The sequence below is a fragment of the Acanthisitta chloris genome, unplaced genomic scaffold (assembly GCF_000695815.1).
Source record: "Acanthisitta chloris isolate BGI_N310 unplaced genomic scaffold, ASM69581v1 scaffold20755, whole genome shotgun sequence".
NCBI classification, from domain to species: Eukaryota; Metazoa; Chordata; class Aves; order Passeriformes; family Acanthisittidae; genus Acanthisitta; species Acanthisitta chloris.
Genome location: NW_008673405.1, coordinates 1 through 61,384, shown reverse-complemented (window position 1 = coordinate 61,384; position 61,384 = coordinate 1). Strand labels below are relative to the sequence as shown.

General features: G+C 39.9%; 1 protein-coding gene across 1 annotated transcript; it reads right to left on the bottom strand.

The window, feature by feature from the left end:
* Positions 1 to 10,938: 10,938 nt before the first annotated feature.
* DAP (death-associated protein) lies at positions 10,939 to 55,519 on the bottom strand (the record flags this gene model as incomplete). The annotated part of the gene is made up of 3 exons (XM_009074962.1): positions 10,939 to 11,058; positions 13,135 to 13,177; positions 55,423 to 55,519. Coding segments are annotated over 3 exons (260 nt in total), but the record flags the coding sequence as incomplete, so codon positions are not given.
* Between the last annotated feature and the right edge of the window lie 5,865 nt (positions 55,520 to 61,384).

Sequence of the window (61,384 nt, the reverse complement as noted above, 5' to 3'; positions counted from 1 at the left end):
AAGAGCGGAAGAAACCCTTGTGGCCAGAAGGTTTCTCCCCCATGCCAGAGCAAGCATGTCAGTCATGTCACAGTTATCAAACCCAAACCATGTGATAATAAAGCATATGAAATGAGTGTGAGGTGCTTTAAGTATGAACTGATAAGTGCTTTAGGACAATTGCAGGTATTTCACTACTTCTAGTCTGGACAAGACTGCTTATTAAACAGGCTGTGCAGTATTCAAATACCAGCTTGTCCCAGTTCCTTTGAATTTGCCCAGAAATGTAGTTGAGACTGCTGATGTTTGGATGGGATTGCAAAACGTTCCTAGGCACAGAGAGTCATGAGTGAGAATGAAGTAGGTGGTGGTAAACTAGGCATTAGAGATGCCCCAGACAGCTAAGTCCAAGCGCTGTCACAAACTGGAGGAAACACAGCACATTCTCATCTGATTTATACAAAGTTATTGAAATAAAATAAAAATTAATACTATGGTCAGTACAGGAGTCAGACATCTTATTTTGATATGAACTCGAATGTTTCACCCTGCTTTCAGCTTCAGTTTTAAGGATTTTGCCATTTGCCAAATCTGAGTTTCAGAGTCAACAATGCTGTTAAGGTACATGAAGAGTATTTTTTTTCTTAGACCTAGTTTCAGGCAGTCTGAAAACCAGTATGCCACTACACTGGTTACATGGCTCACATTTTCAAGGTAGCATCAAGAAAACCATAGTGATGGGAAGGAGCTGAAGTGGGAATTCCTGAGTTCCAAGCTACACCCAGACCTCTGCAGCAAGTTCTACACCTGCAGCAAGATCTACACCTGTGAAATACTTTGGGAGTCATTCCTTTCCTAGGATTCCTTGAAAAGTGTTTCTGCTAATTTCCACTATAGCCACATCTTTTCTTTGAGAAAATATCTACTGAGTCAGGCAGTGAATGCTGGGTTGCTGGCAGGGTATGTAGCTATTTAAGGGCTTTTTCACATCTGTTTTCACAGACAAACCCTATTAAACTGTAACAATAAACCACATGGATTTTACTGGTAAGCAATCAATTTCCATGAAAGATAACAAAAGCTTTCACTGAAATGGGCTAGAAATCCAAATCCCTTAAAATCTGTGTCCGTATTCTAAATACTGTGCTGTAGGCTTTGCTGTAAACACTGCTTATTTGAGGGACTCAGTGTGTGCTTTTCTTAGGTTACTCATAAGCATCACCAGCAGAAGCAGCCACATGTGGTGTGTAACCCCACATATTTTATGTCTGGCGCAAACTCAAAGCATATCCTGTAGTCCAGAATGAAACACTCTCTTTTGCCCCCCTCTCCCATCAGCTGCTCACCAGTAACCAGGCTTCACAGACTCTCCTAAAGGGCACCACCTGATGGCTGGATGCTGCTGGTCATCATAAACACCTCGTGTGCTAGGCTTCTCTGAGCTGCCTGACCCCCAAAGACCATGCAAGGCAGGGTTTGGAGATGTGGCCCTGGCAGTGCCCCTCTGAACTCCTACATCAATAATACTTGGGTGCAAACCTCAGAGACCCTCACCAAAGAAGGTACAGAGATCATATTCTGGTCTTCGATTCTGGCCTCTGGCTACAACCAAAGGTGTTGCATAATCCACAGAATTGACTGGGACAGAACAACAGTGGGAGACTCATCTCTAAAACAAACAGCTCTTGAGAACACTCAAACCCACTTTCTGATACTTTATAACCTCTTTCAGGCTTTGTTGGTGCTCCAAGGCAGCCTTGAAAAGCCTTGTCTTTGAGTAACTAATTTTTTTTTCCCTGATGTACAGATGTCTGTCATGCCTAGACTCTCCCAACTCAGTCAGCTCCAGGGGAAATTTCTGAGCGAAGCCATTTTGGTGGTACTGTTTCTCTCCTTGCTCTCATCTGGGATGTCAGCAGCAGCAAATGCACAGCCAGGAACATGCTGAGCTCTGTCTAAGAGTGCAGCTCCAGTGGTGAGAAGTTTTGGGGAAGTGGGAGAGGGAAGTCTGAGACAGCAGTCACCTGAAGACTGCAAGTCAGTGTGATGGCTCTTCTGCAAGAGCTGAAGGGAAGGGCAAAGCAGATGCTTACAGAAATGATGGGGGCAGCTGCTAGGCACTCCTGCATTTATTTCTTCATATCACAGTTGTTGCATCCACAACATACACACTCATGATTTGCTTACTCTGAATGCCTTAGACAAAGTAATCCTGCATAATTATGTGAGCTGCATCCGCTTCTAAGAATCGCACCTTCCTTAAGAGGTCTCATTTCTGCTCCTTTCAGCTTGAAGTTTCTCCTGAGTGCTCACCCAGCCAATGCTTTTAGTCAGTTCCTCACACCTGGATGAGTTCTCACCTCTAAGCAGTCTAGCCCACCACAAACCAGCACCAGTTGCTACACCAAATTTAATCTGTGTCTTTGCAAGGCACATGCAGGAGCCAGGCCACGGGGTGGCATGACAGTCTGGCCTTGAGTGGCAGCACTAGGAAGTCAGTTGCCAACAGATGAGACAGACCTAGAGTCACTGCTGCCTCTCTGTGACTCCTAGTCCAACAGGTTTTGCTTACAAGTGAAGCCTCTCCTCCCCCTTAGTTGGTGTTTTCGCAGAATCTTTGTCTCTCTTTTCTCCTTTGTTGTGGCTGATGGGAAGGGTTGTGAAGCCAGAAAAAGTCTCACCCAAACATGCATTGATCACATTGAAGTGATGCTCCAGCCAAATCCAGCAGATGTAGTCAGCAAGCTGCACAGGGACTGAAGATTTGTTCTTAAGAAGCATTTCTGTTAAGTTTGCAGAATAAAAACAAGTTCACCTCTCTTTTTACACTTGAAGAGCTTCTGCTGCACAGCTGATGAAAGGCAAAAACTCTTCAGTTCTATTGTTATTAATGCCAGCAAATATGGCTGAAAATACACAGGGCTCATATTCATTCCTTGTAGCTTATATTACCTATTAGAACTGTAATGCTATCACAGTAATGTTCTCCGTTTACATCAGCTCTAGCATTTTACCTTGAGTACAAATGAGAAGCTATCAAAATGCAGTGGCTCATAATGAACACAAAGGTGCCATCTTTATTTAGACACCTTTCAGAGTACTAGTGCTAGGTCACTAATGCTGTTTAGAATTGCTTCTCAGGGTAATTTGTACATCTTTTCTTCCTGACGTGCTGTGCTTTAATCTTTTCACTCTATAATCTCAGCCACAGAAATATTTGTATTTTCTGAATATAAAGGACAATAAATCAAGAGTGAAGTTCATGCTTGATTCTGACTATTGAAAGCATTTCAACAGCACCTGCAGGCTGAACAGGCATCTTGCCAATTGCTTTGCAGCCCTGCTTGATTATAGGCAAGCAACACATAAGTAAAGGAGAAACTGCAGAGCAGTAACCCTGGGACTGCTTTTGTAAATAAACAAAATACATAATTTTTTTAATACATGTTTGTATCATTCCTCTATTTGAGGAATTCCTCTGTTTGGGGGCTGTGGTATGGTGTATATTTGTTTCTGCTGAAACAGACTGCACACTCATTTATTAAGAACTGCAAAATCAGGATATTTTTCCCTGTTATTAAAATCAGGTAATTCAAAATTATACAACATGTATATGTTAAGATGTACATGTACACCTGTGTTACAATAGGGATTTCCCCCCCCCGTCTAGTGAGCTAATTTACTCTGAAGCATTTTGTGCAATTGCTTTCCAAATAACCCACATTTTCACTCATACCATCTTTTCTTCTAAACTTGCTGTTCCAGCAAGGAGTACTGCACAGACAGTACTCCTTCTTCCAAGGAGCAATGTTGAATTCCAGTCCCCCATTTTTGAAACCATGGGGCTTATACAACGACAGGCTGGGGTCATGTTTTGCATGATGAATTTCACTTTGCTCCCTGAAGCCAGGGCTTTATAACACATTTGTGGTCAGCAAAAAGCCCAGAAATCAATGTTAAAAAAAGTGGCTTAGCAGTGATCAAGCTGCAGAACTGAAGATGGGACACAGTCATCTAACACTGGCAAATTCCTCTGCAGAGCTCCACAAACAACTCACATAAAGGAAAGGATCTGCAACCAAGTCTTCTCCACCATTTTTCAGGTTGACAGACTTTACCAAGTTTGAGAATAGAGATATTTAGAGGTCCCTGCCTTATGTGAAATATGTAGTTTGACACTCCAGTCCTGCAAAATAAATCTCAAGTTAACTTAACTCCTTGGAGAATATCAGTGAAGTTAGCAGGACTCTAAACACAAAGTAGAAATCCTCTGAAAGACTGGTGGCCTGCATGGGATGGGAAAATGACTTGCCTTGAAGGAACCTGTATTTGTAGGAATCCTCAGTCTCCCAGGGAGCTCTGCAAAGATGACATTGGTAACATTTTCCTTACTTTTCAATGTATAGATTCTGCCTTTCAAGACCTGCAACCCACTGAGCAAAGTCATTCCTGTTGTGAAAGCTCAACCATCAGAGGGTGACATGTGTTGCACACCATGACAGCCATGAACAAAACTGGGTGCATAAATAAACTAAGCATATGAACCTAGGGGAGAGAAATATTATGAGTCATGATAAATAGTCTGATCACACCCTACACTTTCTATAAATATTTACCTTAGCAACAATTGGCTGATGCTGAAACAGCTATCAGCATGCAAGGCAGAGCCTCTCACATTATTAAGTTTCCAGTGGGTATGTTGTAGGCTCTATTAGGTGTGGTGAAAAGCAAGGCTGAGTGTTTAACCAACATCCCCATAATAAGCTCAGTTGAAAGGCTTATTTAAGGCTTCAGCCCTTCATTCCAGACCCCTCCAGCTGTCACAACTGCCACATCAGCAGGCAAATGTTTATTATGTTCTGGGTAACAAATCAGGCCCTAAAACAGAATTCTTGCATTTGCTAGTCATTATCTTTTATCCAGAGAGAAGGATTTAGGGAAGGAATTAGCTTCTAATGTGGGGGTTTTTTATTAGGAACTCAGATGTAACACAGTGAAAAGCCACCTGTAAAAAGGATGTTAAATGTGTTCACCCAAACTGTGTGTTCCAAAGGATCTGATCTCCTGTTGCTTAGCATCTCTGGGATGAATAAAATCTTACACCTTTTTTAAAATTGACTGGTTTCTCTCTTTGTAGGTACACGTATGCACACAAATATTAATTAAGTCTCAATTCAGACAGACTATGTCTCAGTTCCACATCCTACATACACGAATACCTAGTGCTGCCTTTTCCAGCAAAGAGATAATACATATATCTTTATGCTAAACCTTGTAGGTTAGAAGAACCAGAAGTTTATTAAAATATGTTTGCATTTTCAGATTTTCCTTATCCAAAGGCCATACAAAAAGATTCAAGGACATGTAGATTTACAAATCAAAGAATTGTCCTTTCAGTACGCAATTAGGCAGTGGAAACTGAGGCCACTGAGCAGTATAAGAAACAGTCAATTAAAAGTTCTGAAATTATATGATTGCTCTGTTTCTTTTCTCTCACCATCTTCTAAAAACAGCTTTACAGAGCACAACCGAATCCACTTCTGTGCTGATTCATTTACTATTCTACTTTTAATACTCAACGGTTTATTTCCCTAGTCACAGCTCCTGTTTGCTGCAGATTTAAATACATCAAAAAGTAAAATGAAGTGCACAACATTCCACTGGCATGTGCTCCAGTCTGTTGGTCTTCAAGAGACAAAGCTACAAGACCTCTAGCTTCCTCAGAGATACCCATTACCTTGTTACAAGCCCAGTGAAGCCACCTGCCACTGTTGACAGATCTGCATGGAGCAGCAGTGTGGAGCTGAGAGCCAGAGCTCCACTCAGCCCCTGCTCCTATGATACTTCAATAATGGATGCCAGGACAACAGGGAGCTGAAAAAGACCAGATCCATATGTATGCTCTGCCCTAATGGCTCAGGACTACTGTCCCTACTGCTGTCTCCCACCTCCTGGGTCTTCCCTGGCAGCTGAAGGCTCACCTCCCTCCCTCGTGAACCACTTCTGTGAGCTCTCTATATACTTCTTGACCAACATTTGGAGCCACTTTCCATGGCTTTCATTTGTGAAAATCTGCTCAACAGTCACAGAAACAATCATGGATTAGAACAGCTTTTTAAAGGAATGAACCATGAGGTCCACAGAACTCAAACAAGTGGAAGGTTAACCCTCACTGCAGAGCAATACATCACTTCAAAAATTAAATAAAGCTTACAATGAGGTGTACATGACTTTAGAAATAAGGCTTTTTCTTTTTCTTTGTTAACAGCAAGCAAAGTTTTCAGTTAAATACAGTAGGTTCACAAGTAAGCATAAAGCAAGGAGAAAGGTGATGCCTCTCTTCCTTCAGCCCCAAACACTGGCACGCTGGTGCAATTTTCCTCAGAAAGGCATTGAAGGTACCTGTGGTTTCAGTCACATCTCAAACAAAACAAGGTATTTGTTATTTCAGCTGCTGTCAGCATGCAGAGATTAGTGGCTAGCTTTCGCTTTTCATTTTAACTAAATTCTATTTCAAGAACCATTGCTGGTTTAAGAGGGAAGCCAAGTTAGTTGCTGCACTCCCCAGTGCCCTCACTCCTCTGTGTAAGAAAGCAAAGTCACAATCCATCTTAACATGGTATCAGACATCCACTGACACCTGAGACAGCCTACCAATAATGCCTTGTAAAAAGTCATTTTACACACCTTTAGAACATGCTGCTTGTTTCTCAGCCAGAAAGAAGGATAAAAAACATTTTGCTGAACCTGCTTTAGGCATGACAATGTGAGAATATACGACATGTCCTTGCTGATAATTGATATCGAGTTTGCGTCTCATTAACAGCTAACTAATTTATATAATCCTTAAAATAACTGTGGATTACTAATGCTTTTCTTTTTCTAAAGCTATGAGTGGCCTACAGAATGCCAGCCACTCAAGTTTTCTAAAAATACCCCCAATGTAAGCTGGACAGCAGAGATTATATTACAGGGCATCTTTCAAGGTCACTTGCAAGATCTATGCTCGTCATGGCTTTAGTATCTGCATTTCAGTTTTGTCACCTGCAGCATTGGGAGTGTGTTTTGCAAAAAATCATCAGCATCCATGAATGCCTGTCAGATCCAAATGGCAATAAATTACATTCTCAGGAAAAGGTATCATATTTTTTTCTCACCTCTGATCAGCATTCTGAAGGGAAGGGAAACAGTCTTTGCAGCAGAAATTACTTCTTTGTTCATGGAGCGCTTTGTCAAATACAATGCATTCCACCTCTCCTCTCAGGCTTTCTATCTAAATACTAGTGCTTCCATTTTATGAAAAGATTCAAAAAACAGTATACGCTAGATGCAGTCTCTTCTCTGATGGGGGGGGTGAGGAAAATCAAGAAATGCACATTCTTGAAGGAGATCCAAAACCGCAGTGACAAGCAAAATACAAACTTCCACCTTCCTCAGAAATTACCTTTACTTATGTCATAGAATCTAATCATGTCCAGCACTTACCAAAGGTTACAGCTACAATGCAGATTTACTTTACCCATCTGTTGAAGAAATCCAGTGAAGATTTACCACTGTAGACTTGACTTAGTTTCTTCTCATCAAGGCTCCTCCAGTCACTATGATCTGCATCCTTCTTTTACTGACAGAGCAAATAATGTTAGCTGTAGCCAGTTATACTTATGTGCCTTTGTCTTGTGAGGGAAGAGGTTTGTGTGCAAAGAATTTAAACTAAAACAGAGATTTGTCTTCCTAATTCTTTACGTCGTTTCAGCATCTAACAGCAACATCATCTGTTCTAAAAGTAACTGTATCCATACTGACATCCCCATGTTTTCTAAAATGCAATTATGTGTATTAATCCAATATCTTAAGGCACTAGCCTAGACTCAAATTGATGCCCAAAGTATCAGAAAGCTTCCAGAAACACTGCAGCCATTTCTCCAAATTCTTCTGTGAACCACTTGTGTTATGGCATGCATTAAGTAATGTTAACTGGAGCTTGTCACCTCTTCTGATTACAATACTTTCTTTCTCTGAAAGAAGAATTGAAACGCAATGGAAAACGTTAAATTTCATTTCCTTTACCATTTCCTATTACCAGGCTTAGATTCTGTAGCTTTGCAAAGACTAAGCAAGCATCTCCAATTTCATAGTGGAAAACATCAACTCCCATTCTAGCTGGTAGCATCTACTTTTTTATTTTACATGAGTCTGGACTATCCAGAACAGTTCATCCACAGTGTCATAAAACTTCATAATAAATTTCACTGTCTATAAAATGTTGATTAGTTGTGCAGCAGTCTGTAATAAAATCCCATAAATCCCACAAAGCTGCACCCTGTTGATTTACATTGTACTTACAGAAGAAAAGAGAGCCCAATATACAACTTCATGTTTTATTGTTGAATTATTGCCACATTGGCAATTACAGAAAATTTCTTTTGCAGTCATCTCAAGGTAATATCTGAACATCTCCTGTGTTCATATGTTATTGTAACATAATTTTAAAGAATCAATAATCAGCAGTAGGAAATCCAGCTCACCAGTTATGATTCTTTATTTCGAGCAAGGTAATGCTTTGGTAAGGACACCTATGTATAAACATAGATAGCCCCCAATAATATGCTTTTATACAGAGGCATTTTCTAACCATATAGGAATTCCTGCACTCTAAAAGCCACTAAAGCTATCTTAAGAGCCATACTCCATTGAACAAACTTACATATCCATCTAAATAATCAACGTCCAGGTTATTGTCTATATATGCTGTATATTAACAACCAGGAGCAGTCGTTTGTAATTCAAAAACATCTACGTTCCTAACTTTTAGTATTAGAATGGAAATGTGATGTTGCTTTCAGAAGCATTTCTACCAGCTATTACTAGGCATGGAGCACAGTACCCAGCCCCACCTAACCCTGTGCTTCTACACTGAGGTATGTTTAGTTTTCCACTGCAGTCAGTGGAGCCAAGAGTGATCCAGCTCATCCTGAAACACACTTCCCTTTGGTCAAAGACACCATACCTAAACTCTACTGACTGTCTTGACTACACCACCATTGGCTACAGCTGTGGTCTAGACACTACTTCAGATGTGGGCACAACATGAGGGAGAGCTGAATCCCACCCAGCTCCCTCTCAAGCCAGCAGGTACCAGCATTAAGTAGCTGTGATGATCTGCTTCATTGCTGATGCAGCACACTGACAGCGACTGCTTCCTGTCCTGAATCTGCAAACACTCCTGCCAGCAAATTACCTCATGCAGATATTCCATGAGGCTCAACAATGCTACCCTTATGAATGAGTTACTCATGTGTGAATCACTTGTACACTCATAAGCAGCTACAAACAAGGCCTCTGCTGCACTGACATCAGAAACAGAAAGCATATTTTTAAAATTATGCATATTCTAATACAGAATAATTCTTATAAACAGCACTCATTCCTTAAGGCAAGTATGGTTATCTAATTAAATTGGAAATAAGGACTGCAAATACAGATTGTACATCCTTCCTTGGGTGTAGAATAAATATATCCATGCACATAATTTGCAAAACATCATTTCCATTTCAAGCCCTGAAGAGATAGAAATGTCAGGTCCCTCTCACCCACATGAAGTGAGTTATTCCACTTGTGAAATGGGCCGTACTTTCCATTATTTTGTTGCTGTTGTTTTAAATCAGCTACTCAGGAAATTGTTATTTAATCTGAAGAAATTTTTTAAAATAGCATTTTTTAAACTCTCCTGTTTTTCTATACTATATGATTTTAAAACTAGTAAAGCCCCATGTGACCCTAAACTTTAACTGATTTGCCAGGGGAATGTTTGCAGCACTAACTTACTCTTTTGACATTACTAGAAATTTTATAAAGCTACAAGGGTACTAAAGGCTGTATTGTATTTATAGTCAGCTAAAAACATAAGGACACTTAAAAATGTAGGTGGAATGTTTAAAAGATTATGTTCCTGGTTTTTCCAGAGATGAGTTACAGAATCAAAACAGAGCTAATTGATTTTGAACTGAGCGATTGAAAGTTTAATTCTCTGGCCAAAACTAAAACAGTTGCTCTATTTCAAAAGTGACTTTTTCTATTCCCTCATATCACTACTGTCCTTCACAATAAGAAAACTAGAAAAAAAATGTGATGTGCAACAGAGATTGGGTCATAAACATACTTGCTAATGGTATCTCTTAATTTCTAATGGTGATCTTAAACTAAGTTAAAAAAGGTAACAGATTTTTCACCAGTTTAAGCTTCATTCTGGAGGGTCCTGAGCCCCTTCAACTTCCTAGTGGAACTGAGAAATCATCACCTCAAAAATATAGCCTCCAATGAGACCCATGAGATCACAAATTGGTAGCCTACAGTAGCAGTGTTCTTGTAAGTCTGATTTCTCTCCCCTCTCCATACCCAGAGACCTACAGAGGGGAAAACTTCAGCAAGTCAGTGCAAGAGCAAAGGGGTGTAAAGAAGACTCAGCTGTGTTTCAGCCCACTAGAGAAGGTTTTGGGGCCCTTTTATAATCTCCCTAGTTGAAATCAGAGGGCACAGTCATTGGGGTGTAACACTGAAGGCTACAAGGGTTCTACATAATCACTGATTTCTGTCTCAACACACACAACAACCTCCCTCCAGACAGTAAAGGTGCCAGTACAAAAGGGCTATTCTTCCTTACTGACTTAGCATATGAACTACACTAACTATTTGCTATTGCAATGCCACAACTAAAAGTACAAGCTTTATTAGTCATATTATTCATACTGAAGTTTTTACCTTGGTGATAAGAAAATCATATAAAAAAAGCACCCCTGACCAGCAAATACTTAATAGGGAATTTTTCATCTGGGAAAAGAAACAGCATATTATTTTAGAGGTCAATTTTACTGATTTGACAGCGTGAATCCTAAAGGCTTTTCATCTTCTCTTAAAAACTTATTCACTGACAGCAGTTTGGCTGAAATCTTGATGGAGAGCTCATTTGCGAGGCTGGTGGATGTGCTGTTTGACATGTTGTGGATGAGGAAACTTTTCCATAGAAGGATGTGGTTTCTGGTGAGCCACCTGAGCCGCAGCTGGAGGGAAGTCCTTATCACCCTGTTCAAAGAACACACCAGGAACAGTTTAAGTAATCTTAAAGAGTGTACTTTCCAGTTCAAATAAATACAAGTTTTTAAAAATGTGAAAAGCAGATGGAAAGTGTTGCATGCCACTCCACAGCCTCCCTGTACACATCCTTATTTCCATGCTTTTAGCCAACTTCAAAATTTCTCTTATGCAAGTTTCACTTCTTCCAATTACAGACACTATCCTAGAACATAGTAAACTCCAAAGATTCCTATCTTCAGTGCTTACTAGCTCTTTGTGCTAAGTCACCTTCACTGGCTCTGTATGGACAGATCTCCTTTATCTGCTTGGTTTTCAGAAAACCACCCGAAAGAAGTGACTATTTTAAATGTAAGTTAAGGCAGCATGAAAAACTACCTGCACAAGGAAACCTACTGTAGGAATCACAGAATCATAGAATGGCCTGGGTTAGAAGGGACCTTAAAGATTATCTAATTCCAACCTGAACCTTCCACTAAACCAGGTTGCTGGGAGTCCCATCCAACTTGGCCTTAAACACCTCCAGGGTTGGGGCATCCACAACTTCTCTGGGCAACCTGTTTCAGTGCCTCACCACCTCCACAGTGAAGAATTTCCTCCTAATATCTAATCTAAACCTACTCTCTTTCAGTTTGAATGCATTCCTCCTTGTTCCATCACTACATGCTCTTGTAAACAATCCCTCTCCATCTTTCTTGTAGGTACTGGAAGAGAAAGGCCACAATTAGGTGATCCCAAAGCCTTCTCTTTTCCAGCCTGAACAATGTCAGTTCTGTAGGAAGAAAGGCAGGATCTAAAACTACTTTTGAGTCAAATCTTAGGGGTGTCTGGCTTTTAAGCTTAACATGCTCTTTCAACCAGGTCCACTAGTGTTAGCTCTCAAGTGCTGCTGTTGGGCATTCTCAGTTCAGGTGCAATCCTTATGTCACCTATTTACCATTGTCATTTCTAGGGTCAGTCCCATCAGGCTTTCAAAAAGCCACAGGAAACAACTACTATCAGTGCTCGGTGACAATGGAAGGAGAATAGCACTACAACTTCCCTCTTTAGAAACTGGGACAAACATATCACAAGCCAGAAACTCCCTGCATTCCATCAGCTCCCAAGGCAACAACCTTACACAGGGATATTTTGTACAAAGCTGATGTCTCAGATGGCCTGTTTCACACCTGATCCTATTTCAATCTACTCCACATTTTTTTTCTATTCTATTTTTTTTAAATCACTATGTTACCTTGTTACATTTTGCATTTTTTTCTCTATTCCAAGTTGCTTTCAATTTTCAATTGTCTCCTCTTCTCAGACTTGACATTTTCTACCTTTTCTCTCCTGATGCTGCCGATTGCCCATTCCTTATGGGCTAAGGAAAATGGCAACAGCTAACTCTTTCCATCCCCAGGATGTAACACAACCACAGCACCTTACAGTAAACCACACTGCATACCCCAGTGATGTAAGGCCATCATGATACAGGTAACCATTACATAAAGCCATGATAAAAACCCTGTCACAATGCACAAGGCATGAATTACTGATCATATGATTAATGGCTCTAATAATACTAAAGGCTCGAATAATACTAATGATTTAGCTTATGGATTTCCAGGTCCTGCTTGCTGTTAAAATCCAGGGAATAACACCTTGAATCCCCAGTACCTCAAGGCACATATGGCAGATGAAACACATTATCTTCAAACACATATCTTTACAGGCAGGAGTGTTGCTCCTTACCACAGATCAAGCTATAGCAGCAGATTTAACATGCGACTGCTTGCAAAGGAAATGCATGCAGTAGTATCTAGCTTAGATATAAAAAGATGATCCAATAAACTTAAAGTGCTAAAATTCAAAGTAAAACGGTGGAAGTAATTTCAATAAATAATTTCAATTTCAGACAAACCCAAAGAGAATGCTCAAAGGGCCTTAAATGAATATACAGAACATAAAGCCTCTTCTCATAAAAGAGGAAGGGGTATGAAAAAGATTAATTTTGCTCTGATCAGTGATAATTCTGAAAAGCCTACAGTAATTTTTCTATGACTGAAAGAAATGTAATGATAATCTTACCCTAGCAATGACACCAGAGATGAACACCGCTGGTTTAGGTGGACTGAAAAAAAAAAAGAGGGATTATTTGTACCAGTTATTTAGAAGGTAAAAGTGAAAAGTATGTCACACATGCAACACAAAAAAATAAGTGGCATTTTTTGCAATTAACGAATGTTTCAAACAGACAAGACCATTTTCCTCTTCACATGACTCTTGCCTTACTAGTACTTACTGCAGACAAAAACAGACCTCTAGGTTTTGGCTGCTATTACTTCACATTGATTGTGACAGCAGTAAAAGGCTAGTCCAACAACACTTTCTTACTTAAAGCTCAGAGTCTTTGTTTGCATTGGTTTCTTAATCCTCAAATTTTACATATAACCTGCCAGCAGTACTTTTAGTGTATTTGCATTGCACAATGAAAACCATAGCTGGACTAAACTTACTGCTGTGTTAGAGAATAAAATAAATTTCAAGTCTGCGTCTGTCAATCAAATGAATTAGGATTCTGAGTCTGAGAAGAAACAACACTCAGTACTTTGAAACAGATTTTCAAGCAGATTTTTACTACCCTATTATAAGAAGAATTGTATCTTCAATAAATATCAAAAAAATAAGGCAAAGTCTGCCCAGCTTTTCCATTTGCAGACCTCTATCCATGCCAATAGGAACAGACTCTCCACAGGCAGCATTTGACTCTGAAGCTTTGTCAACAGGAACAATTGGTTTCCCTGGATAACCAGTCTACTGAACTGATAACCTCTATGTGGAGGCCACAGTTAGAGCCACATCCAACCATTGACCCTGGTGGGCATTGCCAGTGTGTGAACTATAGAAACTCAGCAGCTTCAGCGATCTCTGGAGCAGGTAAAACCATACATCTGCATGGAGTCTGCAGAAGGGTCAAGACCTGGAGCTCCAGAAAATCTCCACAACAGAGGTAATTCTTCTGCAAGAAAACCATGTCACTGGAGGCACTGCAAAGGGAAGGAGAGTGCAGAGGTAAAGGTGCACATCCCTCTGAGCATGCCTGGGACTGAGGCTTCAGAGCAGGTGGTTCATTAACCTGCAGCACAAAAAGGGTCCTACCCTGTGATGTTACGGCTCACAAGGTTGGAACAACACAAAGAAAACACAAATCAAATGATTTATTAGAGGAATGATAGTGATCATTATGATGCACTTTACAACTACACAGCTTGTAAAAATTTATTAACTCAATGTTATGTGAAGTTAAGATAACAAGCAACAGTATTAGACCTTGATATAATGAACTCATAAACATTGCCTGAGCCCTGTTTAAGTCACAGTATTGCTATGCAGTCTCTGAACACCTGGTTATTTAACAAGGCTCATTGTTCCTTCTAGAAATTTTTTAAAAGTCAGAAAGAAAAAGACAGGATTAGAAGAAGGGGGAAAGAAAGGGAGTTCTGCTCTAAAATACCTCCATTAAAGAGTAACAGTGATATTTCCTGTAGTCAGAACTAATATTTTGATGGCTGTATTAGACTTCTTCAGTCTAATTTTCTGTCAGTACAAACTAATAACAAGCAAAGACCCATAGCAAAACACTCCCATTTTATCCTAATTGCACTGAGCCAATTAGTATGCATGAGGCTTCCTGGACGCTGAGTAACAAACTCAAAGAAATAATTCTGAGAAAACACAGACGTACTGCAGTGGCTCAAGGTACCATTCACAAACTAACACCATGACATTATAAAGGAAATGAACAGTAAATGGAAAAAAAATAAATGTGTGGCAAGTTATCATTTGACTCTACATGGAATCTGCCTTTAGTCACAGTCAGAGAAACAGTTATTTGCTTGACATTTCGTTATTAATGATACTGGATGGTGAGAAAGTCAAATCAGATGGATTTTCTTCTTATATTCTTACCATGACCTTTCAGTGTTCATTATGCTTGGATGACGCATGAAATTCAAATCAACATTTCCCCAAAAGAGCCTGTATTTGCTGAATGTGCCATGACTTGTTTGCTGACCACCAGACTGTATTATCTTCTGTTTCGTACTTCTTGCTTTAAAAATAACTGCACTGTTCCATGGCTTTGGCCAAAAATGACAACCAGAAGGAATCTCTTGCGTAATGGTCTCAGGAACTAGGCTGAAGATCCTTTAAAGATCATTTTCAGTTAAACTAAAATCCAGTCTGAGATTTATGTTTCAGGTAGTACCACAGATGCAGCTAGCACATTTTTATAAAGACAAAAATCAGCAATACCATTTTCCTGACATAAACAATAATCTTCAGAAATAAAGCATTTATCTTGAACTCTATCACAAAATAACACATTTGGCCTTGTCTGTATGCAATCAGTTCTGGAATCATCTTCAGCTGTGCTGTCTTAGGAACAGGACACTGAGTAGGACTATCCCATGGGTGTGTGGTAGGCACCAGAACACCTCACACCAACTCACCTAGGGTTCATGCGAAACATTTTAGAACAATGCTGACACACAAGGAACAGCCTAATAGGAAATAAGAGTTGCAAAAATGTATCTACTCCCACAGGAGTCTGGAACAGACTTCTCCTTGACTTTCACCCTTGTTTGTCCTCTCCATGATTTTTTGACCGGACTGTTCTTGCTTTATGCTGGATTTCCAGCTTTTAAATGGAAGAAATAATCGGAATTCTGACTTGTCTTCCAGCTTAAGTGCCCCTACTCTCCATCCATGAAGATCTTTTACAGAAATCCTGGCATTCATTTCTGGCTGACCTGAGTTTCCACACTCAGATGTGGTGCGCACTGTAATGAGGCTTCACCTCTCTACTTAACTCATTACACAGGCAAAATGCTTCGCTCCTACGTAAGACACACCAGCCTAATAGGAAGCTCATTTCCATACATTAATTATTCTTTAGCAGAGAAAAAGACAGAAAGCTGGCCAGAAATAAGAATGACTGAGCGTGTCGGTATTTATGTTCTATGTCAAAGCCACTGGTTTTCCTCCCATTTTTACCAGATTACATTGTTCCAGAAAAGAACTTTGAAAATTTAATATTATTCATTATCTTTGATGATCTATAGAACCAGAATCAGGCCAGAGCATATATAATCACACATCTATACTAATGAAGAATTCAACGGATTGGAGAAAGGCCTGGATAATCAGTCACTGATTCATGCTTTAATTTCATTCTTAATGAGAGAAATCTTTCCACAGATGAACTTTGTCACAATAAATTCAATCTCTGCTGCCAGACTCCCAAACCATTGGCTTTTGTGGACCCAAATTAGCTGCCAGGACTGTAAGTCCATAATTGCACTCTGGGACATCTACTGGGATTGCAGTGTTGCAGCATCACTCATTATCTTTTCCAAGAACCTCCCGAAAATAGAAACAAAAATGGAGAATAGGCACAGGCTATCATCACCACATTTGTGAAACACTTTCGAGTGCTTTAAATTCTATTGGTGTTTTATGCAAAGCACAACCTACATTTCCAGTATTTTGTAAGCTGTGATGGTTGCTCTGAGGATATACTTAATCTGATGAAAATCGGTTTGACAGATGTTGTTTTGAAGACACAGCATTCCTTTGTCTAGGCATTAGTAAACAAGAAAGCAAAAAAAGTTATTACTTTCTGACAAAAACTGATTTTGTTTATACATATATTGCTTTACAGCAATTTAATGCACACATTTATTTAAAGTTAATTAATAGCCACAGCTGATACTGTGTAAAGAACACAGTGGTGTTTGCCAAGACTGCTTAGTGTTTGTGTCAATGCTTTCAGAGTAAATCCTTATTTTATTATAACATATGGAGAAAAAGAACACATCTGTCAAGATCTGAGCATTCAGAGAACTTACCCTGATTTTACATGTGCAGTGCTGCACCTGTTTAACATCAGATTCTCTACTGATTTCATTTATCCTGTCTGTATTCAAATAAAATAAAGATTTCGATTATTTCATAATACTTAGCTTAAATAAGATCTTCATCTGACATGGCAAGTAAATCACAAAGAAGATGAAATACTTGAAAAGATCATTAACTAGATGAAATGAGGCATTAATAATACTAAAATCTTATGCCTTCACCTTAGAGTGATTGGTTGAACAGAAGTATGACAGACATACTGTAAAGACAAACACAGCGACATTGGAATTACTGTGAATTCTCCTGCAGGCCACAGAACACACGTAGGGCAGATGAGTATTTATCCAGCTCCATTAAAATACAGAAGATGAATAAATTAGTATTCTAATTTAGCAGGGAGTTTTGTAGTTAACTGTACCTATCTCTCTCTAAATGTGGTGAATGTGCACACATGTGCAGAGGCTATGCAGGTATTCATACCCAGATTACAGATTCCCAGGTGTTTCAGAGTGGGCCCAAATGCAGAACAAAGCAGAGCACATTCCCACAGCTGTGCAGGGGATGAACACCTGCAGCCACTCTACCATTTGCAGCACCTAAATTGCCTACTGCACCATTACCTGATGGGACAGATCAACCATTTGCAGCACCTAAATTGCCTACTACACTATTACCTGATGGGACAGATCGGATTCATGCTGGTTTCCAGCAGCAGTTTGAATAGCAGATTCAATCTGCTGGAGGAAGAACTGTGAGCATTGCTCACAGTGCAATCCAAAACAAAGGGCTATGTTTAGAATTGCCAAACCAGGAAACAGACCCATGCATAGGCACTGTTCCTTTCCACGTGAACTACAAAAGCTGTTGAAATGGGAAATGGGTCTTACTGCACCCAGACAGTGTAGAAGACAAGTTCTCCATATACACTGGTGATCAGAAGAATCAAAGCCACAAGCCAAGGCAAATAAAGAATGAGAAAAAGCAGTGGTCAAAACAATACCTCACAGTATACCTCAATTAAAATACTGTATTCAGGCCAGGAACACCGTAAGTGAAGAACTAGAGCAGAAATAAAGATGGAAAAAAATAGCTGAGAGAACGTGGAGAGCCTTCTGCAAAAGGATAAAGTTAAGAACTATTTGCATACAGTATACAAAGGAGTGGAAAATATTACTCTCATGTACCTTCTTTACAGTGTAAGTAGAAAGCAACACTTACAGAAGACACACATTTAAAACTCATTATAGGAGATACCTTTAAAATACCATAGAATTAAATGCAGAACCTTCTGCAAATAAGGCATCAATCTCAAAATTCCCATTATGCCAACGTTTAAAACAGGCCAGCCTACTTAAAAAATATTTTTTTTGTCAAAATAGGTTAAAAAAAGGTAAATCATTAAAAGGGCATTAAACTAATCTTCCAAATTGGAATCATTCATGTTTGTCTTTTCATACTCATGGGAACTGATGGTATGTGAGCCTGGCAAACAGATATATGGAATATACAAATAATAGCATGATGTGTTTTTCAGAGTCTTTGGAACCACGAATCATGATATCATTTTTAACTACCAAAGAGTAACACTGGAGTCTGTAATTTGGTGTTTCTTTGTTTTAATCAAATCATCCAGTGGCATGCACTGAAACTCACAGTTGGCCTCCTGCAGTGGAAAGCACAGATGAAATACCTGTGACAGGCACAAAGAAAGCAAAGGAGAAATTCCTGCAAACCAAAGAGGTACCAGTGCAGAACCTGGAACAGCGCCCAACTCCCTGACCCACCAGGCAAAGGCAGCACACCCAGACAGCACATCCCTTGCCCCTCCAGCACCCCAGAACAGCAGGGGCTTGAAAAACAAGCATAACCTTCCACTGAGCAGCTTGGCCTTTATTTCCCTGCTCATTTCCAAATAAACATCATTCACTTGCCTTACAATTTGCTAAGGCAAGCAAAATGGAAAACATTTAGGAAATAGTATGATCTGCAGTCACTCGTTGATCCCTCGACTGTTCCCTAATGAGAACAAGTTTTGCAATTTTCTGCCTTGTCCTGGCATGATATCCACTCCATGAACAGAAAGTTCCCCAAGTGTTCTGAGCAGAATTTCATTTTCAGTGAACAAAACTTCAGACTTTAATCCTGACCTTCTATTTCCGAAATTAAAAGCATTGTGGCCAGTTGTTCAAACCACCCACCTTAATCTTCAAGGTTGTTTGGGAATTCATATTTTCTGGTTATGAAACATGAAAGCTAACTAGTCATAGTTTCAGTCTAATGCCTCTTTAAAGATGTCCAGATACTTCTTTATAGGGGTGCTTATTTGAATTTACATGCCTTTGATGCCTTTGATTTTGGCATTGTCTACAAAAATAAATTCCAATATGATTAAAACCACACTGAGATGATTAAAACCACATTTCTCAGCAACAGAATAAAACTAACAAGCACAGTGCTCATCAGCTTGCCTGAAATACTTTCCCGTCGGTTATAATACATTTAGGTTATTAATTTTCTGAACAGAAAAGTAATAATTAGTCTGACTGACTACCAGAGGGAAATATTTTAGCTGATCGCATGGGGACATACAGTATCTTATATTCTATGATTATTTATCCTGTTGAGGTCATTTATTTATCTGACAGAGCTTTCAGATCTTTAAGATCATCCACAGGATGGCACTGTTGAACCTCTGAGCCTCGTGTACAGTACGTAGGGACAACCTCAAAGCAATCCAGGTGCTGCAGCAAATACTAGACCAAGTGAAAAGCAGTACCTCCCCCGATGCCAAATCTGGATGAAATGTAGTATCTACACACACACACAGAATTCATACACATACCTACAGACACTACTTTTGGAAAACAACTTTCTTGTCCTCGGATATCAGACTGTGCTCTGATACGTCACATGAGATATCTTCCAGTCTGCTCAATTGCTCCTTGTATTATGCAGGCAAAATTAATGCAAGTTTACAGGAAGAACTCAATGCCCTATTAGGAAATTTTAATTACTATTTGTTTTGCTATTCACATACAAGCAAATCGGGTGTCCTCATCTTTTAATGAGGTGGTAAATCACTGGCCATTACATTTAATAGCAACTGATTGACATTCATTGTTCTTACATTCACTATCAACGCATTGCAGCATATGGCCTGATTAATCTCACCAGCCTCTCATTCATCTTTGGTTTTAGTGCATGTATTAGCCATAAAAGAAAATTATGTAAGAAAGATATCCACCATCTCTTATCTATATTGTTGCACATGATATTGCTATCAGAGAATAAATTTCTCTTTCATGCCTTCTTCTGATCACAAAATGAAGATTTAAGTATTTCACCTTTTCTATAGACTTGGAGGATTTAGAAATAGTCCACCATTCTCCAACTGCCTGTTGATTTATTAAGGCTCAACTCTGTTATTGCAGTATCTATATTAGCTCTTAGTGAACACCAATGACAAACCTCCTACAGGCAGCAACTGCAGAAAAAGCTCATTTAATATCTGTAACCACTTAACTGTGGGGAAAAAAATACAGGCAGCAACTGCAGAAAAAGCTCACTTAATATCTGTAACCACTTAACCGTGGGGAAAAAAGAAGTACTATGAAAACTGACATAAAGCAAGTAGTGCTTAAATGCTGACACAACTCAAAGGAAGCTCTAAAATAAGGAATGAAACAGGCAGCAACTGCAGAAAAAGCTCACTTAATATCTGTAACCACTTAACCGTGGGGAAAAAAGAAGTACTATGAAAACTGACATAAAGCAAGTAGTGCTTAAATGCTGACACAACTCAAAGGAAGCTCTAAAATAAGGAATGAAGGTAGACACTCAAAGGAAGCTCTAAAATAAGGAATTTTCATAGGGTAGACTTTAAGCATTAGCAAAATGATCAGAGACCATGGTGCAAAGGGAAGAGAGGACCAAGTGTTCCACATGTTTGTCAAGCGCTGAAGTGCATCCCTGTACATGTTCCCACGGCAGCAACACACTTCCATACTGAAAATATAGCAACTGTGGCCTTGCACTGCAGTGGCTATGGCGACACATGACCCAGTTGTGGCACTGCTGCAGCTCTTCCATCTCCCAGCAGATGAAAAATGGAGTGGAACTGAAAAAACAGCATGACACTATACTAGGAATATAGGATGTCAGCACAGTGAAGAAGACACAAGAAGGTAGCTAATGAGAAGGTGAAAATCTTCTCACTCCTGCCCAGGTGAATTTGTGTTTGTCTGAGACACCCAGCAGTGGCCCAGAATTTCCCACACATCCCTGTTAAGAGTTCGTAACCTGAATCTTGCTTTCCAATGTTTCAAGCTATTAATCATTCAGTAGATGTGCACCTTTCACTCTCCTACTGCTTTGAGCAATTGCTATATCATTTGTCATTAGCTGCAAACGACACTGCAGACACAAAGTCAAATGTGCATGCATGTGTCTGCACATGCATAAATAATACATCATCCACAGCCACACAATTGTTGTGAGGATTCTTCTCACCCCAAATTTACACCATGCATTCTGCATGGTTTCCATTTTGTAGTCTCACCTTACTGCTGTTTGAAGCTCTCCAAAGCAAACGGCTCTAACCACAGCACAGCAGACCGTGAAGAAGTTCTTGCCCCTTTCAGTAGACCACTCCTGGCAAAGCTCTGAGCACAATAAAGAGTGTTGTGGAAGGTCATGAAGATACTCTGATAGTATCAGATCCCATGCTGAAGATTGTGGGAGCTGGCTGTTATTGGCCAGGAACTTGCTTTAGTTCAAACCCTGACAAAGTTATCAACAAAATTCTCCCCAGTGGCAAGTGGAGGCATAAATCTTGTCATAGGAATGAGACCAGTAAACCCTGGAACTTGGAATTCCTCTTAATTCAAACATAGAAAATAAAAAAACATTCTTCAAGTATGAAATCTTATATTCAGAGCTCACAAAGGAGCAACAGAAGGTTGAATTAAAAAATGGTTTTAACTTAACAGCTTACTTTTAATAGAAAGAACACCCTGGCCCCTAATACACTTGGCCCAGCTAGGTTTCTAATGTGACACAAGACAGGGAACAGAGGTCTCCCAAAGGGATTCAGACATGGATGCATCTTTGGTTAAATGAACTCGGAGAAACGTAATTTCTTCACAGAGAAACTGACCTCCGTTGACCCAGGAGGAAGCAACCACTTCATTCCTCTACTAGGATTACTACACCTGTGCTGAGCAGTGGCAGCCAGAAAGGCAGCACCTTCATTTCCCTCCTAGAAACACTCAAGTCACTTGAACACAATCAGAACAGGCTGTTCCTTCCTTCCATATTTATCTTAAGGGTTTAATCTAGAAGGTTAATATCAAATACTACTGCAATCATCTGCAAAACGTGCACTGTCAATGGGACTGGGACTTGGTACCAAAAAATACGCAGAAAATGACCTTGAGGAAATCAATATCCATGGGATTCAAAGCACTACAATCTGAAGGATGTCAAGAAGAGTTCTTAGACAGTGAGCTTTCACTCAGTGTGAAATAAATGCCTAGCTTTGTAACATAATAATAGAAGCCATGACAATGCAAATGGGTAACAGATCAATGCGCTGTTAAATCTGAATATAGTTCTACAGTAGTACCCATTCATTTCAATGGGATGTAGAAATCTTAAAGCAACTACAAACTCCTGAATGTCAATACCACTAGTGATTTTTCTGTTAATCTAACAAGAATGCCTGCTAATTTTCTAGTTCAATCTGTTAGATCTGTCACATCCTGGTGTTCCATTAGTTTGAATGGCTTTTAATTGCCTTAATAATAGTGAAAGCAGTTCATTACCTTAAAGAAGTACTATAGCACCTGCAGGATGGCAGCTGACCACCTGGCAACATTACCTTCTTCCATACACAGCAGGGCAGTTACATTTTTTCTGTTTTGTGATGCACTCATAGCTTTGCTCCTTCACTTTGCTTCTACAGGACAAATAGTTCAGCCTCTCTGAGAAACGAAAATAAAACATTCTGCATGCACAGTCTCAGCTGAGTTTACATTTACTAAACAGCAGCACTACTGCTGGTACTTTATACTCATAGCTTGTACTAGTACTTTATACCAGTCATTTCTGCAGCCAGCACGAAAGAAAAAAAATACACTAAAAATGACTTATTTTACTTTATCCACTACCTGGTGGGACAGTTCTGGCTGGAGTACTGTCTAAAGTTATGTCTGTAGTTCTAGCTGAAGGGTGTCCTCAACAAGTACTCAACTTTTCCAAATATACTGCCTGGTGGTAGTACCTCTGGCTGCTGTCTGGATGTTGTAACAAGTGACCTTTTAATAATGGGAGCTGACTTAAGAAATCATTAGCCTACACACCTTTGAAAAGCGTACCTATCTAAGTACCAATTTAGGTTAGATTAGCAGAAATAACTTTTTCTAAAGATTTCTTGAGTCCTCTGTATGCTTCAAAACCACATTTCTGTCACCCTGTGTGTATTTGGACATAGAAACATTTTACCTAACAACTTCCTATTTACTAATGAAGTGGGATGCACTTTTTGTAGAAGTCTATTAACATGCAAATGCAGAGATCTCTCCTGATTGAGAAGGTCATTTTTACTCTGTGTAGTTCAATAGAGTCCCAGTACAACAGTGTGAAGATTAATGAAAAGGTACCATACTGCAATCAGATTTTCAAGTAATTAAAAATGGAAATAGCAATCGTCACCATAACGGCACCTTTTACCATACATACAGCCAGGTGTGCAATTTGTAAACACTACACTGCATAACTTTCCATGATGTGGTTTGCCTTACTGACAGCTTATTCTTTGCAAATTTTTCACAGTTTGAAGAAACATTTTGCAAATATGAGACATTTCCAAATATATTTCCAAATGTATTTTCCATTATCCATTTCTTGGTTCCATTGCATTTTCTTTATTTCCTTTCCCACTATTAAGACTCTTCAGTCTCCTGGGATATAGAGCTAAACATCTATGTCATGCTGACTGTTTTAAAGAGTTCAGTATAAAACACATCCCTGTTTAGTTTTCATTACAGAAGCAAGTGGTTAGAGGGAGCTCAAGATCTACAGGAGCAAGAACAATGAGGAAATTTTTAATGGTACATTTTGGCAGAGGGTACAGGGTAGGTAATGATGCTGTTCTTCTCTCCATCCTCTCCACCTCTAGCTACCTCTACAGCCCCTTAGCTCCCAAGGGCTAGTTTCCAAGCCAATAGATTTTCCGGTTGTTTTTAGTAACAACCTATTAACTGTGCAACAATGGCAAGTTAAACACCAAACTCTTTATATTCTACGAAGTGATGCCTTTGGATAACTGACCTCCAAAGTCGGAGCTTTCCTGACAAAACATCCCTAACTTACACCGTAATAACTTCACATGTAAATAGAGAAGATCAGTAAGTTGGAATTTGTAGCAACCAAATTTTGCTGCAGGCTGGAGTGTAAGATGTTGTACTGCCGGATTCAACTGAACTCTTCTGAATTCACATGATCTTAGAAGCAGCTGAAAACCTCTGCAATGAGACATCTTAAAAATACTTTAGAGGAACTGTACCAATTTGGATCTTAACTTTCTTTTTTTACAGAAAATTAAAGATATATTGTCCTGAGATTGCTAAGTCAAAGAAAGGATTCAAATGGCTATCCTCATCAGAAAATTTTTGAGTGTGAACAGTGAGAGACAAAGACAGTAGAAATCACACTGATAGAAATGCATGTATCTGAAAAAGGTCTCACACTCTATTAAGGCTCTAAATTCTGGTTTGATAACTTACAATACAGACGATCTTAAAAACTGAGCACCAAAGAAAATTTTCAAGTTTTGATTTAACTGAAAATCAGAGATATTACTTGATTTTTTTACTCAGATGACACAGAACTGTGAAACATAAAATATCAAAGGTCAATGGAATGCAACAAAACTAGAAGTAACAATAATGTATTTTGGGAAATGGTGTCTATCTATGGTCACTTCTCAGTCTCACAGTGACTCCCAGAGCACCTACCACATGGTAGGTAACTAAGTGGTGAGGCCAGACTGCAATTCAGGCTGCTCCCAGACACATATAGTTGTGGTTCAGTGAACATATAGTTTCTGATGGGGGCTGAAAAAAACCCCAGTCACATGTATTACTATAGGTTTTTGGTCACAACCAGACAGTTGTGCTTAAAAACTCAAAATAGCAACACAAGAAAGCAAATTAACATTTGATATATTTACTGCTTATACTTGTATTCATTTAGAATCCTCCTTTCACATTTTTTCCAAAGATCACATTTTATTAATTGATAGGTGTAAATTATTTGACCAACAATCAAGCTCACACACTCTTTTCATGTCAAATACCTATGCATCCAATTCTGAGCTTATCACCATGAAAAAATGCAAAAAGAGCAGCTGTAAAGAGATCTCCCTTAATTTATCAAAAGGCCAAATAATTTTCTAATTTTCATCCTCTATATTTATGGCAAAACGGTGTATTAACCAATGTGGCATTCCTATTATTAACCTGCACTTTCAAGAGAGGAGACAGACCTCTTGTGTATACTTGCTCTGAGTACTTGCTGCTATGACATTAAAATTGACAGAAGGGTATTGGGCTCCTGTCATATTTATTTAAAATCTTCATACAGAAGAAACCCATGGAGACATACCCTAGGCACCCAGATGACAGCAATGCTATTGCTGCTACATAATGACCAGCTGCAAACTGAAGTTTAATTTCATTTTTGCCTATCAGAGGGATCTCTTCTAGCTACTTCCAGCTGTAAAGAAATTTCCATGAATTTTATAGCAGCAATCCTCATTCATAACTGTAAGACATCAAAAGAAGGAAAAAGTAAAAAGTATACAGAAGCTATAAGTGAGAAAAGCAAGCTTTGTTGTGAAGCTCTGCTGTGGAGAACAGTAAGGCTTCCCGATGAACACGGAGAGAATATTAGCACAATCCACAGTTCAGAAAAAACCCAGTGCAATCATGCTACTGTGAGTGGAAGTAAGAAGAGAAGGGCCCATTCTTTCCAAGGACAGTTCAAGAGTTTTGTGAGTACGGGGCAGAAGTACAGTAGGAGAGGAAACTGCAAGGAGATGGAAAAGAAGGAGAAAAGGAATGGGATAAAAAAAAAAAGGAAGAAAGGGTATCCTCTCCTTTGGCAATAGTGCTGAATAAGTATCAGGAAAAATTTCCTAAAACACAGTGCAAGTGTAAACTCCTGTGACAGTCCTAGATAACAGGGCAGAAGAGATATACAGGGACACACTTCATGTTACAAGAACAAGCTATCTTGTTTTGGAGACAATAGTAAGACTAGAGAAAGCACAAGGAAAGACTGCAAAAAATCCCACTGATTTGCCCTTGAGTGCTTTGATGTAGATACCACAGGGTATCAGTAAGGGGCATGTTGCCATGGGCTTACCACCTCGTCCAGACAGAGCTCAGCTACGACCTTGTTAGACATTACAAAGGGAGACAACATTGGCAGAAAAATATTCTCTCTTCTCCCCTCTTTTTGTGAGGGTGGTCCTACAGTCACATGCATGCAATTTGGGCCCAGCCACCTCCCTCCATTTTACTGATGTCACATCAGAAATTATCCAAGTGCTTTGTAGCCTATGCAGAGACAAGGAGCAATGTCCTCCTTCTGAAAGAGATCACCAGAAGACAGATTTGCAACTCCTGTGAAAAGCACTGATAAAGTTGTCAGCACTAATGAACCACCAGGCATCTACAGATGAGTTTTGGTACCTCTGCTACTTCCAGAAGCCTAGTTTCCACATAGACCACTGGAGATCCTCAGTCTTCTATAAATCAAAAGGTTATGATATGAGCATATGAAACAGGATGCCCATAACTATCCACACCAGAAGAAAAGTGCATGGGAAATTGCCCACTCTCTGTATCTCTCTGTGCTGGCATGATACAACCATCATTTGTGGCAGAAAGTATATATCTAGCATTGTGTCAAAGGGAGAGCTATGATCACCCATGGAAGTAGCAGAAGTCATGCTGATTTTAGTCTGCATTCGCTTTGCAGAGCTTCAAGTAACAGTAGGGTGTTAACACAGAATGGAAACACTCCAGAAAACATGAACTAAGCCAATTCAGTATTATGAAAGTCCACCCTGAAGTAATTCCTGTCTGCCTCTCTCTAGGTCTCACAGACTGGCAAGCAGCCTCTCATACTTTCTCATCAACCACACAATGTTCAGAAAGTCTCATTTTTATTTCACCAAATGTTATCTCACTGTCACTCTTGGCATATGAAGCAATTTCATCAGCTGTTACCATTTCTTTTAGGTATGGTAATCTTGAGGAACAAATTAATTAAAAACTTAAACCAGACTGACAGGTGTGACTTCAGCAGCAGGTTTTTTTAATGGAAATGCATATTTAGAACTTCAGGAAGGCTTGTAATTATTTCAGGTAGGTCAGGTTTTAGATCAGATCAAAATATTAACATAAAAATGGAAAGGTGTAATTTTGTGGTGGAAACCTATTCAGTATCTCAGCTATTGTGCACATAATGCAACAGTTTCAAAGGCAGTTTGTAAACTTGAAGTCTGAGTATTTTCCTTAATATACCCCGCTGTGATTTTCAAAGTGTTTAGGCATTCACAATTTCAACTGACTTAAACAGGAACACTGTAACTCTGAAAACTGACTGAAGAGTATCAGGTAAGGTACTTGCACTTGAGTAACCACTTCTGAAATTTCTGTAGAATGTGTGACTTGGCCTGCAGAACCACTGTCACAGAAGCATGACAAAAGGGAAACATCTGATGCAATCCTTGGGGAAAACTTTAAAAGAATTTGAGCATGAATGAACACATAAACAGGACAGAGCAAAAGAGCTGGTTGTTCAGCACCTCACACATGCTATTTTTCTATAAACAATTTGGTTACAATGATATGAAAATACAATATCATGCAAAATGTGGACTTGACAGCCCAGAAAATCATAGTCCTTTCAAGTACAGAACAGACAATGCAAGCAGAGGCCAACTCAAACACCATTGCTAATGTGACATTGTTCCTGGACTTGCACTTCAGGATCTTCCCTAGTGGTTCATCTGACTGCAGCTTAGGCTCTTAGAGTGCCCATAAACAGATGCCAGGCCACAGCTCACACTCTCATCGCCACAGCGCTGCGCTGGGTCAGTGCTCAGGGCAGGCTGTCTCTCTGGAGGTTCAAATGCCCATGGCAGTTGTTTCGCTCTGAAGATCACCAGCTTTTTCTTCCTTCATGGAGCATGTAACTGTGTGTGCATATTTTTTTGCACATGAAATGCATTCATCTGGCACTAGCAGTCTATTGGGTACAACTCTGATCAGACAGTTTAGACCAGTATAACTGTAGAGATAACCAAGAACTGCTTCCACATTGTCCCACTGGGCAACTTGTAACATCTGGGGATGCCTGCATAAGGTCACACTAAAAGGCTCTCCTGGTTCATCCAGGCTCTAGTATGTGATGCTTGGGTGGTTCCTCTTAGACAGTGGCACAAAGGGCAAGTGCTTCCCCTGAGACCACTCTGTCACTACACTTCAGAATGATTCTAAATTTCTGTCTTGGATTATACCACTTCTTCAATCTAAGTCTCTTGAGTCTGTTCAGAGTATTGGAAACACTCATTCCTAACCTAGTTTCTGAACATACTGTTTACAGAGTTCATAAACCAAAACTGCCTCCAATGATCCTGCCTATTTTTGATAACTAAAAAAGCCAAGTCTAAAAGACAAGCACTGAAAAAAACTAATACAGCAAATTACGGAACTGTAATTACAGTGCAGTCCACAACAGAGCCACAGAAGGGATGAGGCTGGCAGGCACCTCTGGAGATTATATAGTCCAAGCCCCTTCTCAAGCTGGGCCACCTCGAATAGGCTGCCCAGAACAATGTCCAGACAGCTTTTTAGTATCTCTGAGGAACAGGACTCCACAACTTCTCTGGAAAATCTGTGCCAGTGCTCAGCCACTCTCACAGGAAACACCCTTTTTTAAAAAAAAATGATGTTCAGAGGTAATCTCCCATATTTCAGTTTGTGCCCATTGTCTCTGGTCCTGTCACCAGGCACCTTTGAAAATTGGCTGGCTCTCTCTTCTCTGCACCCTCCTTTCAGGTATTTATACACATTGAAAAGCTCTCCCTGAGCCTCTTCTTCTGCAGGCTGAACAGTCCCAGTTCTTTCAACCTCTCTTCAGTAGGGGAGGTGCTCCACTTTCTTTGCCATTTTTGTGGCACTTCACTGAGTGGACTCTCTCCAGTACCAACATCTCTCCAACCCTCTGTTGTACCAAGGAGCATGAACCTGGACACAGTCCTCTGGCATATCAATCCCTCCTCCCAGTTTTGTGGCATATGTAACCTTGCTGTGGGCACAGTCTGCCCCATCACCCGGATCACTAATGAAGATGTTGAACAGGACTGGAACAGATCCAGTACTGACTCAGGGGTACACTGCTAATTACTGGCCTCCAACTGAACTTCCTTCCACTGATCACCATCTACGGGGCTGGTTACATAGCCAGTTTTCAATCAGTCTCGCTATCTGCTCACACAGCCCATATTTCATCTCTGCATCTCTGATTTCTCTGTGAAGATCTCATGGCAAACAGCATTGAAAGCCCCACTGAAGCCTAGGTAGACAACATCCAAGGCTCTCCCCTTGTCTATCAAGCTGATATTTTCATTGCAGAAGATTATCATGACTTTGCTTTGGTGAATCCATATTGACTTTCCTATCACTTTCCTGTCCTTCTAGTCCCTGGAAATGCTTTCCAAGATTAGCTGCTCTATCACCTTCTCAAGGATTGAGGTGAAGCTGAGCAGCCTGTAGGTCCCTGGCTTCTTCTGACTGCCTTTTCTGAAGTGGTTATAAACATTTGGAATTGTCTTCTTTCTTTTGTTGAAAGAAATACAATTCTTACTCCAAGAGTTTGTTACGTGCTTCAAGAAAACAGAAAAGCTACTGTAAGGGCAGGACTGAAAGTCAAAATTATGAATAAGATATTTTATTCTTCAAAAGATTCTATCTTCATTTAGCTTTTCATTTAGCTAAATCTTTTGAGTTAAATATAGTTCCATATACAGCAATCCAAACGTTTTAAGTTGAGAGACAGACATTAGATTATGCAGTGATTAATCTCAAATAAATACTGAAGAGAATCAAAGAACTATGAACTCATCAACTGACCAAGATATGCACATTTATGTTTTAGAATTAACTATGTACATGCATATTCCTCTATGAAAAACAGCAGAATAGCAAATTTCAGTACTATTACATTTTTATAGCGATGGGGTTTTATAAGTTGTTATCTACAAAAATGGTTTTTACATAGTGCTATTGCACAGTACAATTCGATATTCTCTTTTCTTGCATTTATGAAGTTAATTTCTGTGCAAAACAGTTCAAGCATTCCAATATAATAATCTAACAGTTGAAAGACTTCCTGGATTATGGAAACTTCAGGAATTATTATATGGAGACATATTGGAAGTAAGTGGTACATGTAACACAAAAAAAATACTGTATTATTGATATAAAGTCTCGACAAATCAAGGAAGACTCATGAAAAATTCCTGGAAGGTAAACAAACCAGAAAGCAATGGGCCTCTACAGTCAACACTGTTCATCTTCACAGAAACCGTGTGGATTAAGAGACATTAAAAACTTAACAGAAGACCAGTGAACTTGTGACTCAGCAGCATCTTAATCAAATCCCATGAAAATTAACTTGTAAACTGATCTTTTTTTTCCCCATTAGCCTTTTCACACTAAAAATAAGGCTGACCAAAGGTTGGCTGGTTGCTGTTTAACCCCACTTTGTGGGAGACCAGAATCATGACAGAGGAAGCAAATTCTCTGTCAGAGTTACCACAGTAAATTACAAATATAACGACTTTGAAAATCCAGTTCTGAGAGCAGAGAGTAGGGAACCACTGATAAAAGTGACACAAAAATAATTCTACAACTGCAACAAATAAAGGCAAACAAATGAAATCACTTTTACTTTACTTTTATTTTACTTTTACTTTAGTGGGCCTGAGATGCTTCATCCTGTTTAGAGCTTGGACACGGGAACCTGCAACATCCCCTAAAAAGGAATACATAATACCCTTCACATCAAAGCTTGCTCTGGCTGAAATTATTTCCATAGCTGGGAAGAAATGCACATTTCATAAATTAGGTCAATATCAAAACTTTAAATAACAAGTTTATCTTACTCTAAGACACAGGACCAACTTTTTTTTCTACTGAAAACACAAAGCTTTGAATTAAAAATTTTTTCCTATTTACACAACAATCCAGATCTTTACACCTTAGGCTTTAAACTTTTCCGTGTGCTTGGGTCTATTAATCTAATTTTTTTTAAAAAATCCAATGCATAGCTGGATAGCTATTCCCGTGCTGTACTTTGGCAGCATTAGTTCATGCATTGCAGATGACTAACTATCAGAGCTTCATCCAAGATAGTGTCTGTCTCTGTGAGAATGAATCCTTTATCCATGGCAAGCAGCGCTCTCTGAGGTGCTGAACTGTTCGGCTGCAAAATGGATGATAATCTCACATGTTCTGTATTACTACCCTCTGAATTTCAAAACACACAAGAAAATTACCTGTTCCTCTCAGATACCTTAAGATCAGCAGACTGATTAGTTAAGCATTGTTTTCTGGGATCAACTGGTTCTTGCAATTCATCAGCTAAGGGAAGAAATGCAAATAACAAAGACTTTGAAGAGATGTACAGCAGAAGTCACAGGGTTGGACTCACACAACTTACTTCCTGGAACACCTTTAGCTATACATAAGTCTGAACACAGTACCTCTTAACTTCTTAAAAATTCAAATTCATCCTGATACTTCTTGAAATATTCCTGCATGACTGACAGCAGAATCAAGACAGCTCTGACCAGGACTTGACTTCCTCCACAGCAACAAGGCTGTCTATCCCCTGCAGACAGAAGTATATACTACTGATCCTCTGGAAAACAGGGATGTAGCCTATACTCTTTGAGTAACTATCTTCAGGGGAAGGTAAGTTGCTCTGCCATACTAAGAGAGGAAGAAGCTGTGGCATTGCTACAGCTTTTCCAAGAGTCTTAACTGCCACTTCATCAAGAACATTCTCTCTGCCACTTGTGAGTATGGCAAAAAAACCAGGGCAGCAATGTGACCATGATAGCCCAAGGACACAAGTAAGGCAAGATGTGTAGGTATCTTCAGGTGTGAAACAAAAGTCTGAATATTTCAAACAGATAAAGATCCACAAGACCAAAAGCTCAACTAAATTTCCAGCTACATTAGGAAGTCTAATGAGATACACCATCTGTGCTTGCAGATAAAGCATTTGTGCTTGCAGGTATCTGCTACTCATGACAAAGGCAAAGCAAATACAGTTTACCCTGCACAGATTTCACAAAGCTTCACAGACCAAATGGGAGTGTCCTGCAATTTTGTCAGACAGCAATACTTCCAAAAACAACACATAAAACACCAGCTATTCTTAACCATCATTGCTTCTATGTGTTGTCCCTGCTATGCACTGTTACAAATGAAAATCCCAGGAGATCTGAGTGCAGAAAATACGAGCTCCACAGGCCAGGCGGGAACAAACAAAGACAAAAAAGACAAAAGATTGGGATTTGTGAAAGAGAGGTAAAGACACTCAAAGTTAAATTGGAGAGAAACCTGACACAGTGGTAAGTTATGAAATACAGGCTGATGAAGAGGCTGATGAAGGGATCAGACTGTTTTACAACTAATACACCTAATTTCTCTCCAGGATTCCTGATGAACAGCACACTGAAAATGAGCCAGAAGTCTTCCCTGGCAGCACAAAAAGCTGGCACTATTTTGTGCTGGAGATTAACTCACTCTGCTGAGCACTCACTAGACCACATCTGGAATAATGCATCCAGTTCTGGGCCCCCAAAACTGGTGTGAGCTCAGTGAGGGCCATCAGGATGCTCAGGGTGTTGGACCACTTATCCTATAGTTCAGGGAACTGGGTTTGTTCAACCTGCAGGGATGAAGGCTTTGGGAAATCTAACAGTGGTCTGTCAATGCCTACAAGGAGGTTATCAAGCAGACAGAGCCAGTGCATGGCCACAGGATGAGACAGCAGGGGTAAGCTGAAACAAGGGAGGTTCATATCGGCTGTGAGAAGAGACCTACCACGAGGGCAGTCAAGCAGTAGAACACATGATTATTATTATTGCTGTTGTTGCTGTTGCTGTTATTATTATTAATCCATCTCTGGAGGTTGCCAAGACTTGGCCAAATAAAGCCTTGAGTACTCACTCTGGTCTGAGTTCATAGTTACCCCTGCTTTGAGCCCAGACTAGAGATCTCTTGAGGCTATCTCCAACCTGAATTGTCTTACGGTCCAAAGCCTGGACTGTCTCTTTACAATGCTACAGTTTATAAGAAGCTTAGAACTTTAAACCAGGCAATCTGCACCTGACAATTTGTTTCTAATAGTGACCAACTGCAAACCTTTAGCAAAAGTGCTAATGACTAAAGAAAGTACAGAGTGATCACTTCCCTGCTACTCATCAACAGTTCTTTGTCTTCATCTATTCCCATTCAATTTGGCAATCAGCTGAGAGATTTCTGAAGTTTCACCATGGCCTTTGGCGTCAGCATACATCTGAAATCACCTCTGATTAATTTACACTCCCATCTAGCAAGTATCCAGGTAGAAAACAAAATTCTCTAATGGTATGTACATTGTTTAAAATGAAGGATGATGAGAAACTGACAGAAGAGTGGGTATGAAGGTGTGTATGAACTGGATGTTACTTAATGGAATTTAATGATTCTACTCAGTTTGTCTACTGATATACAGAATTCACAAATTGCACTGAATGCTCAACTCATTTCTTTTATATGTTACCCTCATATAACCCTGTCTTTCTTCAGCAAACAGAACAGACCTCTGGTGATCAACGAGGATTACACAAGAGATCCCCTCGCTGTAACAGCTGGAAAGGGTTTAGCAAACAAGCTAGGGAATGCTCAAGAAAGAAAACATTGGTCATTTCCCAAAGAATGTGCCAAATCTATGCTTAGCAAAGCACTTAACCAAACTTCTCACAAATGTCATTTTTTTCTCTTTTTTTTTTCTCAATTAAAAGAAAGAAAGACCAATGCAAATAAACACAACAGGAGCTATAGTTGTAAGATACCAAGCACTACATGCAAGCTAAGTATTCTAATATGACTGGCTCTCAGGGTCAAGCTGGCCAGCCAATTAATTGTACTCTCTGCACTTTAACATTAACATTAAACTCAGCTTCTTCATACCTTAAGAATGTTTTAAAAACAAACACATGCTGGAAGCAACACTTATAAGCACGATCAAAAAGCCCATGAGGAAATTATTCAGAGACTGCTGAGAAAAAAAGATTTTTAAAGTGTAATAAATAGGAACTAGAACCACAGGAAATTCAATGGGGATTATAAAATGTTGAGCAAGTAGCTGCTTAATGGCATAAATTCTGTGAAATAAAGCAAGCTCTGAAGAAGACTTGGAGAGTTGTTCATACAACTAGAGTCTGTCAGTGAATATATAGATGGGAACAGATTTAACCACAATTCTTAGATTTGGGGGTTTTTGTTTGCCTGCTTGAACTCTTACTGTTACTTTAAGATACTGTTTGCACATATGGAGCTTCTGATTGGTATCATTTAAACATGATGGTCTAATAATTCAGAGATGTTAAATCTGAAACATTTATTATTAAAGTCTCAAACCAGTCTGAAAGAACAGACTGTAGCCCCTGCTGCTTTTAGAAGAAAACACCAAACCAAAGGTCAATGAAGGTTGATTTCTTTTTTTTTTTTTTAAGTTCAGCTTAACGTAGTAATATTATTCAGGCTATCTGAAATCTTTCTTGCAGCAGGGTAGGGAAAAGGGAGAAAGCTTTTTTTTTTTTGTTCTACTGAAGATCACTGTCACAAGGTGTGCAGGGTTGCACATAGCTCAATAGATGGTAAGCCTGCATGTTTGCTGTCAACAAGTGAAGCTGGAAAACAGATTTCATCATTCTAACCAGCATACTGATGGTTTGTAGATTGTTATATTTACTGGGACTAGTAGTTACTTAAGCCAGAAGGGTAAGTGATACCAGTAATGAGCTGCTATCCTCTGCACTGCCTAGCACTGCTAATATCTTTTGTCTAGTTCCTGGCCATGCAGGAGCAGGAGTAGCAGCATTACAAGCAAATACATTTTTCTGCACTCCCTTCTGCTCCTCAAGTTTAATCCCTTCTGCCATTCCCCTTTAAATCTTAATTTTGATCTCCTCCTTCCTCTCCCTCTTTGTATCTAGCTCTTCATTAATTTCAGCGAGTCTGTCACTCAGTTTTCTGCCCTATCTATCTAATGCAGTTCAGGTCTCTCTGTTTCACAGTCAAGACAACCACCTTCCCATTATCTTTTCAGACAATAGCAATCTTTTCTTCCAAGAGCTTCCTCCTACTCCTTGACCCTCCCTTCTTTGTCCTAGAAAGATATTCATCCCCTCTGGATCTTTAATTCTCCCCCTTATTATCTAGCTCTGATAAATTACTGCTTGGAGACATTAGTCCCTGGATATTTCTACAGCCAGGATCCTCTGCTGATTTACTTCTTGTTGCAGGATCAAAAAGGAACTTCAGAAAACACATTTCCCTGCTGCTGCTAACCAGTACCCCTCCAGAGATGACAGCAGATTGCAAACAGAGAGAAAAAAAGCAACTCCTTGGGAAAGAAACAAATGCTAACATATATTTAAGAGTCGACTTGAAAGTTTTGCTAAACCTCTTTCTGGTATTGTTGTGCAGTTTTGGTTGCTGTCATAAGGCAAGAGCTGATAAAGGTTATGTCAGTTCTGCAGAAAATCTAAACAACTGCTGGAACAAAGCAAAGAGAAGAAATCAGTGGCAGCAGTAAAGACAGCTGCCTACAAAGACAGCACTTAGTCCAGATTGGTGCCTGAAGTCTTACCCTCCCGACAAACCATTGCCTTTTCTACTCCAAGGCCAGTCTCACAGCAGCTTTTCATTTTTGAGAGAACCGTCTGCATCCTGTGACCGCCCAAAAGGTAATGACTAATTATACTGGTCTGAAGTGGTAACAATAAAACTTTGATGATTCATACAATTGGTTCCAAGTTTATCTATGCCAGTTGCCAAGCAGTTCTTTTCAGTCTTCACTTTGATCAGAGAAAGTGACCTTGCTGTCCTTATAATACCAGCTGTAAAATAAGCTTGCAATTAGTTCTTTAAAGTTCAAGTGAATCTGATCAAATCTCTTATGACCAAAAATGCAAATTAATGCTTTAGTTCTATATCTTGATAGTTCAGGGAATTCAGATTGCTCTCTGTCCCAGATATGCTAGAGTAGGGAAGAAAATACTAACAGAACCAAAACAATCAGGACAAACATGCTAACATGTCACCAGAACTAGCAATGTTTTTATGCCTATGTTAATTAGCAAAAATTATGAAAGAAGAGTACAACAGTTCTTAAAAGCATTTGATGAAAAGAGCACAAAAACTTGCATTATTTCTACATAAGCAAAACTTATAGGCAGCTGTTCCTAAAAAACATGCATGTTTTAGCTCTTCCTTTCTCATTAAGTCAAACAACAGTTAGATAATAGAGCTGAAAACAATTTTGGTACCAATGTATTTATCGCGTTTCCCAGCACATCAAGCTGTCAGACTAACAATTAGTTTCATTTCAAATTAAACCTGACAGGCAGTCCCTTGGTGAAAGAACACATGTTAATTTAACTAAAACACATTCCTCTTCTCTTTCAAAATACCTCTTCCATCAAGCATGCAGCTTTTGCAATATTCTCTTCCTACTAGGAGGAACTGCTCTTCATGTCTGTAAGGAATTAAAGAATACCCTGCCTGTCTCAAACACTGTTAAGGCCACAAAAAGGACATGCCCAAGATAAGACAACTTGAGATAAGCACAAAAGAGATGAATTTGCACTAATTCCAGGCCTGGCAGAGGCAAGATCTGGTTAGCACATCTTGATTAACGCATCTAGACAAAAATTCCTACTGTGGCAAACTGTATACACATATCAGTGGTCAAACAAAGATCACCCTGAGTGATCAGACAGATGGTATCTGCAACCACTGAACCCCCACCCAGAGGAAGCATGCAAATGAAGGCACACCCATCTCTCTTCCCACCTAATGTAAATTAGGAAAATGCCTCCAGGGATACCCAGAATTTGGACTGAAAAAAGGTGGCACCCCCAGATGAACAACCTTGGATCCCACCACCAGAAGCATAATTCAGGGCCCCCACCCACCAGAAGAATGATTTGGGACCTCCACCATTGACAAGCCCAGGATGAAGAAGAGCCAGTGTGACACCACTGGATCCACAGGTGGTGACTATCTCTCCCCCTCCCTCCCTCCCTCCCTTCCTCTACTCTTTTCTATTTCTTTCTATTCCTCTAACTCACATCTATAATTATAATTAAATAAAGCCCATATTATTATATCATTAACACATTACTGACTTCAGCATATGGTCTCATTCACACCTTAATTTGGGCACAGGCACCTCTCATTAATCGGATCGTAACACTGTCATTCCACAAATTCTTACTACGAACACAGCAAACCTCTAACTTACCCTCAGGTGGTACACAAAATGAAGATTTTCTCCCCCGCCTAAAGAAGCAGGCATGAAATCCAGACTTAGGTGTTCCTATCATTCCCTAGCAAAGCTGCCAATAATTTATAGAAACAAGGTAACCTCCTACATGAGCCTGTTAAATAAGGATGACAACCCACTCTGAGGAACTGACATCCAATAAGCACAGTACCCTCTACACTTCATTGCTTATTCTTAGACTGATTCTTCATCTATTTGTGCCCTTACTCTTTTGCAGCTGAGGTCTACAGAGTGCCTTTGGGATCAAGGACAATAACCAAAGGTCACATAGTGAGGACACTTGTTGTTTAGCTACAAGAAACCAAGGACACTGAAGGACAGCAATCTTCCCATATCAAATGAAAAGAAACACTCAAAGAAATGCCAGGGAAACCAGCCTTGAAGACTTGGTATTTTTAATTCAGTATCAGTCAGTGTTCTCTCTCATTCACAGCCTCATCTTGCCTCAGGAAGAGGTGTCAGACATACAACAGCAAGCAAACTATAGAAGAATCTGTTTATAAGGAAATTTCTTCCTACTGTATCACAAGGAGGCTGGTATTTTTTGAGGAACATGGTTTATACATAAATGAGACTACAAACATTGTTATTGTAAGTCTTTCCTTTTAATCCTCCAAAGGTCTTGTTTGCAATGACATCAAGTTCCTAAGTCAAATGTGCTTCAGTAAACATTTTTTTTTTTTTTTGCTTGGGCTTTTAAAAATACAGTAATGAGCTATTCAGTGGTCTGAAATTTCACCCCTCAAAACAGAAAACAACTTAAGTACTATGTTTGTAAAGGATGATGTTTAAACATCTAGTTGAACCTCATCTGCCATGGGCAGGGACATCTTTAAGGTGTCACAATCAGGCTCAAACAGAACCATTCACCTCTGTGGAAACGTGAGGGGTGAAAAAGAAGATCACTCTGTCCCCTCACAAGGCTTTTAATTCTTTTCTGCTCAAGAAGGTAATTTGAGTTGGAGTTAGAGAGTTAGCAGTACAGTCTGCAAACCCAGTTGGCCTGGAGAGTAAGCACATGGCTCAAACTCTGTCAATAACCTCAGGCAACAGATTCCTCCTAGCAGGCAGAAGTAGAGGAAGAAGGTTATTTTTCACTCTGCCTGCAGCCTAGACTTCAGTCATTTTATCTGTTAACCAGCACAACTATGTTAGGTCACAGCCAGGGCTTCAAGGTGAGGTTTGCAACAGAGGCAGAGCTCCTGCTGCAGGGAAGACATTTAACTGGTTTACCAGCTGTCTGACCCCACCGACAGCAAGCTGTCCCTACCTCCATCTTTCTCTCCTCACTACCAGAGACAGGAATCTCGTCAAAATGCTATAGTATCGCAGGAATATTTCAGATATAAGCCAGGCTGCTAGCCACTTGGAAGTGCTTCAATCTGCAAGGCAAGGCAGGGACTACAGTGCAACTGAAAGAACTTTCATCGGTTTCTCACACTGTTGTGGCTGTTTGATCATAAAAAACCCTCCCTAGACATAGCTCCTGGATTGGTTAAAACAGGGAGAGTAGCAAAACCAAATTAATGGAGGTTCTCACTTATCATGAACCTGACAGGAAAGAGCTCCAAACCAGGGTGGCATGAGAACAGAAGTGAATAGGCAGGTCCTTCCTGAGGTAGACCTAGTTCCCAGCTTCACACTGGGTTTGCACTTTGAGCCAGATGCTTGCAATCTTGTTTCCAGAATGCAGTACCACTCACTGCCCCATCACCAACATTGGTCACCAGCTCACACTCCCTTACGTAAATGCCCTACCAGTGGTGAGGAACTCCAGAAGGGTATCACTAAACTCTGAAAAAATAAAGTCTGGATTGCAAAGGCCCCTGGGAAATTAATGGAAAATAGTTTGTTGAGGCTACTAAATACAAGGACACAAGAGGCTGCACGCTTTCAGAAGACTCTACTTGCCTCAGGAAATGCTGCTGCAGCAGCTTTAGCTTAAAGAGATTTACTTTATAACACCACTCAAAGAAGTGTGTCTGGTCTCAGCTACTGTGTGGGCACGTGACAGACGTCAGTTCTGATCATTTCAGGATTGCCTGTAATTACCAGCTGACGAGTGCTACCACAGAAGTCAATATTTATGCTGCCAATACTAACTACTTCCACCAAATGTGAACTCTTCCAGGACATTGTATCTAAAAGAACATCACTTCCAAAACATTTCAAGATGCCTAGCAGCAGATGGACCACAGATTTGCACCCTAAATGAAAAGTATCACACCAGGGCTGCAGAGGGCAGGTGGGTGAAGAGCAGCTCATTACTGAATATGAAAAGTCATGAACACCAAGTATTAAACACTGAATTAAAGCAATTCTACTCTGCATAGAGATTTTCCAGGCTTCTTTCCATACAGCGATATTTCATCTCTTCCAACAGTTTACTTTAGGGAAGTGAAAGTAAGCGACTGATGCACAGAACCAAATTAAACTTTTACATCAAAACCATCTATGTCTTGACACCCATCCAAAGATCGACTAGTCTCACCAGAATTTATCTGCAGAGCCTGTGCTAGTTAGACTAACATGTGGCACTTAAATTTTTCATCCAGATATACCAGGTTGTTTTCTCACTTTTCAGCTGGAAAAACACAGGCATTTTTCCACAAAATCCCTGCCAGCTTTGTGGTAAAATTATTTTTTTTTCAGAGAACTCTTACATTTCCATCTTTTTCCATACTTCAAAACCTAAACCATGGGGTTTAAATGGGTTTTCCCCCCACCTTTTAGTCAAACTGATTTTGGCAGATCGTGAATCACCAACTAACACTGCAACTCATTTTCCTTCATCTTAAGAAAATCAAACTGAAAAATGTATAAATCGAGGCTCTTCTCCTCTCTTTGCTTTTAGTTCTTTTCTTGTATCTGATAGAAAAGCTCAGTATATATTTATGTCCATGACTATAGTCTGAAGAAACCAGGAAAGAATTAATCATATCCAAGATATGCCACATATTAAATATAATACATACACATGTAGGAAAGCCTAGGAGAGTTAAGGTGCTAACTTATACACTGCTATGCCAAAACTGAACTCCTGGAAGCACTCCTTGGCAAGCAAATCTTAAGAAATAAACCAACCAAATATATGTATGTCTTGAATTCACCCTCCCCTGCACTAATTCTCAGAATCTAGCCAGGAGAGATTTCCTGAGGTAAACAGTATCAGTGTTGTGTCTGAGCAATTAGATTTACATTTTCTCTAGCCCTTTTTGCCTAGGGAATCTTGCAAGATTAAAGGTATTAATAATATCATGTGCAGCAGTGGTGAATCCAGAGAGCAACACTGCTTTTGAGCTGTTCCCTGAATTTGATGTAGAGCTTACAATATGCTACAGACAACATAGGTGTAGGATAGAGAGACCAGACCCTCATCTACAGCTATGGAGGCAGGCCTGATGACACCAGTTGTGAGTCTAGCCTACTTATGATACTTACAACAGGGTTAAGACATGGAGGCAGGCCTGATGACACCAGTTGAGAGTCTAGCCTACTTATGCTACTTACAACAGGGTTAAGATAAGCAGCAAGTTATTAGAATAATTTAGAATTCAGTTTTAAAATGCCTTCCTAGAAGGTTCTTCCGATTTTTCGAGTCCCTAAAACACCACCACAAATGTTCTGCAGCCTAATGCAGCAGTACTACTGGATTGTCTCCGTACCCAACTAATGCCACCAAGGATACTGAGAAGCCAAATTTCAAATACTTTTACTCAATTTCACAACATGTATCTTCCATGAGATCACCATTTCCTCCCAACCCAAGTATGTCTCTACTGAAATGGCAACTGACCTTAATGTTATGTCAGCCTGCAATTAGCCAGCCAGCCAGCCACATACTCCCCTTACTGCCTCTCAGCAGGCAGCAATGAACACATGGGGAAGGAGATGAAGATGAAGCATGCAGAAGAGAGCTCCTGAGAGCATTCTCCAGAATTCTGCTGCTTGGGAACTTCCCAAACCAGAGGCTGTGTCCTTATATTGTTTTATGGTACCAACTGTACTTCATGATTTTTGTAATCCAAAACTTCTTTTTGCAGAGCTTAGTGATGTCCTTCTGGAGTTCCTCACCATTGGTAGGGCACTTAAGTAAGCAAAACAGCTCTGTACCACCAGTAGACTTGAACATTTCACTGTTTACTTCCTTATTAAGGTCACTGACAACAATCAAGGCTTTTACTGTTGCATACATCAAGTCATATGTCTACCATTTCCATAAATACAGCTTTTGTTTATTCATTCAAACCCTAATGCACAAATATTTGCCCAGAATCTTGGCCCAACCCTGCCCTCTCTACTGAAAGGTGAAATGGGCTATGGAATCTCATGCAGTAAACACTCTCTGACATAATGGCAGACTAAACATCAACTGCGATAATTCATTAACTCCAATGTTAGCAAATACTATAAATGCTGTGAAAACCCAATGACTTCTGATGCAAATTCTGCTGCTAGGTTCTTTGCACAGATACTTTGTCCCATTTGATAATCTTTGATAATGAATGCCACTTATCTCACAGAAGTTATTTATTTGCCAAGGTCTCTCTCTTAAATATGTACATTAAAATAGCTTTGAAAAGAAGATACTAAAACCAAGAAAATTCATTTGTTCAGAATGAAAACCCAATGACTTCTGATGCAAATTCTGCTGCTAGGTTCTTTGCACAGATACTTTGTCCCATTTGATAATCTTTGATAATGAATGCCACTTATCTCACAGAAGTTATTTATTTGCCAAGGTCTCTCTCTTAAATATGTACATTAAAATAGCTTTGAAAAGAAGATACTAAAACCAAGAAAATTCATTTGTTCAGAAAGTTCATTTGAAAAGAAGATACTAAAACCAAGAAAATAGAGTTCATTTGTTTCAGCAATATTACTTATCTATTACTTACTTCCTTTGTTTGCATATTTTCACATCACCTAATGAGTATAACAATGTCTGAAAATTTTAGCTCAGGATTTTCTTGAGAGAGAATGAGTGCATTTCCAAGGTAAAGTTGTTGTTAAGCTACCCCAAAATAGAGGTTATGTTTGTTGGCTAAGTATTTTATATGACTGGTAATAAAATCTGAATGAATGATCGAGTGAAGAAAAGAACTTCAGTCTATTTGGTATGCACAGAATTCCAAAAAATGCAAACAAGACTCCTCATTAAATAAACTGAGTTACCATGGGATATGGCAGAAGACAGTCTCAAGGATCAGAAACTGAAAATAGAGTGTAGGAATAAATCAAATATCATAATGATGGAGGTTAACAGCAGGATCCTGCCAGAAACTTGAAAAGAGGCCTAAATAGCATGATGACAATATATGCTAATGTTAATGAATTATTCAGGATTTAAAAAAACCCTGAATGTAAACAGTTACAAGGGATCTCAGAGGAATGACAGAACAATAAAGAAAAAAGATGGCACCATGATAAACGCAGAATACACACACTAGGAAAAACAATCCTAACTGTTCATACATAATGATGGGCCCTAGAACAGTTATTAAACTCAAAACAAATGCTGGAATCACTGGGAAAAGATTTTTTAAATCAGCAGCTTAATACCTAAAAGGCAGTTAAAAAGACAACTGGAACACAAGAACAACTGAAAGAAGGAAAAGAAGCCGAAAAACAGAACTAAGCCAGTGCATCAGTCTGTAGCATGCATTTACCCTCCACACTGCAATTCTATTTAGCCCACCACAAAACCAAACCAAAAGATAAAAGAGGAAGGTAAAACAAGTACAATTATTCACTATTGCTTAGTACACAAGACTTGAAGAGCACACGAGAAAGTTACTAGCTATGCAAAAAGCAAATACTTTTTGCAGCACACACTACTATGACGCTACCTTAACAGGAAGATGATTATCAAGGTGAGAAATGTACATATGGTCAAAAGAGGTCTAGAGAAACAGAACTAAGTTCAATGGCAGCAGTTTGATTAGAAAGTCTCTAAGCAGTAATTTGGATTGCTAGATGCTGGGAGAGTTCATCAGGCTCATTCTACACCAGCTCTCCTTCTACATTGCCCCAAAGTACCATCTGCTGGAGAGTACTGCACAGGGAGAGTTTCATCCCGGCCCTGCAGAGCCATCCACACTCTTTAAAAACCAGAAGAGGAAGAACAAGATCATAACGAGGTTATAACTCCCTCTTTCCTTCATTGATTAATACCTCTTTATTGTTTTAGAAGACATGGCAACAGGCAGGGAGAAGTATGAACTATACAGTGTCTTACAAAGCCATTAGGTAATAAAACTTCAAAAATTTTGTAAAATGTGAAAAGGAAGACAAAATCTGGTGCATTAACTGTGAGCAGATATCTTCCCTTTCATCCTCCTATGGCAGGGGAAAACTGTGCATTAACTTGGTGATTTCCTCCTTCCAGTAAAAGGTATTAAAACCTGAAAGAATTATCAAAGCAAAAAATAAAAATCTTCTAGCCTATTTGGTAGGCACAAATTTCAAAAAATGCCAACAAGACCTCTCGTTACACTGACTTAGCATGGAGACACCCTTGAGGATCAGGAACTGGAACAGTCAAACACAGAAATGACACATCGCTATCTTTAAAACATATATGACTATTACATATGTATTCCTATTAGAACTATACAGCTCATAAACAACATATTTATTTCTCACTCTGACACAGCAAATACAGAGGAGCCAAGTCCTGATCATCAGACCAGCTAAGTTGTTAGTCAGCTCTGCACAGGAGGATGAGAGGTCCCTCAACATTAGAACTCCTCTCAAAAAAGAAAAGGGATTTTATGAAAATACAACAGGAAGAGAACAACTGGCAATCACTAATACAGAAATAATTTCAAGGGTAGGACGCGGCACACAATAAGAACTTGAACGAGCAAACAATGTGCCACAAAGGGAGATCCTCTGAAGGGCCACTACAGGAACAAATAACGCTATCAGCAGGACTTCAAGTTTTCTGTAATTGTGCTTGCTTGTAAAATATGAAGGGAAAATGTAGAATTAAACTTTGAAGTCACACAGAGGTCATCCAAACCATCCCAATATAGGGAAGGAACCAGAACAAGCAGTGTTACCATCCAGAAGGCCTAAGTTTGGAGTAAACAGCAGAACGTGAAACTCCACTCCTCAGAAGCTTTTTGGTCCTGGCATTTTCCCCCCTATTGTAAACAGGAACAAGAATAAAATCCTTCAAATACACCAGCAGAAACAGAATTGTGTAATCTCTGAAAACAGGAAATGAATTCTACAACAGTTTTCAAAGCAATAAATAAGAACGCTAAAATTCATTTAGCCAAAAGCCTTCTAAATAGCCTTACGTGGAAGGATTTGTGGTAATGCTATTAGTGTCACTGTTGATATAAAACAGCATACACATGGCTAAATACACTTTTCCTCTAGAATCACAAGTTAGCATAATCACAGAAATAAAGAATCACAGAAGTAAAAAATACCCAATTCAGTTTACTGAAGTTTCGTTCCATCACCTGCCACACAAGAGCAACATTTTAATAAACAAGTCAAATGAGATTGTCCATTAACGGGTCAGTTAATTCATTAGAGCTCCACAAAGTCAAAAGTCTAATACATCACATGCAAACAAGATGCTTATTAGCAACAATAACATGTTGCACAACATTAGCACAGATGTCAATATGTTGTACGAAAACATGAAGGATTTAAACAAAAATACCCAGCAATAGCAGCTTTCATAAGTAAAGTAATGCAAAGTATTCTTGATCATCCTAACAACCATCGAGCAGTAAACACAGTTTATCAATACATGTTCTAAACACTCACAGGAGGTTACAGTCTCAGGACAGTGACCATCAGCACTGAAGGGCAGACAAGCTTATTAACAACACTTAAGGTGTACGAGGATGCACACGGTGGGTAATGAAATTTTGCTTACTGAATTATTTTGAAGATTTTTGGTAGTACCTAATACTCTCAAAAGAGACACTTCAACTTAAGCTGTTCTAGCAAAAAAACCAGCCTAGCTCTCCCACTGTAATACCCAGAGGTCTGCATTTATTTATTTATTTGTTTTTAGTAAACAAGATGGCTTTAGAATAGGCTTTGGGAAGCAATGACAAACATTCAGTATTGCAAAGCACCTGGATTTCAAGAACAGTACTGCAGTATGAGGTGCTAGATGAAGCATGACATAATTGAGAGCTAGACAAGAATTTAATTATAGCTCTAACAACCTGAAGAAAAAAGTTACATTTCAAGATCATTAGGGAAAACAACTAACCAGTTTGGTTGTACCCTGCAGCAACGAAGCCAATTCCCCTTTGAACATACTAACAGCCCCAGGCACACTCAATCACGTATTTTCTTAGGAATGAGTCCCAGAGAAACAGAAACTCATCAGAACTAAGATGGTTGGTGATGAAGCCAATACTCTTCAACATCTGTGTCAGCGACATGGGCAGTGGGGATTTAGTCCACCCTCAGCAAGTCTGCTGATGACACCAAGCTGTGTGGGGCAGTCACACACTGGAGGGAAGGGAGGGCATCCAGAGGGACCTTGACAGGATTGAGAGGTGGGACAATGCAAACCTCATGAAATTCAACAAAACAAAGTGCAAGGTCCTACATCTGCGCCATGGCAATCCCAGGCACACCTACAGATTGGGTGAGGAAGTAATTGACACCAGCAATGAGGAGAAAAACTTGGGAGTGACAGTGGATGAGAAGCTCACCATGAGCTGCAGTGGGTGCTAGCAGCCCAGAAAGCCAATTGAATCCTGGGCTGCATCAAAAGGAGTGTGGGCAGCAGGTCAAAAGAGGTGATTCTCCCCCTCTACTCTGCTCTTGTGAGACTCCACCTGGAATACTGTGTGCAGTTCTGGTGCCCTCAACATAGGAAGGACATGGAATTGTTGGAGCAAGTCCAGAGGAGGCTACAAAGCTGGTAAGAAGACTGGAGCATCTTCCCTATCAAGACAGGCTGAGGAATTTGGGGCTGTTCAGCCTGGAGAAGAAAAGACTGCATGGAAACCTCATAGCAACTTTTCAATATCTGAAGGGGACCTACAATGAAGCCAGAGAAGAGCTCTTTATTAGGAACTGCAATGATAGGACAAGGAGTAACATGTTCAAACTGAAGGAGGGGAAGTTTTAGGTTAGATATTAGAAAAATGTTTTTTACTGTAAAGGTGGTGAGACAGTGGTACAGGTTGCCCAGGGAATTGGTGGCTGCCCTAACCCTAGTGGAGTTCAAAGCCAGGCTGGATGAGGCCTTGAGCAACCTGGTCTGGTGGGGGTGTCCCTGCCCATGGCAGGAGGAGCTGGGACTAGATTATCTGTAAGGTCCATTCCAACCCCTAAAATTCTATGATTTGTATGAATGTTGCTCAAGTATTTTTTACTAATTGCCATTTATTTAACAGGATGTTTGTGACCAAGAAGTAGTCATTAAGATGTTACACTAATATCAGAAGGCAGCAAGTCTACTGCAGCCAGCACTCCCCCATCAAGCAATGTGCAACAGAGTACAGCTTTATCAGCTGCTACAGCAGACTAAATAAAACTCAGATTATGACAATATAACAAATGCTTTCAGTGTTGTTTTTATTTATCTCTTGTGTATCTCTTACTTCTAGTACCAGTGTCCTGGGAGCAGCTAAGTGAAATGAATTCCCTCCTGTTTGGCCCAGTGACAGTTAACAAATGATAATACAAAGGTTATTTTAATATTAAACTGCTTCAAAATTCAGTGCCTGATGCAGCTGAGGCAGAAGAAACTTGAGGGAGAGGAAGGTGCTACTTGTAAAACTAGATCCCCCTCCTTGGCACACATGGTGTCAATCGCACACACCTCCTACTCATTTTCAGCTCATGGTGACTTCACTTCAAATACAGGGTTTTGATGCTAAATAAATGAGTAGCATCTGGTCTTCTGCAAGCTTTTCCTGGCAAAAATTCATATCTTTAGCTTTAGAAACGCTCTCAGTGTTGCCGAACACTTAATAATAGTTATTTGGGCTTAGTTGGCTTAATTAAATTCATTTGACAATACTTTTGGGTTTGGAAGTTTTTGGGCTTTATAACGCCTATTTAATATCTGTTTCAACATTGTCTGGGCCTTCAGATTGGCATAGTGGCCTTCATCCCATGCATTCTAATACTTCCCAAGACAAAAGAACTAAGCAAAATTATACCACTCAAACTCTTAGTTTAAGATCATTCACTTTTCTGTAGTGACGTGGAAAGCTGTGCTAACTAAGCTGTGCCATTCACAAGATACTACTTCCCTTCCATTTTCCTCTCACAGATGACTAAGCTTTTCTCACCTTCCTCATCACACAGAATACAAATTGAAGACTTTCATTCTTTTAAAATCTTTTTCTTACACCAGCTTGGCTGACAATTCAACTCAGCTTTCCAGCTAATTTCATAAGACAGCATATGCTTCTTTGGGACTGAACCCGGCTCTCGCTGAGCTGGATGGCGCATCTTCTATTCACTTTGAGGGGGAGAAATATCAGATCTTTTTTAGTTCTTTCACACATGCACACAGTACTTCAGGAATATGAAAAGAGCTATCCATATAATGTCATAACTGGCACTTACACTGATGGATTTATCAACTTACTGCTTCAATCATCAAGAAATACTGGAAGCATGAAACAGTCGTTCGGAAGACTCTCATCTTCCTGTATGAAATTGCTTCATTCACAATCCTGTCTAGCTTTCTCTCCACTCCCTACATTCACAGATATTTTCAGTTCTTAAATAGAGATATTCACAGCCTATTTGCTTGCCTGCATTTAGAAATCAGTATTGCACATTCTATTCTCTGTACAGAGAGTTAAGTCTATAACTGTATACGCGTTTGATAGGGTTCAACAGAGGTCACAGCAATTACTTTTCTGCTCCTCCAGTAACTGGCCACCTGCAGAAAGTTTTGTTCTGAAAATCACATGAAAATGGCTAATATTGTTTTCTGGTTTTATAACTAAACAAATTATGCATATATAAACTTTAGGAGACTTGAGCATCTGCTAATCATAAAAACCCTATTCAAAAGATTGAGACACAAAGATGAATAATAAAGTGAGAAAATGCACTGAAGGCAATGTCACTTTTGTAAAGGAGCAGAGTATGACACCATTAAGAAGATATTCGCTTGACTGTGAAGTGAATTACAGTCCAGAATAATACAGATGGGGGAGGGGGGGAAGTCCCAAGCACTAAACACAAAATCTTTTGAAAAAATAAAGATGTTTTGGATAAGGTAGGAAGTAATTTCCCTTACTGCACTGTGTTTGGTATTCTGCTTAATAATATTACAAAATTATAGTCACAATTTTTTTACAGCCTTTTTCCCATAGAACTTCCTTTTAACCTTTGGAATATTTAGCCAAGTAAAGAACAAGTTAGTCACACCCAAGTCTGGAATGACCACGGGATAATGCCCAACATTTGCTGCAGTTTGCATCTTTCCCAGAAACTGCAAGCATGGTGTTCACAGCCAGGTTACTTTTCCACTGCATTTCCCCCAGACATTTGATCCTTTAAGGTCAATTGGCTCCAAAGCTCCACACCGGAGTAATGAGAGCTCAAAGGTCAAAGATAGGAATAAAAACCTTTGAGTCATATCCATCATAGCCATACATTTAATCAAGTTTCAGCTTTTATATGGTCATGTGTAAAATGATAATATGGTGTGTGAACACAATCTCTGTGGAAAGCCACATTTGCTCATAGACATAACAGAATCAGACCCCAAAAAGAGGTGAAAAAAAGAGGTGGTTAGGAATATGGTGGAAGAAATTTGAATTCTGTCAAAGAAGAGGATCTGTATGTTGATGACAGATGCTGGTACACATCATCAGCTCACTCCTTCAGGGCTGCCTCCACTGAGACAGTAACCCAAAGGGACCTTTGAAACCAGCACTCAAGTGGCCCTGTTGCCACTTTACGTACAACTCTCAAAACTTCCCTCTGTCAAACACCTGCTGACTCTACAACAGATAACATCAGAACTACCTGAACTGAAACATCTTCATCCATGATGGAAACTACCTCCTCTGTGCAAGTGAGCTGAACACTGTACATCATTTCCCAGGACTTCACTGTGCAGAAGGGCAGTTATTCCCAAGTTAAAGGGTCAGAACTTTGACTCCATAGTTTCTGCCCCAGCTAAAATAACCAGAATGATAGGGTAAAATATAAGGAGCAAAAACGGTTTCAAGCATTTCCATATTTAGGGTGTAAACAAACATACAAACCTTCTCTAATGGCTTAGTTATATAACCTACTCTATATTTTTAAAAGTCTGTCAGAAGTTTGGTCAACAAGGGTCATTACAAGGCAAAAATTAAACGTATTTTAATGACAGCAGAATCTTCAGTGGCAAATGAAAAATGGAAATAATGTCTGTGGTTTATTTCTTGTCAGCTGGAACAGAGCAAAGCGAGAGAAAGGCAAAACAAATTTACTCTTGAATGAAAGTATGTACTCACTGCCAAATTTTTGAGATTGCCACTGCACTTCCAAAAGAAATAAAAGCAGGTTCAGCTTAACTAGCATATTCAGACTTAACAAATAACACAGAGATACCTGAAGGGTAAAAGGGTTCTTCGACAACTCCTGTCTCACCATGTAATTAAGTACCGAGAGCAGCTCTTTGACATATGAAGACCCATATGCTTCATTAGCATGACTTTGGTTTTGAGTCACCACATTCTAAATTATCCTCTTTTTCTTTCCTTCTTCTTTCACCCAATGGATACAACTAAGGCAAAAATCCATGTCCTAAAGTGAATTAAAATCCAGGCTGCATAATTTATTCTTTCTAGAGCTAATAGGTTCACAATCTCCAGGGTAGTGAAGACTGCTCACAACCTGAGCTTGAACTGTCAGTATGAGAGAGAGAGAAAGAGAAAGACAGAGAGAGAGAGAGACAGAGAGAAACCACTCTAGGGCATTTATATTGAGTAATTAAATCACTGTAACTATGTAATTTGTTTCAGAAATCTAACAAAAGAGAAAGAAAAAGTCTTTAGACATAAAACCCTTTGCAGTTTACCCTGTTTGTTAAAAATAAGGCAGATATTTGCTTTAAATGTGGGGTTTTTAAAAAAAATCCAGATGCTGGTAGATAATTATAGTTTGTTCTTGAAATCCCAGAGTGACAATTAATGAATCTCTTGTGCAAAACTGAACAAGCAGCTCTCACTTCAAATTATCTTTCAGAAGTATTTATTATGCCTAGAGTCAGATGCTGGCACAGGACTGTGTGTGATACTGCAAATCTCAGTTAAACATGGATTAATGGGCTTTTAATAAAGGCCAGGACTATGAGTAGCCTGTTTATTCCAAATAATTTCTATGACAACATACAGTCCTGAAAAATGATGGGTTTGATTCATAACCCTACCTCTAATTACGTGTTTTACCTTCCTCTAGCAACACAAAAAAAACCCCAAAACCCTCTGGCAGCAATCAGTATGTCTGTCAGTCAATAAAAACTGCAACCATACAAAAAAACCACCAATCAATACAAGTGTTAAGCAATTACAAAATCATAAGAAAATCAGTAATGGATCAGTCCAGAAAGTTGTCCAGCCCGTATCCTATTTCCAACCAGGTTAATTGAAATCACTCTTGCCTTGAAGAACATGTGAGCTGAGGATCCCACCTCAGTTTGGTTTACCACTGGCACCTTGACCACAGGGGTGCCACTGGCTTTGAATGCCACACATGTTTTCAGTTCACCTAAACCAAAGGATGCAACTTCTTCCATTGAGTCTTCTCCATATAATCATATTCAGCCATTCTTCTTTAAAAAAACTATATATCAGACACAAAATTATTTCTGCTACCACTCTTATCTGAGAACTTGCTTGCAGGGAAAGTTTACATTTGTATAAAATCATCTTACCACACATTGTATTAAGGGATCACAAACCACCATTATGACAGGCCAGTCTACCATGTCGTGAAATGGTATGTTGTCTTAACAATTTTATTTTAGGAAACAGAACTGACTAAAATACTTTGCAGAGTAAATTACAGTAACTGGATTCCAAGTTGCTAAACAACCAAGAAAAAGAAATGTCAAACAAGATATACCTGGTGAATGCTACTTTACAGTCACCTTCACAGCAGTTAGCTATATCAGGGGTGTTTACCTCTATCAGATTTGTTTACATTAAGACTAGAAACAGTGACCCAAGGTCTTTTTCTGCAAGCACACTGCAAAAACAATGCCAGCTGTCTCTGAAGCTACAAATACTTCTATGAACCCTAGCCGAAAGCTGTCTTGCTGAGCAATTGCTCAGATTTGTGCCATCGTGGGGAGGATGTGCTCTCAGAGCTCCCAGATAACTCTGGGAGAGATCGAATTCTTCTGCTTCCATTTACTGCCAGTTCCACTAATCTGTCCTCAACTAAGCCTGCAATGGGATTAAAATAATGACTCAGTCATCCTAGCCTCCCTCTTGACAAACAAATTACTTTTCTCTCTTTTATTATTTTCTCTTACATCACTGTCAGCTGCTCATATCACCTGATATGGATTTCCTAAAGGGCTGTTTGCTTCTTTTGACTTTGAATGCAATGGGGAGCAGAGATTGCATCATACCACGGCTACTACCTTAAAATGGCAAAGACTAAAAACATGAGAGTTGCAAGTTAAAACACAGGTGCCTCCACATCTGCTTAGCAAAGGAACATAAAATACCAGCAAGCAAAGCCCCAAAATATATATATATATATAGGTGCTGGAGAAAGGAAAACGGAATGTTCACTTCCCTCCTGAAAACCCATTCCCATTTCCTGGTAAACCACCCTCCACAGGCATCAGAAGAACAAGGGTTTTCAAATGGCACTGTGAATCACCAGGAGCAGACACAAACTTCAGGGGACTGCATCTTCCAACACAAAAGCAGTTGACATGCTGCAAACATAATTTAATTCTGACAAACAACAATTTTATGTACTATGGCCTGTGGAGTTTGCTTATTCTGTCTATGGCTAAATACCTTCTTGCTCACATCTATAGCTTGTACTGCCACCGGAGCTATGTGAGTATTCCCACAGGAGCCTACAACAGGCACATTAAACCCTTTCCCTCACATACACAAAAGGTTCCCAGTTTTACCAGGAAAACAGCTTCTCTCTGACTTGTAAACAAACTTACAGTTTTGTATTATAATTCATGTTGACTCCTGTCTAACTATGCTCCTTATGTCCCTCCTGCTGCTTTCTTTATCATGAGGATTAAATCAAAGAAATAAAATAGTTCAGCCCAATGCTTTCTGTGCTAATATACAGGCTCGAGAATAACAGTATGCACAAGTGGCTAACACAGATCAACAGCGTCTCCACTACATGAAAACCAAAGCAAAGAGCAAGTTCTAAGTGTACATTTTGACAATCAACTGGTCAGGTGGACAAGGGAATGGCTTTTATGAGGTGCAACAGCTAGCTGTTCACTAGTTAATAAGGTAGCTCTAGAGGTCATTAAACTTTTTCCCCTGCCATAAAAGCATAACATTCGCTCACAGACCTGCTTTACAACAGTAATATACAGCATCTAAGGATCAGGAGCACAACCCCCTACCGATCATTCAATTGTCCAGGCTTTGTTTCACATTGTGGATTGGTCTCAGGGCACCTCACCTGGACTCTCTGCAGGTGATGCTAAACTGAAACACACAGTCCGAGGAGACACCTAACACATGCCAGCTAGAATAGATCCTTCAGTCCAGATGACCAAACTATGTAACCTCCAAAACACACACAGTGTGAACATGAAGTCCTCAGCACCCACTGCTTACCCCTACAGATGGACTTCTATTGTGCCACAGCACCTGCTACCACAGACACAGCTACAAATATCATGGTTAAATTTTAACTCTTCCCTGCGCTCTTTGAGTGAGAGGGGGAAACATGATCTTGTTTGAAAAAAAAGGAATAAAGCAGGTGCTATATTGTAACAGAGGCTTAGGTCTGTGAACAGGCACAAGAAGTCTTCTCATTTGGATCCTAACGAGGCTCCCCAGGAAAGCGTATCACAGAAAGATAAAAATAAGCAGGTATATAGCGCTGTGCTGGGTCTGGCTGAGGTGATTAATTCCCGCCATAGGAGCCCTCACAGAGCTGTGTTTTGTATTGGTAGCTAGAAAGGTGTGGATAACACACCAGTGTTTTGGCTCCTGCTAAGCAGTGCCTCCATAGCACCCAGGCTGTCTCTCCAGCAGGCTGCGGATGGGCGAGATCTTGGGAGGTGACACAGCCAGGACAGCTGACCCCAGCTGACCAAAGGGATATTCCATACCATCTGCTCAGCAACAAAAGCTAGGAGAAAGGGAGGGGGATGATGTGCGTGCATTCATCATTGTGATGTTTGTCTTCCAGAGCAATCATTCCACATACTGAAGCCCTGCTTCCCTGGAAGTGGCTGGACATCACCTGCTGATGGGATGTAGTGAATAAATATTTTGTTTCCCTTTGCTTCTGTGCATGGCCTTTGCTTTTGCTTTATTAAACTCTTTATCTTTGCCTGGTTTTTTTTTTCCATTTCATTTTCTCATTCCTCGTCCTGCTGAGTAGGGAAGTAATACAGTATCTTGGTGGACACCTGGTGTCCAGCCAAGGTCAACTCACCACAAACACAAGTTATATAAAAAGATGCCTCCCCAAGCAAAGTTTAAATTGACCCCAAGATACATTTTTTTTACTTTAGACAAAACTTGACTGCAGTACAGACTCTTTCAACTTACGTGCCATTGAACAGAATTACAAGATGATCAACTTGGTTGACGAAGAAAGGGCATAAAGTTTAATTTTCCTGCCCTGTATTTGAATATGGTAATTAAAGTTACTTTTCCTTTCTCATAAAGGTGTTTCCTATTCAAATTGTGATTTAGTAAATAAATACATTTGTTCGTATTTATACAGACATTTTCACACTGCCTATTTATTACCACTGTTTTACACATAAGTATCATATAAGTCAGTCTATTTACCAAAGCACAAGAATGGCTCTCAGGTGTTTTCCTCGAACAAATGAAAGGACAAACCCATGCAGTAAATGAGTAGATAAACATTTCAGGTAAATATAGTGTCTGCCACATAGAAAAACAGCTAGCTAAGGAAAGCAGCACAAAACCAGGTGGCTTTTGTATGAACAGAAACACAGTGACAGTCCATTGAACCTCTCTGCTTTCATTTCAACACAGCAGTAATCCCATAAATCTAGTTAAAACTGCTAAGTAACTGCTGCCTGTCTTAGTATCCTCCACCACAAAAACTGGTCGATTCCCATCTAAAATAAAAGCAGATAATATTAATACCATTCATTTTTGCTTGCCTTTTCAAAAGCACCACATTGCCAGATACCTCACAGAGACAGGAGAAGAGGCCAAAGGGTAAAAGGAATCACACAGCACACAGCAAGACCACCTCATGCACCGACTGACAGCCTAATGCTGTGTTCAAATGTATCTAGCCTCCATGCCTCTGCTCAGCCTGCATTCAGAGATTTTAGAAAAGCTGAGGTTTTACTTTAACTGTACTTTTTTTCCTCCAACCTTCTCTTACCTGGCAGGACCATTTTAAGGAGGCTCAGCAAGATAAAACTCCCAAATTCCCCAAATCTCTTGAAGGAGAATCTAATTTGCTACTGCTTCATGATACAAAACCAAACATATCTTTGGTTTGCTGTCTATGAGGAAAACAAACTGGTGATAAGGTTTGAGGTCACGGAAATTTGCTGTAGCACATGCACCAAATCAAAGCGCTCACCTGCTGGTTTCCCAGTCTTGGTCATCCTTATCTTTTTCTTCTTTGGCATCAGAATTGTGTGGGTGTTTCTGCACAATCCGCATCCCACCAGCTTTCACTGCAATGAAAATTAAACAGACACAACAAACCTCAGTCAAATCAGTGAAGTGAAGAATACTTTAAGGATGACCCTCTCTTCTTCCCTCCTGATATATTGCAGAGTAGTTTAACAGTAATCACAGTTTGAAAAAGGGGCCCAAAGAGTTAAAAAATGCAAGTCTGAGGAACAGCTACTTGAGGACCACATCTGCCATTCTCTTTCACATCCTGCCATCTTTGCTTACCCTGAGAATTTGCAGCTCATTTCACCACCTGCGTCCAATGCCATTTTAGAAAACTCCACTCTGTTTTAACTCCCCCTCTGCCCCCTCCTAACTCGCAGCAGTCAGAAGGAGAAACTGAGGCAAAGACACGTAACAGTACATGAAAGGCCACAAACATGAATGTTAAATACGTAGAGTAAGAAGGGCTGAAGAAACTTAGTCATTTTAAGTTTAAAACTACATCTACAATAACAGTATTTATACAAAGAAGTACTTGACAAATAGTGTAATAAAAAGCAAAGTTTAGGAGGACTGTTAACTTGCATTTAGAGCAGAGCTTTTTGCTTTGCAAAACATATGAGCATTTACAAAATGTCAGATCTTTGCATCATTTCTAAAATGATGCAAACATGAAAGCATCCCTTTGAAACGCAAAACAAGAAGTGAAAGTAAATCCACATGTGTTCATCACTATTTCCTGTGCAAAGTGCTATATAAAACAGGAACCAAGTCAGGCTTAACACTGCAGTTACGAAGCAAAGCAACATTCAGGTTGTTCTTGATCTGCTTTCTGTTTTGACAGTGTACTTTTTTTTCCTTCAACCGCTGCTTTATACTATTACAGGACAGCACAGGATAAGACGCTGCATCTCGTTAGCTAATTGCATGGGTTACATTGCTATCAGTAATCACTTCAGAAAATCACTATAGTGGTCAGGAGTCAATAAAACCACCTACAGACACACTGCTCTGTGTTTCACATTGCCTTGACACAGTGTCTGTGGTCAGCCTTGGCAGAGACGTCACAGCCCGAGCGAGCAGGATGCCAGAGCAGCACCCCGAAGGAGTTGTTGCTTGTTGCCAGCGTGGCTAGGGGAAGCTATACTTCTTACAGCCCTCCTGTGTCCAGCCACACAGGGATTAGGGCACCTCACAGCAGTTCAGTACTAATGCTCCAAACCTAGACAGGTGTAGTTCCCAATTCTTAACCAGGAGACTGATGGAAAGGAGACTGCTGTGCATGATTTTTACAACCTGGGTGAAGGCAAGCAGGAAAGAGAAAGTGACCTGCCCCAGGAGAAAGTGATAGCTCTTTGGCCCTGTGTTTTTAAAAACAGATTTTAAGCTTTGTGTGATATTTGAAATACAATCAACAGACAAAACCAAAGAAGTATCTTCTAAAACCTAACAAAACTGCATCCTCTTACACATTAAAAAGAGCCCCCAAACCCTAATCACTAAGTATTTTGTGTTCTCTCTCCAGCATAAAATTTATACTTAAATTGGTGAGAAATGTTTCACACGGGACAAGGAAAGAGAGACAGTTTAGGCAACAAAGAAATGTAGTTTTTAAAATGAAGCAAAAATTGAAATTCCAATTAATTTTTCTTGATGTAAACTCCTTTGAAATTTGAGTTTGTTTGCAAAAACACTCTGAGTTCTGTCAAGTGATGTCTTCTTTTAACATCTCAGTTAATCAAAGTGACTGGTATGTTTCATTTACAATAATTTATAAACTATTAAATTTTTAAGATTATTTTCTAAACATCATTGCACAATCACTTCTTATTACTTATTAATTTCAAATTACTTTTGTGGAAGATGCTGTCTCCACAGCAACATCTGTCAGGGTTGCAAACAGCACCTCTGAACACTGCACACAATTCCACATTCTTCACCATCTAATAGAAAACTAAAGAAAACAATACCCAAAGATTTAGGGCTAATTTAGGCTGCCTAAAGCCTCTCTCCTCTCATATTGTATATCATCAGGCCACCAGTCACCTGTTTATCTGTTACTGGAAATGAGATGCAGGTAACATGTTCAAATTTGTCTGTATGGAGAATTAACAGGGATTAAAAAGCAAATAACCAGACAACTAAAAGAAATACTAGTGACTAACCAATGCAGCAACTTAATATTTTTAGTAATCTGATTTTTTGCAATAATATCAGCAGGCATAGTATAGACAGTTTAAAATACCTTGGGGCAAAAATTGAGTAATCTTTAGTAATCCAAGGTTGCTGTGCAGACCTGGGAAACCAAAAGAACAATCCAGCAAACAACTGCAGCAATAGTATGTATTTCTGAGACCAAAAGTGAAATAATTAGATCAGCATTCCATAGATACAGCTGATGTACATCTCTGACACCCATGACACAACCTGTTCCTACCCAATCTAGTTTCAAGCGATTTAGCTTAAGAAGATAAAATACCCTTGCAGCATAATTCACCTTCCTTTTCAAAAGCTTTCAGCTAAAATACACTACCTTGGGGTTAGACAGTGAGAAGAAAAGATGATTACGTCCACCAAGGTAAAGTAAAACCCACTCCATTTGTGAGATTTTCTTAAGAGTTATGAGGATTCATCTATTTCCTACTTACCTAGCCTTTACTACCCAATTTGACAGATGCTTACCCAGGTGATTTTGTCACTTAAAAGTCATCCTAAAAAGAGTTCAGATTTCCTTACTGCAAATCCTGCAGACAAAAGATTTAAATAACCAGTAAGCCACCTTTCAGAATGCTATCAGAAACTAGGGCCCAGAAGAGGACAGTGTCAACAACACTGTGCTGGGATTAGGAATAAAGCAGTTCCCATGCTGAAGAGTGAGAAGAGAGCTCAGGGGGGACTTGTGCTAAGGCAAGAGGGGACCAAGAACAGCTCCCTGAGGTGGTGACAGACAAGAGGCCACCAGCCTCTGAAGCGTGACATAAAGAAGGGATCATCTGCCAGCACACTTTGAGAAGAGCAACGAGTCTGCTTGTCCCACTGCTGAATACAAGTCATGTTTTGGATTTAATTATTATCTGTCATATTTTCCCCCTTGAAAGGGAGACAGGACTACCTTGTCTGTCCTGTGAATGTCAGTCTGTGTTCCTCTTACGGGTATGACTACTCCTGGAAATGGAATAACAACTGTGTAAATCAATTACCACTCCAGATGATCCGGAGTGGGAAACATTCTATTCCCCCTCCCTCCTGGTTTCTGAGTCCGACTTCTAAAATAAACCCCATCAAGCTGGAGCAAGTAACAAATACCTAGAGAAGGACCACAGGTCAGCAACAGCCTTGGCTCCAGCACACTCAGGGTGCAGAGCTGAGGCAGCTCTGCCTGGGGAAACCTCCCCCATCACCCACTGGGCACAGCAACCAGGCAGGAACTTCTAGAAACCCAGAGTATAACCAACAGTTTCAGCAGCTTCCCATTTTCCTTGAGCATGGTATTCAATATTAACACAAAATTTACTTCTTATGTATTGTGTAATAACAGACTCCATTAGGATAAGATGTATGAAAAGGGAAACGCAAAACATGCCATTGTGCAAGATTAAGGGAGCATACATTAGTGTCCAACAAAGCAAGAACAGAAGAGTTATTATCTACCTTCATTTCACAGAAATCTTAGCCCAGAGCTATATTTTTTTAATGTAGGAAAAAGCACATAGCTATTTTCATGAACCTATTGTAAAGCTTCATAAATAAACTATTAATGCAACCACCTTGCTTTATACCTCCACAGTATCTACCAGAAGAAATGAACAGCTAAAAGCATAATTACACAGGCCACTTTAGAGGGATGGTACAAACCTACTCAGCAATGTATTATAGGCACATCTGATCTCACTGGCAGACCGATATTTAACAAAAATTAAGGCAGGGCCCTCTTAAATTTCAGAAAGGAGTTCGAAGTTGCTTTGTGCACCCTGTTACCAGCCTGAGGTCTTGAGGTTTCCTTCCATTTCATTATCCTTTGCCTTTACAAGTACTTTGGTTTCTTTCCCCACATGTGAAAGATCAATGCAGAGAGGAAGCTAACACACTGCACATGGTCAGTAAGCAAGGGTCAACAGTGCTCACAAAAAACAATGGATTTGTCAATTTTGTTTTTAATCTGATGACCTGAATCCTTCCTAACTTTCACAGTATGAGTTAGAACTCATACTCAGTGGGGTAAAGCACATCTGTAATTACAGGAAGGGCTCTTTATACAACAGCAAAACCTGAGCTTTTAAACCATATATCAAGAGGTCCCCTATTCACATCTTTGCCTTGCCTGGAACTTGCCTTGTTATTTATGAACACAATTCCACCTGTATTTATTTTTTAAAGAATTTTTTACTTTCATTTTATTAAAACTTGTTAGTAAACTGACCTCTGCATTACTTGAATATTCAAGGATCTAAAACAGCTTCAGCCACTGGAGTAAATATGACCTGTTGCTAGTCAGCACATTTCTCATGGATTTTTTCCAAGTGTTGAAAGACCAATGGGCCACTTTCCTCTGCCAAACAGCTCAGAAACATCTTCTTCCAGAAGTGACCTGAAGGTATTGTAACACATTACTTATTTTCTAGCCTCAAAAACAGACTTGGTGACCACCTTACTTCCAAAGCTCAACAGGTGCATGCTTACAAAAAAAACACCCAAAAAACAGCGATGTTAATGATCTCAAATGGCACACAGCTAAATATGTTCTTCAGTTCATATGTGGGCCCATGTTTCATGCAGGGAAAAACCAAACTGAAATACTCTGACAGCAAAGGAAACCTGTACTGTACTTCAGTCCTGCTTTTGCACTGTGTACTGCATGTTTCTCATGTGGCCTAGGGAAGTCTATTAAAAAATGTCACCTGTTTCAAACGACAGGTTTTGAAGCAAAACTCTCTAACATGCGGCAACGTCAGAAAACACAGTTACCAAGCATGTAAATTAAAATATCCACTGTTTATCCTTGGTTCCCTTTCCATCGATGGAGCAGCTGGAAGACAAAGCTAAACCAACACACAGTCTTAGCGATCCCTTCACTTTGAAGCTGACGTGTACCTCAGGGCAAGCCAGCTCAAAGAACTATGGCAGCAAAAGGTGTCAGCATTGGGAAAGATGCATTGACTTGGTTCCCTGAAAACAGCTCAACAGGAGATCAGGTAAGAGCTAATGCCATGACAAAGGAGGCTGCAAGACTGGGACATTTTTGACTGAAGCACTAATAAAAGCTCCACCAGCTGTTCTACCAGGGAACACTAGAAGACATATGAAAACTTTCTGATGCAGGGACCAAAGTTCCCTTTTTCTAGGGAAACCGTAAGAAGCAAAACTAACAGTCCGTGAAGGAACAAGTCAACTTGGATACTTCGAATGCCCAAACCCCCACCAGTGTGCAGTGAGGAGCTGCTGTCTATGGATGGTGGCAGATGAGTGTCCCACGGAAGGTGACACACACCTACCACAACCACCCGCTCGCCCGGGAGCACAGGGCGGGGATGGCAGGCGAGAGAGCTCCTTTGCTGGGGCAGCGCAAGCAGCGTTACTCGCTACACCCTGCCAGCCCCCAGAACTGCGACCAGGAGCGCACAGACCGCCCTGGCACCCACACCGTGACGCCCACAGGCAAAATGGGTGCAGAGAGTACTACTAGTGTGCAGCGTGTCTGCTCATACCCTGCAAGCACTCTCTGCTGGAACAGCCTCGGAGGCTGCTCCGCTCCCCTTCCCACCAGCAGCCCCAGACGGTGGCTCCGCAGCCTCCACCGCTATTGGGGGTGGGATGCTGGGGAAGATAACGCTCTCGGTCTGCCGGGGCGGAACAGATGCCAAGCTGCACACAGCCGAGCAGGGTTTGGCCACAAGCAGACAGCTCCTGCGGGAGGCAGGGAG